General features: G+C 42.2%; 1 protein-coding gene across 1 annotated transcript; it reads right to left on the bottom strand.

The window, feature by feature from the left end:
* Nucleotides 1-7,102: 7,102 nt before the first annotated feature.
* LOC142202922 (aminopeptidase N-like) lies at nt 7,103-55,120 on the bottom strand. Its single transcript, XM_075273309.1, has 21 exons — nt 55,063-55,120; nt 49,468-50,504; nt 45,791-45,933; nt 43,707-43,831; nt 41,263-41,392; nt 40,944-41,098; nt 38,371-38,484; nt 36,399-36,542; nt 33,992-34,057; nt 33,461-33,526; nt 32,514-32,692; nt 30,855-30,931; nt 29,804-29,937; nt 21,317-21,372; nt 20,558-20,705; nt 19,403-19,494; nt 17,997-18,104; nt 17,520-17,687; nt 16,002-16,142; nt 15,696-15,774; nt 7,103-8,208 (listed from the first exon to the last, which is right to left on the bottom strand). The coding sequence occupies exons 2-21, from the start codon at nt 50,274-50,276 to the stop codon at nt 8,047-8,049; spliced, it is 3,096 nt and encodes a 1,031-aa protein (XP_075129410.1). The 5' UTR covers nt 50,277-50,504; nt 55,063-55,120; the 3' UTR covers nt 7,103-8,046.
* Between the last annotated feature and the right edge of the window lie 16,969 nt (nt 55,121-72,089).

Below are 72,089 nucleotides of genomic sequence, written 5' to 3' on the forward strand. Positions count from 1 at the left end.
GTTTTTTGTCGGCAGTTTACATGTTGAAAAAGTGTCATTTTTTTTGTTATGAAAAAACTTGCTGCAGACGTTATTCTTGGTTTACCCTTGTTGCGTGTACATAATCCAGTGTTTAATTGGGAAACTTCGGAGTTGGTTAGATGGGGAGATTCCTGTACTTCTCATATTAATACTGTTTGTATTATCAAAAATGATATCAAAATTCCGGAATTTATTACCGAGTTCAAAGACGTCTTTGACGAGCTCAATGCGGAGGCCTTGCCTCCACATCGACCTTATGACTGCGCAATTGATTTGGTTCCTGGAGCTAAACTACCCAAAGGTCGCATTTTTAACCTTTCAGCTCCTGAGCCCGAGTCCATGCACCAGTACATTAAAGAGAGCCTATCTAAAGGACATATCCGACCTTCAGTTTCTCCTGTGGGGGCGGGGTTTTTCTTCGTTGAAAAAAAAGATGGTGGCCTCCGACCTTGTATTGACTACAGGGAGTTGAATAAGATTACGGTCAAAGACCAACATCCTCTGCCACTCATTCCGGATCTTTTTAACCAGGTGGTGGGGGCTCGATGGTTTTCTAAAATTGACCTCCGCGGAGCTTACAACTTGATTCGGATAAGAGACGGGGATGAGTGGAAAACCGCATTTAATACCCCTGAAGGTCATTTTGAATACCTAGTTATGCCTTTTGGTTTGAGCAATGCTCCGGCGGTATTTCAACGTTTTGTGAATTACATTTTTAGGGATCTGTTAGGTAGATATCTAGTAATTTATTTAGATGACATCCTCATATTCTCACCGGATTGGGAGTCACATCAGCAACATGTAAAAGAGGTTCTTCTTAGGCTACGTCAAAACCACCTCTGTGCTAAGTTATCCAAGTGTCAATTTGGAGTCCAGGAGATAGGTTTTTTGGGATACATCCTTACTCCTGGTACCATTGGTATGGATCCCAGAAAGGTATCTGCAGTACTTGAATGGGAGAAACCTACTACCTTAAAAGAAGTTCAGAGGTTTCTAGGTTTCGCCAACTATTACCGAAAATTTATCCGAAATTTTTCTTCTATTGTTAAACCTCTCACCGATTTGACCAAAAAGGGGGCGGATCCTGCCTCCTGGACACCAGAGACGGAGGTAGCGTTCGCCACCTTAAAACAACTCTTTACTTCTGCCCCAGTCCTGGTCCATCCTGATCCTGAATTGCCCTTTATTGTAGAGGTTGACGCTTCAGAAGTAGGTGTAGGAGCCGTCCTGTCTCAGGGCACTGAACCATTTACCAACCTCCAACCTATCGCCTACTTTTCCAGGAGGTTCTCCACTACCGAGGCCAATTATGATGTTGGCAATAGAGAGCTTCTGGTGATTAAGTGGGCCTTTGAAGAGTGGAGGCACTTCCTGGAGGGGGCCAGACATAAAATTACTGTACTGACTGACCACAAAAACTTATTATATTTAGACAAGGCTAAAAGATTAAATCCCCGTCAAGCCAGGTGGGCTCTATTTTTCACTAGGTTCCACTTTGTAATTACCTACCGTCCCGGCTCAAAGAATACTAAAGCAGATGCCTTGTCCAGAAGTTTTGGTCTTAGTGGTAGTTCTGATGGGGAACCTGAAAATATACTTGCTCCTGGGGTGGTAGTGGCAGTTGTGACCTCGGATCTTGAAACCCGTATCCTCAACACTCAGGATGCTGCCCCTAGTGCGCTACAGCCAGGTAAATTGTTTGTCCCTAGTCACCTCTGCTTGGAGCTCTTAGAGGAGATCCACTCCTCTGTTCTGGCAGGTCATCCAGGCATTACTGGTACTGGGAATTTGTTATCAAGAACGTATTGGTGGCTATCTTGGCAACGGGATGTTAAAAAGTTTGTTCATTCTTGTGAGACCTGTGCCAGATCTAAGGTGCCCCATGAACTTCCAGCGGGTCTTTTACATCCACTCCCGCTACCCAATAGACCCTGGTCACACATCTCCATGGATTTTATTACTGATCTCCCTTCCTCTAAAGGGAAATCGGTAATTTGGGTTGTAGTAGATCGTTTTTCTAAGATGTCCCACTTTGTTGCCTTGAAAAAATTGCCTTCAGCTAAATTGTTGGCCTGGTTGTTTATCCGTCACATTTTACATCTGCATGGTATTCCTTCAAATGTGGTGTCGGACAGGGGCGTACAGTTTGTGTCCAGGTTTTGGAAAGCCTTTTGTAACAGGTTGGGAGTCTCTCTTTCTTTCTCCTCAGCCTTCCACCCAGAGACTAATGGTCAAACAGAGAGGTTGAATCAATCTTTGGAACAGTATTTGAGGTTCTTTGTGTCTGATGGCCAAGATAAATGGAGTGAATATTTGCCCATGGCTGAGTTTGCACTAAATAATCATGTCAACTCCTCGACTCAGTCGTCTCCTTTCCACATTAACTATGGTTTTCACCCCAGATTCTCCTCAGGAACAGGCAATGAATTCGCCTTTTCCTCAGTAGAGGACGTTGCTAAATCTCTCTGTACTGTATGGGCTGAAAGCCTGGCATCACTGAGAAAAGCCCAGGCTAATCAAGTAAATTTCGCCAACAGAAAGCGCCGCCCTGGACCTGACTTTGTGGTGGGTGACAAGGTCTGGTTATCCACTAAAAATCTCCAACTTCGTGTTCCATCTTCTAAGTTTGCCCCGCGTTTTATTGGTCCATATCCCATTTCTGAAATAATCAACCCTGTGTCATTCAAATTATCACTTCCTAGGTCCCTCCATTTTCACCCAGTTTTTCATAAGTCCCTACTCAAAAAGTATGTTCCGGCAATGGTCACTCGTTCCCCACCCGAACCAGTGATCGTTCAGGGGGAACTAGAGTATGAGGTGGAACGGGTCATTGATTCACGCAGAGTGTGGAATTCCCTTCAGTTCCTCATACATTGGAAGGGGTATGGACCAGAGGAGCGTGTTTGGGTGGCAGCCAGAGACCTTCACGCTCCTAGATTGGTGGAGAAGTTTTTCCGTTCTTGCCCTACTAAGCCAGGGGGTCCTCTTGAGGGTCCGGAGGCCCCTCCTCAAAGGGGGGGTACTGTCAGGATACGGAGTCGCCGCGGTCTCCTTGCTGCGCGGCGTCTCCCTGGGAGACGTGCTAGGAGTTCTATTGGGTGTGCTTAGGTCATTAAGGGTTAATCTTTTCCTTGCCTTCAGTCTCCATGTCATTAGCCATCAGGTGTGTTCTCTGCTGCTATTTAAACCCCACCCAGGCATGGATCCTTGCCAGCCATTCACTTTGTGGTTCCTGGTCCCCCTGCTCAGTCTGATTCCCTGTCTGTTAATATTCGGTCTGTTCTCTTGGTTAATCTGCCCGGCTTGTATTTTTGACTATCCCTTGTCTTTTGATTCGGTACCTTTATTATATCTCCTGGCTCGACCTCTTGCTCGTCTGACCTCGCCTTCTCTTCTGTGTCTTGCTGGGACTTGTGGTCCTCCCTGGTTTAATGCTGTTTTAGTCTTTTGTTTTGCATTGCAGTTACACTGTGCTTTCTGTTTAGGTGTGACCCCCGTGACTCCAGTCCCTAGGACTTTCAGGGCCTCCTCTCCCCTTATCCTAGCCGCCGAATAGAAGTGTCAGGAGCCTTGGTAGGCACACTTCAATTAGGACGTGCAATGGTCTGCCTCATCTCAGATATTACAGCATAGTTATAGCTGCAGGGCCTGCGACCCCTTTTGTCATTAGTTGCACAGTGTTGCTTTCCCATCTGTGTCACTTTGCACTGCCTGCCCCTGACTCCAATCCTTACATATATATATATATATATATAAACACAGTAAAGACCAAAAGTTTGGACACGCCTTCTCATTCAAAGAATTTTCTGTATTTTCATCACTATGAACATTGCAGATTCACGCTGAAGGCATCAAAACTATGAATTAACATATGTGGAATTATATACTTAACAAAAACGTGTGAAACAACTGAAAATACGTCTTATATTCTAGGTTCTTCAAAGTAGCCACCTTTTGCTTTGATTCCTGCTTTGCACACTCTTGGCACTCTCTTAATGAGCTTCAAGAGGTAGTCACCGGAGATGGTTTTCACTTCACAGGTGTGCCCTGTCAGGTATAATAAGTGGGATTTCTTGCCTTATAAATGGGGTTGGGACCATCAGTTGTGTTGTGCAGAAGTCAGGTGGATACACAGCTCCTACTTAATAGACTGTTAGAATTTGTATTATGGCAAGAAAAAAGCAGCTAAGTAAAGAAAAACAACTATCGGGGAAGCAGCGGAGGCAGCTGCCACAGGGTCCGGGACATTAGGGGCCCGGCGACAGCCGCTACCGCTGCATTTTGCTGCAAATGGAGCATTTTTTGACAAAAGCAAAGTTTGAAAGAGATAATTATTATTTCAAATAAAAATCAATGTCTACTATTTTCTATTCATTTTGCAACTCATTTGATAAATAAAAGTGTGAGTTTTCATGGAATAAACAAAATTGTCTGGGTGACCCCAAACTTTTGAACTGTACTGTATATGTATATATATATATATATATATATATATATATATATATATATACATATTGTGCAATACCTATTGACCATGGCATATAATGGGGCAAAAGGACTTTAATAAGAGCTATTTTTACAGGGGCTCTCTCTGTCATCTACCCATCCACCAGCGACAAGATCATGGAGTAACGTAAGGTCAAGTCAAAACCTAACAAGGCTCTCCTTTGTCATGTATCAATGAGTATTAGGTCCTGCTGGTGGCATGGTGAAATAGGTTGCCTGCCAGTAGATTAGAGTGAGGCACCCATAATGCACTAATCAAGATGCTACCATTAATTATTCATACAACGTACAATGTAGTGGGAAGCTGGAAAAAAAACTTCAGAATGGGGTGGATTTGAAGAAAAAGTGCATTTGTGCTACTTTCTAATGGGCTTCACTTTTACAGCATTCACTGTGCAGCCAAAATGACATGTCGCCTATATTGTATGTTTCGGTATGATTCCAAAGATACAAAATTTATATGGTTTTATTTACATTTTAACTAGGGTTTAGCCGATCTTGAGATTTCAAGATCGATTTTAAAATCCGATTTCCGATCATTTTCCAGCCGATCTCGATCCTGATCGCGATTGTGAAATTTGCACGATCGCCGATCGGAATCCGATCTTTTCCAAACCCGATCCTCAACCCTAGTCAATGCTTCTCTATGGGAAAAGTCACTTTTAGGGTTGAGCCGATCTTGAGATAACCTCCGATCTCGATCCCGCTGGAAAAGGTCGGAATTTCGATTGCGATTGTGAAATTTACTCGATCGCCGATCAAAATCCGATCTTATCCAATCCCGATCGCCCAACCCTAATTTTAACCCCATATTTTGACACTTTTTTATACTTCCGTGTAGGGAGATGCATAGGGTGTCTTTTTTTGCAGGGTTAGGTGTACTTTTTAGTTCTATCATATTGGGGAATTACTATTGCTTTGATCACTTTTTATTCAAATTTTTATCAGAGGCAAAACAGTGAAAAAACTTTTATATATGTTCTAGGGAAAGGTGGTGATTTGAAATTTTAATATTTTTAATTTTTCTTTTAAATATTTTTGCATTTGTTAGATCCCCTTGGGGTTTTGAACCCCAGGGGTCTGATCACTAATACAATGCATTGCAATGCTAATGCATTGCAAAATACTGACTCTTCTATTGCAGGCTACCTAGTGTAGCCTGCAATAGATGAAATAGAATGACAGGCCGGTCAGCCTTCACAAGGCTACCAGCTGTCATAGCAACGTGATCACAGGAAAAATGGTGGCGCCCACTTGCTGCCGGGAAAATGTCACAACTGACCGAGGCGCCGCAAGAGTTAATGTATGCGATCGGTGTGGGCACCAATCGTACGCAATAGCGCTGGGTGTCTACTGTATAAAACAGTAGACACCCAGCGGCTATAGCGGCTGCCCGGCTCCCGAGTGGCCGCCATAATTAATCACCCGGCGGATGTCGTGAAGCGGTTAAATGGGTCAGTTTAAAAAAAATGGACACATTAGCATCAGTTAGTGTCCGTTAATGTCTGTTATGATAGGTGTTTTTATTTTTTTTAATGCACAATTTCATAACGGAATTGAAGTCTGGGGCCTCACATTGCAGAAACACAGCTTTTGCAGATTTTGCTGCGTTCTTCTGAACCAATGCCAGTAGTGGATTGAGCAGATGGGAGACATAAGAAGGTTCCTATATATTTTCTAATCTCCTCTTGCAACAAAAATGCTGTGTTTCCACAACATGTGGCTTCAGCCTTAGGGGAGGCACACACATATAGGATCTTCTCCATAATGTGCAGCTCTTTGGCCCAGACACACAGCCACGAAAATAATAGCTGTGTGTATGGGACTATTAAAATATAATAGTCCATAATATTATCCACAATTGTGGATAAAAAGTATGGTCATGTGTATTACAATTTAGTAACTCATTGTGCCACATAATAATAGCAGTTAACCCCATCATGTCTCTCACATTAAGCCATGTGCTTTACATAAGGCTTACTCATATGTGAGACATATGGAGGTAATAATTCAGTATCTTCATTATTAAGGTCCTTTATTAGCACCTTCATATGTCTCGCATATTAGTAACCCTTATATGAAGTACACAGGGGTTAATGATGGTGTTAATTGCTATTAATGTGAGACACATGAAGTTAATAAAACTAAATTAATAACCCCAAATGCCTGGCATTACTAGGAATAGTAACGCCAGCATGTACCTGGTATTTTCTTTTTTTACTTTCACTTTGCTCAGAGTTCTCCTCTGCTCCTTCTCTACTGTGCAGAATGCATTAACTCACTGCTGGCAGGGTCCTTGTGCTGTATAATGATAAGCTCCGGCTCCTGGATTCTCCTCACACCCTCTCATTGGTGGGCAGAGGGCAGCCAGAGAAGGGGGAGCATCCTGAGAGCAGTGAAGGGATGCTCCGCTCCTGCATGTTCTGTCTGCCGTTCCAGCAAAATGCCATGTGTGCCAAGAGTAGCACGTGTGCCAGGGGTTGCTGACCCCTGCTAAAGAAGAGCAATTCCAGACATTTCTTAGATCAGCTTTTATTTTTACATTCAGAAAACATCACAACAGAACAGCGGGGTTCTCATAGTAATAATATAATGTTTATGAAAAAAATCTGTTATTTACATGAAATGATATAAATACAGGTTGGTTATCTTTGCTTGTAAGAAAATATACATCTCTTTAGGTACGTACAGTAACTAAAATTATGCTTTGGTAAATGCGACTTCTAGGGTTCTTTGGGTTCAGGGAGTAAACATGATCATCATAACAAAAGATGCAAGCAAGGAAGGAAACTGAATTATAATGAAGGTGTCTGGTCCTCTTGGAGGCAATGGATGTAAAATGAATCCCATTAAATCCACCTCAATCCTGTTTCTGTAGTGTAAGGGATCCCTCTCGCCTCATGTTTTATTTGTGTCTTGTGCTCTTCGGTCTTTTCCCCCCTCTCTCTGGTTTATGTTCTTTGTCATTCTTTTAGCATTTATTTGGACTTGGTTATGTTATACTTATCAGCCATGTTTGGGCCTCACTCTCATTCTGTGGGTATAAAGCCCTCTTTGTTGGGCAATGTTTTTTCTTATTGAAAAGTTTAATAAAATCAGATTACGCCTATAGTGTAAGGGCTCTATTAGACATCCTGATTCCCTTCCAAGATGAGTGTTTTGCTCTTTTGTATGGACCAAATATATAGGTATATGTAAAGTAAGTGTCCTGAATCATAGCCAGTATAATAGGGCCTTTAAGAGCAGACTAGCCATGGCCTGCATGTTTAGACCCTGAGCAGTAGATGGAAGTTCTCCATTGTCTGCAGTACATTTTGTCAAATATGGGTTTCCCACTTCAAAAAGGAAATTTATTGAAGCCTCATGAAAAGTGATCAAGAGATTATCTTTGAGCTATCATTTTTTTCTGTTTCTCTGTATTCTTATAGAGTAGGCTGCACCATGAGTAGGTCCTGTAGGAGTCACATGCGGTTTGTAAACTGGCTCTTCACAAGTGGATGGTGGCAATTTTATATGTTTTCAAGGTTTTATTGCATTCTCAAACCATTCCTTAACAGCTGCTTTATTCTGATTTACCCAGATGATATTAGCTTGTGTCTTCTCTATTGCTTGTTCCAAAGCACGAGATGCACTGCCAAAGCCAACGTTGTTATCCGTGTTGATCTGTTTAAACTGTCTAAGCTGGAAAAAAAATACAGAGAAGTTAACGCATCATTTGAGAATAATTTTCAGTGCATTGACTAATTTGACTTTTTACACTTGGAAACCAGAAAAATACCGTTGAATAGCAGTATAGACCATTTGAACCAAGAGGGACCATGTGGTCTTTTTCTTCCTTCAATTTCTATGTTTCTTGTTACCCATAGAGTGCAAAAAATTCCTTCTTGTCTTATTTTGGAATTATCAGTATTGTGTATTCTACCACAGTTCATTGATAAAATGATACAAGTCTAGTTTGACTTAACACTTGGAAATCATGGTTGATCCAGAAAAATATCCTTGAATAGCAGTATAGACTATCATAGACATTTTGACCCAAGAAGTACCAAGTGGTCTTTTTCTACCTTCAATTTCTATATTTCTTATTACTCATAGAGAGCAAAAAAATTCCTTCTTGGCTTTTGATAGAAATCAGAAAGATCAATATTAAGTATTACTTTTACTATTGCTCCTCTCTCATAAATCTGTATTCAGACCACCCTTATAGAGTCATACATTTAATATCAAGAATCAGGAAAAAAAATCTTGTAAGGATGAGACTTGGAAACCATTGCCTGATGCTTTGCTGATCTGCGTGCTTATACTTGAATTTTTCTAGGCAGACTTGGTTTAGAAACACTAGCAGGGGTCACATATTCTTTAGGCTAGCTTCACACTTGCGCCGTGCACTCCATCATTCATATCCACCATGGGACCTGAATGACATAGAGCCCACCAAAAATAGCGATTTCCCACAGACACCCGTGGACCCCATAGACTAAAATCTACCATGTCAAACTTCTCTCTGCTGATTTTCAGCAAAATCTGTGATGGAATCTTATGGAGCCCTGATGCAGATGTGGATGAAGCCTTACAAGTATTTAAAAACTTACAGACAAATTGTTGAATTCACCTCTGACTGACAATCCAATAACCTTGTTGGTTGTTTTGCCTTTTATCTGAAAAATTTTGACTTTGTAATACAAGTGCATTTCATTATATCATTATATCAGAATATCATTAAAAAGTAATTTTTTTTAAGTTATTCAATTGAAAAAGGGAACCCCATATACTATATTGAGTCATTACAAACAGAGTGAAATTTTTCGAGTGTTTATTTATGTTAATGTCGATGATTATGGCTTACAGCCAAGGAAAACCCAAAAGTCATTATCTCAGAAAATTAGAATAATGTATAAGACCAACTGTAAACGTTAACACAGAAATGTTGGCCAAATGAAAAGTCTGTCCAGTAAATGCCCTCAATACTTGGTGGGGGCTCCTTTTGAATGAATGACGGCATCAATGCAGCAATGTGGCATGGAGGGATCAGCCTGGGGCACTGCAGAGGTGTTATGGAAGCCCAGGTTGTATGATAGCAGCCTTCAGCTTGTCTGCATTGTTGGGTCTGTTGTCTCTCATCTTCCTCTTGACAATACCCCATAGATTCTCTGTGGAGTTAACGTCAGGAGAGATTGCTGGCCAATCAAGCACAGTGATACTGTGGTTATTAAACCAGGTATTGGTACTTTTGGCAGTGTAGACAGGTGCCAAGTCCTGTTGGAAATTGAAAATTACATCTCTACAAAGCTTGTCAGAAGAGGGAAGCATGAAGTGTCCTAGAATTTCCTGGTAGATGGCTGCAGTGATTTTGGTCTTGATAAAAGGTCCACAGTGGACCTACACCAGCAGATGACATGGCTCTCCAAACCATCACTGATTGTGGAAACTTCACACTAGACCTCAAGCAGTTTGGATTGTGTACAGCGGCCTCTCTGCTCTTCCTCCAGACTCTGGGGCCCTGATTTACAAGTGAAATGCAAAATTTACTTTAATCTGAAAACAACACCTTTGTCCACTGAGCAGCAGTCCAGCTCTTTCTCTCCTTGGCTCAGGTAAGATGCTTCTGGCGTTGTCTATTGGTCATGTTTAGCTTGACACATGGACTGTGATACCTGTAGTCCGTGTCCTGGATATGTCTGTGTGTGGTAGCTCTTGAACCACTGACACCAGCAGCAGTCCACTCTTTGTCAATCTCCCCCAAATTTTTGAATGGCCTTATCTTATCCTATCAAGGCTGTGGTTATCCCGGTTGCTTGTGCACCATTTTCTACAACACTTTTTCCTTCCACTCAACTCTCTATTACTATGCTTTGATACAGCACTCTGTGAACGGAACGGTCAGCTTCTTTAGCAATGACCTTTTGTGGCTTACCCCCCTGTGGAGTGTCAATGACTGCCTTCTGGACATTCGTCAAGTCATCAGTCTTCCCAATCATTGTGTCGCCTACTGAACCAGACTAAGGAACCTTTTTAACCGGTTAAGGACCGCCGTACGTAAATTTACGGCCTGCGGTCCAGGTACCTAAAGACCGGACTATTGTAAAAATACGTCCTGTCTTTAGGTACCTATTTTGCGGGGGGAGGGGTGCGGGGAGGACGGGGGTTAGGTGTTACTAACACCTAACCCCTTCCTCAATAACGTCCAGTCGGAACTGAGTCCGACTGGACGTTTTAACCCTTTCGATCGCGCCGTGAAACATCACGGCGCGATCGAAAGGCATCCGCCGACAATTGAAGTTGATCGGCACCCCCCGCGGCGAGATCGGAGGGTGCCGATAGCAGTAAAAGGTAGTCTGGGGTCTGGCCAGTGACCCCAGACTGCCCGGAGCCCCCACATACCTGGTGATCCTGCCAGGACCTTCTGATGTCAGGCTGTGCGTCTACACAGCCTGGCATCCTGCTACGGAATGCCATGTGGGACACCTGCATGCTGTGTCTCACATGGCATTCTATATCAGCAAAGTATTGCTGATTGAAGTGTCCTAAATGGACACATGAAAAAGTAAAAAAAATGTAAAAAAAATAAAATGAAGTGTATGAAAAAAATTAATAAAGTTATAAAGCCCAAAAATCCCTTTTTCTCAATAGAAAATGAATTATATAAAAAAAGAACTAAAAAGTAATAAAAACAATGCATATTTGGTATTGTCGCGTCCGTAACAATCTGTACAATAAAACTGAAATAATATTTAATGTACACGGCGAACGCCGGAAAAAAAAAACGGAAAAAACTCGCCGGAAGTAATGATTTTTCGCCATCTCACCATACAAAATATGCTATAAAAAGTGATCAAAAAGTCATATGCATCCGACAACAGTACCAATAAAAAGCGCAGGTTGTCCCGCAAAAAATAAGCCCTCAACCAACTCTGTCAACCGAAAAATAAAAATGTTACGCCTCTTAGAAGATGCGATGCAAAAAACATTGATTTATGTCCCCAAATGTGTTTTTCCTCTGCAGAACTAGTAACACATAAAAAAATACTATAAATGAGGTATCGCCGTAACCGTACCGACCCGCAGAATAAAGGGAACATGTTACTTATACTGTACGCTGCATGGCGCAAAATTAAAAAAGTAAAACTCAATGCCAGGATTGATTTTTTTAAAAAAAAATCCAGAAAAAAGGGTTAATAAAATGTATTCAATAAGATGTAGACACCCAAAAATGGTGTCATTACGAAATGCATCTCATCCCGCAAAGAATAAGCCCTTATATGGCCGCGTCACCAGAAACATAAAGAAAATATAGCATCTCACAATGTGAAGACAAAAACCCTCAAAAATCGCCAAATTATTAGAACACAACTGGGTGCGTCATGTAGGGAATATATAAGCTGTGTGAGCGGATATCAGGGGACACCCCAGATTTACAGCTTATGAGGGAACAGACACCAGAAGTGACCCCTAAAGTGACCCCCAGAGTGACTCCCCCAATCATAGGAGCTACGGGGACATAGTAGGGAATTTGGTGTTTGCAATGTCCTCCGCACAGCTTATACATTCCCTCTTCGCCATCCGCTGTGCAGTCACGTCCGGGATACTAATACTCACTACACCCCCTGATAAATTCTTTGAGGGGTGCAGTTTTCAAAATGGGGTCACTCCTGGTACCCCATGGAATCCACTTTTCTGGTACCTTACAGGCTCTACAAACATGACATGGCGTCCAGATACCAAACATCTGAATCTGTACTCCAAAAGCCGCATAGCGCTCCTTCCCTTCTGCACCCTGCTGTACGTCCAAACTGCAGTTTATGACACATGTATGACACATGTATGACACTGGTGTACCCCCGGATAACGGACATAATGTCATATGTGGGTATAAACTGATACTAGGGCACAGCCGGACACAGAAGGGAAGAAGGGTCATTTGGTTTTTGGAGCACAGACGGTTTGGTTTTTGGATGCCATGACACTTTTGTAGAGCTGAAACGCCAGTAATTTGGAATCCCCTGATAAATTACCTTATTTTGGAAACTACACCCCTGAAGGATTTATCCAGGGGTACAGACAGCATTTTTAACCCCCAAGTGTTGCTATAACTTTATATATATAACTATAACTGTAGTGGATTGTGAGAGGTGAAAATGACCATTTTTCCAGGAATACGTCCTTTCAGTGCGTAATATGTTGTGCCCACCTTGTATCAGAGATGAACGCTCTAAAAGCTGTTGTGCCTGGGATACCCGTTTAACAGTTTTTGGAGTGTCTCTGCTGACATAAGTCGGGCACAACAGGTTGCACACTGAAATGGCAAATCTGTAAAATTTTCATTTTTAACTTCTCTATCAGTTGCGATTTCATTTCTGGAAACTAAATAAATGCAACACTCAAGGGTTAAAAATTCTCGCTACCCCACTTGATAAATCCCATCAGTGGGGTAGTGTCCAAAATAGGGTGACATGTCTGCGGATTCCACTTTATTGGCAATTCAGGGGCTTTGCAAAAGTGGCAAAAAAAACCAAACTGTGCTCCAAAAACCAAAATAGCGCTCCTTCCCTTCTGTCCCCGGTTGTGCCCAAACAGCCATTTCTACCCACATATGGCATTAAGTACGTTATCCGGGGTACACCAGTGTCATACATGTGGGCATACACTGCTATTTGGGTACCCAGCAGGGTGCAGATGTGAAGGAGCAATATGTGCTTTTGGAGTGCAGATTTAGATTCTTCGTTTTTGGACACCATGTCGCATTTGCAGAGACCCTAAAATTGCCCCTACAAAATGGGGTCACTTCATGGTGAATTCCAGTTTACTGGAACCTCCAGGGCTCTGCAAAAACATCATGGCGCCCAGAGGGTCCCTCTAAATCTGTACCCCAAAAGCTAAAACGCACAGTGGTCCTTCCCTTCTGAGCCCTGCTGTGTGCCCAAGCAGCAGTTTACACCCACATATATAATTTTTTGACCGCCGGGATGGCCCACTTAATAGTTTTAGGAGTGCAGGTCTCTGACAACACAAAGTGGGTGCAACGTATTGGGCACCGAAATGGCATATTTTTAAAAATTTCAATTTTCATTTTGTACATTAATTTTTGGGAAGCATTTTAGGCTCAAAATGATAATACCCCTTGATACATTCCTTGACAGGTGTAGTTTCTAAAATGGGGTCACTTTTGAGGGGTTTCCATTGTATTGATACTTTAGGGGCTCTGCAAATGCGACATGGCACCTGAAAACTATTCCAGCAACATCTGCCCTCCAAAATCCAAATAGCGCTCTTTCCATTCTGAGCCCCAGCATGTACCCATACAGCAGATTTTGGCCACATATGGGGTATTGCCGTGTTCAGAAGAAATTGTGTAACAAACTGTGGGGGGCTTTTAATTCTTAAACTATTTGCAAAATTAAAACTATGGCGCTAAATGGACGATTTATTGGGAAAAAAAGTAATTTTTCATTTTCACGTCCCAATGTTAATAAAATCTGTGAAACACCTGTGAGGCCAAAATACTCACTCTACCCCTAGACAAATTCTATGAGGGGTGTAGTTTCCAAAATGGGGTCACTTATAGGGGGTTTCCACTGTATTGGTACTTTAGGGGCTCTGCAAATGCGACATGGGACCTGAAAAATATTCCAGCAAAATCTGCCCTCCAAAAGCCAAATAGCCCTCTTTCCATTCTGAGCCCCGCCATGTTCCCATACAGCAGATTATGACCACATATGGGGCATTTCTGTGTTCAGCAGAAATTGTTTAACAAACTGTGGGGGGCTTTTACTCCTTTAACCCCTTGTGAAAATGAAAACTTTGGAGATAAAGTGACATTTTAGTAATTTTTCATTTACACATCCCAATGTTAGTAAAATCTGTGAAACAACTGTAGGGTCTAAATGCTGACTATACCCCTTGATGAATTCTGTGAGGGGTGTGGATTCTAAAATGGGGTCACTTTTGGGGGTTTCCATTGTTTTGGTACTCTAGGGTCTCTGCAAATAAGGCATGGCGCTGAAAATTATTCCAGCAAAATCTGCTGTTCAAACACCCAGTGTCGCTCCTTCCCTTCCATGCACTGCCGTGTGCCCAAAAATCAGTTTACACCCACATGTGGGGTATTTCTGTGCACGGGAGAAATTGCACAATAAACTGTCAGATGCATTTTCTCCTTCAACCCTTTGTGAATGTGTTAATTTTGGGTCTAAATGAATGTATTAGTGAAAAAAAATGAAATGTCTAAATTTCACTGCCATATTATTTTTATTCTTATGAAATGCTTAAAGGGTTAACAAACATCCCAAATGCTGTTTTGAATAATTTGAGGGGTGCAGTTTTGAAAATGGGGTAATTTATGGGGGTTTCTATTATACAGGCCTTTATAATTACTTTCAGAACTGAAGTGGTCCGTAAAAAATTGGTTTGGAGAATTTTCTTGTAAATCTGGAAAATTGCTGTTACACTTGTAAGCCTTGTGACGTCCAAAATAAATTAAAAGACAATCAAAAGATGATGCCAATATAAAGCAGAGATATGGGAGATAATATTTATTCATGTATTTGGATGGTATGACTATCTGCCTGAAAAGCAGAGAATTTCACATTTTGAAAATTGCAATTTTTTTCAAATTTCCATCAAATTTCCTAGTTTTTTTATAAATAAATGCAAAAATATTGATTAGTGTTTACCACTAACATGAAGTATAATGTGTTTCGAGAAAACCGTCTCAAATTCATTTGTGTAAGTTAAAGCGTCTCAAAGTTATTGCCATTTAAAGTGACACATGTCAGTTTTGAAAAAAGAGGCCTGGTCTTTAACATACTTTTGGGCCTGGTCCTTAACCGGTTAAATGCTTAGGAAGCCTTTGCAACTGTTTTGGTTAGTAATTCTAATTTTTTGAGATAATGACTTTTGGGTTTTCCTTGGCTGTAAGCCATAATCATCAACATTAACAAACACTTGAAAAAGTTCACTTTGTTTTTAATGACTCAATATAATATGTGTTTCACTTTTTCAATTGAATTACTGAAAAAAATAACTTTTTGATGACATTCTAATTTATTGAGATGCACTTAAATATCAGGCTAATTATATTATAGTTGTCAGGGTGAAAGGCAATCTTAAAAGAAATCCTGTTTACTTTCCATGTAATATAATCAATAAACTACTAAAATATTGTTATTTACTTGCTGAAGTTCAGACTCTGAGGCGAATCTTCTAGTTACTCCATTAATGAGATTACCGAAGGACATTCCAGCTCCAATACTAGTAAAAAAAATTAAAAAAATTAATAATAATAATAATAATAATAATAATAAAAAAATAAATGTAATTTCCTTTTGATTTGCAGACAATTATGTTAACTTTAGTCACATGTAGATATCCACATGAATTGAACGTAGGCTAAACATGTTGATATAATACTGAACATTACAGAATATGGTTCTAAGAAAAAGTAGACCATTCTATTATGTGTATTTTCGTTTACTTACTCATTAACAAGTTGTTGCCAATTGTTTTTCATAAAGTCCCAGGCAAGGGCCTGACCTATCACATTATTAGCAACATTGGTAATTGTGGTCAGACAATCTTGTTTGCGGATTTTGGTGGGATCCAAAGAAAACTCCAAAAGTCTGTGAATTGAAAATATGAATTTATGAGTGCAAATAATTTCTTTCTATGTAGAAACATATATGTGGAACATGTTGTCTATATATTATGCTAATAGAATCTTTGAACATGTTACAATGGACAGCCATTCATGTGAGTGGTCAGAATTTAGTCGTATATACTCGAGTATAAGCCGGCTTATACTCGAGTCAGCAAATTTTTTTTTTTTTTTTTTTTTTTAGAGGGGGGCGGGGGGGGTGTCTATGACCAGCTGCAATATCAATTTATAGAATCTCCCATAAAATAGTGGGGGGAAAAAAGTGCTCGGTCTACTGAAAGTGCTCGGTCTACTGAATATAGGGTTTCTGCAGTGCTCCTCTTCCGTCGGAAAGGGGTTAATAGGAGCACTGCACCCTATATTCAGCCAGACTGAATTCCAAGTGGGGGGAAAAAAAACAGTCCTCAAGCTCAGGGAAGGGGCAGACAGACAACCAAAACACCCCTCCCCTTTCCCAGCACCCAGCATCTACTGCACCCAAAAACTCCGACCATTTTAATTTTTGAAATTACCCAGTAGCTGCTTCATTTTCCCCCCTAGGCTTATACTCGAGTCAATAAGTTTTCCCAGTTTTTTTGTGGTAAAATTAGGGGCCTTGGCTTATATTCGGGCCGGCTTATACTCGAGTATATACTGTAAGTATCATCAGACACAGCTAATCCCAGGCAGTAACAGCTGATTTGAGGAGGACCAGATAAGTATAATAAGAGCTAGTGCAGTATAATGCATAGTATTGCAGTATATCACACATAGGTAGTCCAGAAGCCATTGCTCAGTCTTCTGGCTACTTCAGGGGGTCTAAAGGGTTGATCTTAGACCTTCACTTTGCTTTACGTTGGCGTATCCTCTGATGGAGGTAAGTATCTCAGAATACCAAAGCACAGTGTGCATAGACAAGAAGATGGTGAACATTTTACAGAAATTAGTTTAGGGGACTAGGAATCAAATTACATCAGAAAAATGTAACTATGCGCAATGGTTAAATATTCAGGGGTCCTCTCAGTGGGTAAAGAAGCGCACACCAGCCTTTCTTCAGGTCTCTGTAAAGATGCTGTGAGTGGGCTCTCCTGGGAGGACAGGGTTTTAAGAAGTAAAATAAAGCTATAAACTTACATGTTGTGTTACACTAAATGGCCAATAACAAGTAGCAAAAGAAGTAGAAGAAATGGCTATTTGTAGTATTGTCAAGAAGTACAGTGCTTAGAAAAAACGCTGAAGAAACCTAAGACAACTTATGCTGGCCCTTCATGAACATTTGGCTTCATTCAAACACTCCTTTAGAAGAATGTCAGTTTTTAGGAAACAGATAAAGAATATGTATCCGGTTTTCCAACTCATTTACCTATTCAGGATCCAGGGTTCCCTGCTACATGCTAAGCCTGCCCGGAGTTTATCAGCCTCTTGTGCGTTAGTGGTGTTCCTGAACTGGTCCCATAAAAAGTTCCATTCTTCTTCTCCCCCATTAGCTATGGCATTGCAATAGATGGAGGACCTCAGGTTTGGATGAATGCTGTTCACATAGACATGCCAAAAAAACATCAATGAGAAATATCACATCACAACATTATCAACAAAAACAATATGTTAGAACTGATGGCTGTTTTATGTATAAAAATTAGATTGAGCCACACTATCTGTATAGATATATTCCACATATAGATATATACCTGTCTGACAATGTAAGTAATGGCAAATTCTGTATCATCACTATTATGTATGGAATACTAATATACTGGAAGTGTACTGTGTGGAACATGGAATTCTTCATACTATATTCTAATAATTTAATGAGAATGATTGCTATTTAGTCTATACATACCCATTGATACTTGTATTCCTCCACTCTCTAAAGAGCTTTGAGGCCAAGTCTGTACATTCTGTGATTCCATAGCTACAAGCTGTGTTGATTGCATTGACTTCATTGTATCTGTAAGTTAAAAGCAGAGTATAGAGTGACACTTGTATATGTATAGTAGCGCAATACCATGTATCAAAAGTGTTAAACTGGATCTGTCAAGAACTGAAAAAAATTTACCAAATAGGTTGTGTTGTCAGGCTATGGGCGCTGAATTAATACACCACTCAAATACATAGTTTAAGAGAAAAATTACATTTTATGACTCCCTATAACATTCAATACAAACTCCATACAGATGTTAACCATGTCAGATTTAAACCCAGTCTTAGAACCTACTGCAAAGCAACAGTGCTAACCACTGAGCCACCATGCTGTCCGCATGTCATTTCCACAGGAAGAGCGGTTACTGCATGCATAAACCACATGTGATAGAATTGTAACAAGGATGATCTGCAACCATCGTCTTACCACTACTCTTAGCAGGATCCATCACCTTGTTACCTTTGTTTCTCACTATCTTCTTCCTGCTGTTGATGCTTCTATGGACATGCTGGTAGGGAGGCCGTGACCTCCTTCTCTGGTACTTAATGAGTTAATGTACATGCGCACTTGTTATCCTTCCCCAGCCTATCCATGTTTAACTGATGGGTTAAAAATCATCTTTACTTACCAGTCTCTTCCTTGAGCAAAGATTTCGCTAGACTTCAGTAATGTGTGTTTGTTATCTGTTCTGACCTGTGTTTTGACCCTACCCTTGGCTTGCTTCTCACCCTGCTTCTTTCTGTTGTTCCTGTCCTATCTGATGCTTGTTCCTCACTATTGGATTGTATCTGCCTGCTGATTCCTTGCTGTCTGCCTTGACCACCTGCTTTGACCTGATCACTTACCTGTAGCTGCCTGCCCTGACCATCTCTTGGTTAACTGCTGATTTTTCTCTTGGTTGACTGTTTTTCAGTGGCCCCTTTTGACCCACTGGGCTACCAATATCTGGACCACCTCAGGACAGTGCGACTTGATAGGCTTCCCATAGCAAATTCAAGTCCAGATCCTTGTACAGGGGTCAAAAGGTGAATAGCAGAGAGTCTGTTTAGACAGTGCCTTTAGAGGTGCCCAAAAATCAAACTGGCTTAGCAGCACAGTGGGCCCACAACCCACCAATTGACATAGTATTATATAGTGTGATGAGGCAAAGATACAAAGCAAAAATTCTATAATGGACAACATTTCTTGAACAATTTTAGTAATCATTCACATTTTAGACTACATAATATTTTACCAGTAATGGAAATATTTTATGCTAATTTTAGGAAGCAATTGTTATAATTATGTATAGACTGTTAGGCAGGTGTTATAGAGATTGTACGTACTGTTCTGTTAAGCCTTCAGGTCTGACGGTCCAGTCATTTGTTAGCCCTTTAAAATAATTATATAGCGGGGCCGTCTGCTGTCTCATATAAGCCTGTGGGACAAAATGTACAGGATTCAGTATGGCCTTCATCAATATCTGTTTTCATTGCATGGTGTAATAAAGCAATATCAATGCATAGCTTTAGTGGTTCTCATAGCCCATTTAAATAGCCCCTTTAGACCGTCTGTATGAACATCTGTAAAGCACTGTGGAATATGATACAAGAAAGCACAAATAAAAAATAAAAAAAATAACTATATGACATTCTAGAATGGATATGGAAGAATTAAAAAAAGGTAAAAAATGACAATGACTAATTAAAAATTATATACTAGATTTTTATGGTTAAGAGGTTGTTCTTTACACTTTAGAGTTCCCTCATCTTTTTGGTGGAGTTATTCTGGCTTGACTATGGATAGGGAGTTATCTTCTAAAAGGTGGTGCTAGAGCAAGTCCCTCTTTTATTTGCATATTCCTTACTGAGGTTTATGTAGAGATTTATCCTGTTTTCAACCTTATTAGCTATATACGGTAGTTATATGTGTAGAATATGCTATCACTTTCCAATTGGTTGGGTTCCCTTTCATGGTTTTCCATATGCAACACAGCTCTCTTTGCAATATATAATTACTTCTGTGATAAGAAAACCACTTTAATGCCAACCTCTTGTAAGCCATTGGGTCCCTGGCTACAGTACACAAATTATAAAATACTTATCGCAACTCATAAAGCAATAGCTATGATAGTCACAGGACTCCTAAATACACTTCCCCTATATTTTCAGCCATATATACAGTGCTTATCATGAGCATAAACTCTAGCCCCCTCCCCTATGTAGAATACTTGCCCCTTCTGAGCTTCAGTTTACTCCCAGACATCTCTTCATGGGCAGGAGGCAGCATCAATCAGTGATATTGCCATCTGCTTACAAGCAATGACTTTGTTTAGTCAGTTTCTAAAGTCCCAATGGTTTTCTGGCTCAAGGGACCTTGTAAGACTTGGCAGAGCTGGACAAAACCGTGCTGGACTAAATTTGATTTTGTTGTGTAAAGAATAGATCATGATTTACATTTCTCTATATTAAGAAGAAAGACAAAATGTTCTGCTCTTTTACCTTCATTGGTCCATATACATCTGATCGATCAAACATCTGTGTAAAGTAACTGAGACCGCTGAGAGCCGCCTGCCAGGGCATGTATTCCACATCATTGACCAGAAATTTGGTAGTTTCCAATGCTCTTGTAGTGCTTACTATCTGGGCTCTGAAAAACAAAATCAAAATCCCTCCTTACATGTTCTAGCTGTATATTAGACAATGTACATACAAATATATTGCATATAACCTAAATACTTGGTTTTTTTTCTTCCATCTGCTGTGTTTTGTGAATGTACATTTCTATCTTTATGTTGGTGGGATAGGTAGGCTGTGATGTGATGTGTATCCTCCTGTCCTATGAGTTAATATAGGCTGTGATGTTCTGTCACAATTGTGATGTGTATTCTAACAAATGTGCTGCACCCCCTACCCTCTCTCTATCTTATCCATGTCTTCCATATTTAATATTTACTGTTTTAGGCCAGATAGACTTCAGAAGATACAGTATGTAGCAGGACAGGGAGGAAACATAGGCAGATGATACCCTATGTACTATTACATGCAGCCATGTAATGAATGGATGGACTGGTTTTACCAGAGTGAGAGATGCTAGCAGCTTTCTGCTCTGGCTTAAAGAACGAAGTTCTGGGAAGAGGAATCTGCCTTTATGATATCTATGAAATGTGCTGTCTTATAGTTAAACATAGAATATGAGTTCAATAAACTGAGGGGCTCATCATAAAACCATTGACAATACTATTGATGGCATACACTCACCTGGCTAAATTAAATGCATCATCAATAATCTGAGCTCGGTTGATAACCGGAATTACCTGTTAAAAAGGACGGGGAAAAAAGCAAGACTCCATTTTTTATGTCTAATAATAACAAGCAGTAAATGATAAATGACCAGTCTTTCTCTGACTCCAAGAATGAATAATACTATAATGGCGCTGACCATAGTGCTGAATCTCAACCCCGCTATTCTAATTCTAGTCTCAAGAGCTGATGATGAAGGCCAAAAGTGTCAAATTCAGCGGTCACTTATTGGTTGTTTGATCTAAGGATGCTTTCATCTGTGCAAGAAGTTTTTATAATTTTTTAAAGTTATTTTGTCTTTTTGTTTTTACTGTTTTAGGCTGATGCCACATGTTTTATCCTTTATCTTGTGATTGCACCCTACATTTGTGTGTGCTGTGGTTTTCTTCTGGATATTGACTGGGTTGGGGAATCCTACTACATAGCAACACAAAAAAGTATCTGTGTGTGGGGGACCATTGTAACTTTACTACATGTTTTAGAAAAGCTGCCATTTTTCTTTAAAAAAATTAAAAAGAAAAAGTTTTTGCTATGGTTTTGGAGCTGAAGCCTGGAGAGGGGAGAAGTACTTTCTTTATATTTATTTCTAAAATATTACTCATCAGGGAGAGTGTTTTCCTACATAGGCAGTACAGAGACTTACAAGTCATTCCTGCTCCGCTAGGGATTCTGGGTAAAAAAATATGCAAATCTATTCTCCAGGATGGAATTAGGAGAACAGTGCACTCTGTACGCCACCCTATAGAGGGCAGCATCCTTAACATCATGAACGACTCAGTTATAAAGTCTTTTTAATCACAATGTGGATTTAATTGCCAAATCAGTATGTGTACGATTGTCCCCTGACCCTGGTCTATAGTCTCTCACTCTGCCAAATCAGTATCCCTACGCTATGCTGAGGATGGCCCAATAGGCCAAAATAGCGCTGTCCATAGCTGGTAATTAGAGATGAGCGAACACTAAAATGTTCGAGGTTCGAAATTCGATTCGAACAGCCGCTCAATGTTCGTGTGTTCGAACGGGTTTCGAACCCCATTATAGTCTATGGGGAACAGATACTCGTTAAGGGGGAAACCCAAATCCGTGTCTGGAGGGTCACCAAGTCCACTATGACACCCCAGGAAATGATGCCAACACCTCTGGAATGACACTGGGACAGCAGGGGAAGCATGTCTGGGGGCATCTAACACACCAAAGACCCTCTATTACCCCAACATCACAGCCTAACAACTACACACTTTACACACTCAATACCACCTCTCTGACAGTAGGAAAACACCTTGAAACATGTGTATTTGGCACTTGCAGTGAGGAGAGCTTGTCACCAGCAGTGAATTTGGCCCTTGTAGTAAGTTGAGGTTGGCACCAACATTTGTTTTGAAAATCAGGGTGGATTGAGCCTCTAACCAGCAGAGTTTGGGCAAATTCATGGTGGAGGGAGCCTCTAAAAACCCCAGTTTGGACCAATTCATGGTGGAGGGAGCCTCTAACCAGCCCAGTTTGGGCAAATTCATGGTGGAGGGAGCCTCTAAAAAACCCAGTTTGGACCAATTCATGGTGGAGGGAGCCTCTAACCAGCCCAGTTTGGGCAAATTCATGGTGGAGGGAGCCTCTAACCAGCCCAGTTTGGACCAATTAATGGTGGAGGGAGCCTCTAACCAGCCCAGTTTGGACCAATTAATGGTGGAGGGAGCCTCTAACCACCCCAGTTTGGACCAATTCATGGTGGAGGGAGCCTCTAAACAGCCCAGTTTGGGCAAATTCATGGTGGAGGGAGCCTCTAAAAAACCCAGTTTGGACCAATTCATGGTGGAGGGAGCCTCTAACCAGCCCAGTTTGGACCAATTAATGGTGGAGGGAGCCTCTAAACAGCCAAGTTTGGACCAATTCATGGTGGAGGGAGCCTCTAAAAACCCCAGTTTGGACCAATTCATGGTGGAGGGAGCCTCTAACCAGCCCAGTTTGGGCAAATTCATGGTGGAGGGAGCCTCTAAACAGCCCAGTTTGGGCAAATTCATGGTGGAGGGAGCCTCTAACCAGCCCAGTTTGGACCAATTAATGGTGGAGGGAGCCTCTAACCAGCCCAGTTTGGACCAATTAATGGTGGAGGGAGCCTCTAACCACCCCAGTTTGGACCAATTCATGGTGGAGGGAGCCTCTAACCAGCCCAGTTTGGACCAATTCATGGTGGAGGGAGCCTCTAAAAAACCCAGTTTGGACCAATTCATGGTGGAGGGAGCCTCTAAACAGCCCAGTTTGGGCAAATTCATGGTGGAGGGAGCCTCTAAAAAACCCAGTTTGGACCAATTCATGGTGGAGGGAGCCTCTAACCAGCCCAGTTTGGACCAATTAATGGTGGAGGGAGCCTCTAAACAGCCAAGTTTGGACCAATTCATGGTGGAGGGAGCCTCTAAAAACCCCAGTTTGGACCAATTCATGGTGGAGGGAGCCTCTAACCAGCCCAGTTTGGACCAATTAATGGTGGAGGGAGCCTCTAACCAGCCCAGTTTGGACCAATTAATGGTGGAGGGAGCCTCTAACCAGCCCAGTTTGGACCAATTCATGGTGGAGGGAGCCTCTAAACAGCCCAGTTTGGGCAAATTCATGGTGGAAGGAGCCTCTAACCAGCAGAGTTGTGGGAAAGCAGGGTGGAGGGAGCCTCTAACCAGCAGAGTTGGTGGAAATCAGGGTGGAGGGAGCCTCTAACCAGCAGAGTTGGGGGAAATCATGTTGGAGGGAGCCTAGTATTAGCAGAATTGTGCAACGCTTATGGTGGATGAGTATGAGGATGCGGAGGAATTGGAGAGGTTGAGTACAGACATGGAGTTTCATGTTGGGGTGCTTTACACAGGTGGGCACAAAAATGAAGGCTCTATCCAGTGGTGGTTCATTTTTATCAAAGTGAGCCGGTCGGCACTCTCAGCTGACAGACGGGTGCGCTTGTCAGTGATGATGCCACCGGCTGCACTGAACACCCTCTCAGATAGGACGCTGGCGGCAGGACAGGACAGCACCTCCAAGGCATATAGGGCAAGTTCAAGCCACAGGTCCAACTTCGACACCCAATACGTGTAGGGCGCAGAGGGGTCGGAGAGGACAGGGCTGTGGTCGGAAAGGTATTCCCGCAACATGCGCCTATACTTCTCACGCCTGGTGACACTAGGACCCTCCGTGGCGGCACTTTGGCGAGGGGATGCCATCAAGGTGTCCCAGACCTTAGACAGTGTGCCCCTCGTTTGTGTGGACCGGTGAGAACTTGGTTGCCTACTGGAGGAACTGCCCTCCCTGCCGCCAACGTCACATGCTGGAAACATCTCCATCATATTCTGCACCAATTGCCTGTGGCAAGCATTGATGCGATTGGCCCTCCCCTCTACCGGAATAAAAGACGAGATGTTGTTTTTATACCGGGGGTCAAGGATAGCAAAGATCCAGTACTGGTTGTCCTCCATGATTTTGACAATACGCTTGTCGGTTGTAAAGCACCCCAACATGAACTCAGCCATGTCTGCCACAGTGTTAGTTGGCATGACTCCTCTGGCCCCACCGGAAAGTTCAATCTCCATTTCCTCCTCATCCTCCATGTCTACCCATCCGCGCTGCAACAATGGGACGATTCGAAGTTGCCCGGAAGCCTCCTGTATCACCATCACATCATCGGACAACTCTTCTTCCTCCTCCTCCTCCTCCTCCTCCTCCTCCATTAAACGCAGTGAAGCGGACAGATGTGTGGACCTACTCTCCAGCTGTGACGGATCGGATGCTATCCCTAACTCCTCTGTGTGATCTGAGTTATCCCTGATGTCAATCAGGGATTCTCTCAGAACACACAAGAGCGGGATTGTAAGGCTCACCATCGCATCCTCAGAGCTCACCCTCCTTGTGGACTCCTCAAAGACCCGTAGGATGTCACAAAGGTCTCTCATCCATGGCCACTCATGGATGTGAAACTGAGGCAGCTGACTTTGTGGCACCCTAGGGTTTTGTAGCTGGTATTCCATCAAAGGTCTCTGCTGCTCAACCACTCTATTCAACATCTGAAACGTTGAGTTCCAGCGTGTGGGGACGTCGCACAAAAGCCGGTGTTGTGGCACATGCAGGCGTTGCTGGAGAGATTTTAAGCTAGCAGCGGCTACTGTCGACTTGCGAAAGTGGGCGCACATGCGCCGCACTTTCACCAGTAGCTCTGGAACATTGGGGTAGCTCTTTAGGAAACGTTGCACCACTAGGTTGAAGACGTGGGCCAGGCATGGAACATGTTGGAGTCCGGCAAGCTCCAGAGCTGCTACCAGGTTCCGGCCGTTATCACAAACGACCATGCCTGGGCCCAGGTGCAGCGGCTCAAACCATATTGCCGTCTCATCGAGGAGGGCATCCCTCACCTCGGAGGCAGTGTGCTGTCTGTCCCCCAAGCTGATCAGCTTCAGCACAGCCTGCTGACGTCTACCAACGCCAGTGCTGCAACGTTTCCAACTCGTAGCTGGGGTCAATCTAACAGCGGAGGAGGAGGCGGTGGCGGAGGAGGAGGCGGTGGCGGAGGAGGAGGCGGTAGAGGAGGAGGAGGAGGGGGGTGTTCTTCTCGTGTCCCTGCCAGGAATGTTAGGCGGGGAGACGAGGTACACCGGGCCAGTTTGGGAAGCAGTCCCAGCCTCAACTACATTCACCCAGTGTGCCGTCAGTGAAATGTAGCGTCCCTGTCCGCATGCACTTGTCCACGCGTCGGTGGTCAAGTGGACCTTTGTGCAAAGCGCGGAACTAAGGGCCCGCCTGATGTTGAGTGACACGTGCTGGTGCAAGGCGGGGACGGCACACCGGGAGAAGTAGTGACGGCTAGGGACGGCATAGCGAGGTGCCGCAGTTGCCATCAGGTCCAGGAAGGCGGGAGTTTCAACAAGCCGGAACGCCAACATCTCCTGGGCCAGCAGTTTAGCGATGTTGGCGTTCAAGGCTTGCGCGTGTGGGTGGTTAGCAGTGTATTTCTGCCGCCGCTCCAATGTCTGAGAGATGGTGGGTTGTTGTAAAGAAACGCCTGATGGTGCCTTTGATGGTGCAGGAGAAGGAGATAAGACAGGACCAGGGGAGGATGAGGTAGAAGTCAACAAAGTGGCGGAGGCAGATGAAGTGGTGTCCTGGCTCGTCCTCTGGAGTGCATCGCCAGCACAGTCAGCAGTGGCAGTGGCAGAGGCAGAGGCAGTGGCAGAGGCAGTGGCAGTGGCGTGAACGGCAGGCGGCCTTTGTCCTGCCGTTGCTGCCTGCCACTGATTCCAGTGCTTGGATTCCAAATGACGGCGCATTGAAGTGGTGGACAGGTTGCTCTTCTCAGAGCCCCTAATCAATTTCGAGAGGCAAATTGTGCAGACAACACTATATCTGTCCTCGGCGCATTCCTTGAAAAAACTCCACACCTTCGAGAAACGTGCCCTCGAGGTGGGAGTTTTTCGGGGCTGGGTACGAACTGGAACATCTTGGGAGATTCCGGGTGTGGCCTGGCTTCGCCTAAGCTGCTGACCTCTGCCTCTGCCTCTAGCTACCCTTTTTGGTGCTGCACCTGCCTCAACATCCACACTACTTTCCCCGCTTGACATCCCCCCTGTCCAGGTCGGGTCAGTGTCCTCATCATCCACCACTTCCTCTTCCAACTCCTGTCTCATCTCCTCCTCCCGCACAATGCGCCGGTCAACTGGATGCCCTGACGGCAACTGCGTCACATCATCGTCGATGAGGGTGGGTTGCTGGTCATCCACCACCAAATCGAACGGAGATGGAGGAGACTCTAGTGTTTGAGCATCTGGACACAGATGCTCCTCTGTTAGGTTCGTGGAATCGTGACGTGGAGAGGCAGGTTGAGGGACAATGAAAGGAGCGGAGAACAGCTCTGGGGAGCAGGGACAGTTTGGGTTATTGTTCTGTAAAGCTTCGGAATTTTGGGAGGAAGGAAGACAAGACTGTTGGGTAATAGGAGGAGAGGAGGCAGAGTCTGACTGGCTGCTGGACAATGTGCTGTAAGCGTTCTCTGACAGCCATTGCAAGACCTGTTCCTGGTTCTCGGGCCTACTAAGGTTTGTACCCTGCAGTTTAGTTAATGTGGCAAGCAACCCTGGCACTGTGGAGTGGCGCAATGCTTGCTGCCCCACAGGAGTAGGCACGGGACGCCCTGTGGCTTCACTGCTACCTTGCTCCCCAGAACCATTCCCCCGACCTCGCCCACGGCCTCGTCCACGTCCCTTTCCGGGAGCCTTGCGCATTTTGAATTCCTAGTTAGAAATTGGCACTGTATACCAGTAGTAAAAATTGTGGGTGCACGTAACCCCAATATATTCTTTGAATTCCCAGTCAGACACTGGCACTATATGGCAGTAGCAAGAAATGAGGGTATTTGTATTCCCAATATACTCTTTGAATTCCCAGTCAGACAATGGCACTGTATACCAGTAGTAAAAATTGTGGGTGCACGTAACCCCAATATATTCTTTGAATTACCAGTCAGAAACTGGCACTATATGGCAGTAGCAAGAAATGAGGGTATTTGTATTCCCAATATACTCTTTGAATTCCCAGTCAGACAATGGCACTGTATACCAGTAGTAAAAATTGTGGGTGCACGTAACCCCAATATATTCTTTGAATTACCAGTCAGAAACTGGCACTATATGGCAGTAGCAAGAAATGAGGGTATTTATAACCCCAATATATTCTTTGAATTCCCAGTCAGACAATGGCACTGTATACCAGTAGTAAAAATTGTGGGTGCACGTAACCCCAATATATTCTTTGAATTCCCAGTCAGAAACTGGCACTATATGGCAGTAGCAAGAAATGAGGGTATTTGTATTCCCAATATACTCTTTGAATTCCCAGTCAGACAATGGCACTGTATACCAGTAGTAAAAATTGTGGGTGCACGTAACCCCAATATATTCTTTGAATTACCAGTCAGAAACTGGCACTATATGGCAGTAGCAAGAAATGAGGGTATTTATAACCCCAATATATTCTTTGAATTCCCAGTCAGACAATGGCACTGTATACCAGTAGTAAAAATTGTGGGTGCACGTAACCCCAATATATTCTTTGAATTCCCAGTCAGAAACTGGCACTATATGGCAGTAGCAAGAAATGAGGGTATTTGTATTCCCAATATACTCTTTGAATTCCCAGTCAGACAATGGCACTGTATACCAGTAGTAAAAATTGTGGGTGCACGTAACCCCAATATATTCTTTGAATTACCAGTCAGAAACTGGCACTATATGGCAGTAGCAAGAAATGAGGGTATTTATAACCCCAATATATTCTTTGAATTCCCAGTCAGACAATGGCACTGTATACCAGTAGTAAAAATTGTGGGTGCACGTAACCCCAATATATTCTTTGAATTCCCAGTCAGACACTGGCACTATATGGCAGTAGCAAGAAATGAGGGTATTTGTATTCCCAATATATTCTTTGAATTCCCAGTCAGACAATGGCACTGTATACCAGTAGTAAAAATTGTGGGTGTATATAGCCCCAATTCTATTGCTAGGGGACTTGCAGGGTATTTCTGGGGTGAAGGTGGGGGGGCACACCGTTGGAACGGGTATCGGGGTATATATCGGGTATACGGGAATACACTGACAGTGTATTCCATTCAGGATCCTGGGAAAGCTGGGTTGCGGCGATTGAGCCCGTCAGTGCCACGTTACACTGACAAGCTTCTCCCTGGAATTTAGCTCTTACAAGAGCTGTTGGTTGTCTTCTCCTTCCTATCCTAGCCTGTCCCTGCCTACCCAGAATCTAAGCCCTAGCTAGCTGGACGGAAACCTCCGTCCTCGGTGAATTGCAAGCTCAGAATGACGCGAACCTGGGCGGCGCTGTTCTTTTAAATTAGAGGTCACATGTTTTCGGCAGCCAATGGGTTTTGCCTACTTTTTTCAACGTCACCGGTGTCGTAGTTCCTGTCCCACCTACCCTGCGCTGTTATTGGAGCAAAAAAGGCGCCAGGGAAGGTGGGAGGGGAATCGAGTAATGGCGCACTTTACCACGCGGTGTTCGATTCGATTCGAACATGCCGAACAGCCTAATATCCGATCGAACATGAGTTCGATAGAACACTGTTCGCTCATCTCTACTGGTAATCTGTTCCTTTTGGGACAGAAATACTGATTTGGCAATGAAATCCACATTATGATTAAAAGACTTTACAACTGAGTCGTTCATGATGTTAAGGATGCTGCCCTCTATAGGGTGGCATACAGAGGCACTGTTCTCCTAATTACATTCTGGAGAATAGATTTGCATATTTTTTTTACCTAAAATATTACTATCATCATCAGTTCCTCTAATATAAATCCAGACTACAATGCTGGTTTACTATTTACTCATTATACAGAACTTACTTTCCTTCTGTAGTCACACTGTAGTATCTTGTGTATCACCCCCATCCCATATACTGATAATACTCACAGTAAGGTTAGTCTCCAGCTGGTTAAACAATCTGTTCCAGTTTCCGTCATCATAGTTAACCCTGTAGTATCCAGTCACATCAATGTTTGCAAGTAACCAGTTGTCTCCAGTTATTCGAAACTCATTATTTGTGTCTGAAATAGAACATACCTGTGAATTCTCATTTATGAGACATATTAAGCCATGCCCATGATCTACACAAGAATGCTCACGTATCACCTCTAAGTTTTTATCACCCATTATCCTTGCACTACAATTTTGTGCAACAATTTGGGTCACATTGTGACATCTCATGCAATATCCATTTAGGGAAGGTCACAACCCTTTCCAGTAAATCCACACAAAGCCCCCACTTTCTTATTATACTTTTTATATATATTGGGGCCAGAGTGTTCACTAGGACAGATTTTAAACCTCTACATGTAAATAATAAAGATTCACATTCATTTCCAAATCATGATTTCCATCAATGCTAAATCTGTGACACATTTGCACTTTCCCCTTCTGATATCTACTTTAGAGGGTTCCTGTGAGGGGTGCATTTACATTTTGTGGTCGAAAGCCTATCCCAAAACTTGCAGTTACTGAATATGCAACTCTTTTATGTACCCTTATTATGATCTTGTACATGAGCCCTACATTTTTGTCACCTATATACTTATAGTATATATCTGAGCTCTGAATAGTTTGTACAGCCTGTGAATCTCCAGCAGCTTTAATAGCAATAGCCCTACTAGCCCATAATACTGAATGAGCAGTTGTATTAGTCCTACTAGCCCATAAAACTTTGAGAAGAGTTGTAATACTCATACTAACCCTGAAACTGGGAGGAGAGATATAATAGTCCAACTAGCCCGTAATACTGTGGGAAGAGTTGATCAACATATGCCAGTAGGCAGACAGATTGCTTCCAGAAAATAACTATGGGATTATTGGGGCACTATATACAGTAAATATATCATTCAATGCAGTTTTCTAAATAAGCCAGGAATTATTCTAAAATCAAGTGCAAAAGAGTATCACCATAGTATTATACACTTCTAGTTCTTACCTCTTTCTTTAGTTAGCCAGACATTTCTTAAATCAGATGTTTTGGTGATGTAAGAAATGGGAACATACCATGTATAGCTGAAAAAGATTTAAGATAAAGTTAGACATAAAAAAGTGCTACAAATAGAGCAATTGTCAGCAAAATTATCAATCCTTCCTAAATTCAGACAGTGTAAACTTCATCACTCTAAAAATCTGCATTATCATAGTGGCTGATACTGTAAGTCTGGTTTCATACAAATGATTAACCTTGCAAGCTGTAAATAGAAATGACCATGCTATACCCAAGTGGAGATCTATTTTTTATTCGTGCCATTTCTGTCTTTCTATTTTTATTTGCTTGTGTGTCACCCATTTTTTCATCCCCCAAAAAATCCCTTTTCTAAGGCGAAGTCCCCACATTGTGGAAACGCAGCCTTTTTTGTTACAGATTTTGTTGCTTTTTTTTTGAGCCAAAGCCAGAGGTGGATTGAGCAGAAGGGAGAAATATAAGAGCTTATTATATATTTCCCATTCCTTTTGCAACCATTCTTTGCTTTGGCTCAAAAAATGCAACAAAATCTGCAACAAATAAAGATGAATTTCCGCAACGTGGAATCTGTGAAAATTGGATGGCACAGAGATGACATCTGTGTTTAATCCTTTTATTTGTGTGTCCCCATAGACCTGCATATGGAATACTGGAAGGCAGGGGTCTGCGCTCACTGGTAGGTCTTGAATAACAGCCGGAAAACTAGGTGTAGTGGTAGAAAGTAGGTTCTGTTTATTGTAAAGACAATTAAAAGCACGACGCGTTTCGGACCACCACGGGTCCTTTCTCAAGTGCAGGTTTGGCTATGTGCCGAGAGAAGTAGGAAGTGAAGAGAGCACAACAGCCTGCAGGTTAGTGAACAGGTGTCATGGGAATACCCCTGGTATAATAGTGATAAGCCAATGTTATCAGACACAGGAGCCCTTCATACAGAGCAGAGCCTTCACCACAGCTGGCTGTGTCCGCTTTGGTCTCAGCTGCCGGGTCTCTTCCTCTCCTGCCTGTTCTCTGGTGTCTTGGTGCTTCACAGTTGTTACTTCTGTAACAACTTCTGTTACTTCTGTTACTTATTTCAATACTACACTCAGAGCGCTCGGTGTCTCCTTTTTTGTTTTTTACATAGACCTGCATAGGCAAGTCTAGAAGGCACGTGAGATGAAAGTAAAGCATGTAGAGATATTTTAGTTCAGGTACTGTTGGTTAAATGACTATAATAGATGTATGTACTGTCCATGTGATGTCTGATTTTTATTTTTATTTTATATAGTCATAAAAGAGTAGTTCATGTGAAAGACCTTTTAGGAGGAATGTATGAAGAAAAATTAAAGAGGACCAGATTTAGAGGGATTTTCTGGGATTACTATGTCTTTTACCTGGCCCGTAAATGGCATCCATTTTGAAATAAGATTTAGATTTTTGTATCAAAAAATGATCCTGCCTTATTTTTAGCATTATTCTGGCTGGGTATATGCAAACACTGCAGTATTTTTGCAACCAGTACATGGCTCTCCCAACTCGCCGTACATCAGCCCCATAAACCCACCATGTGGCCACTACATCCAACAGCTCCACAACAATCGGATTAAGCAGTTCATCTAGACACAAGTTTTCTTATAAAACTCATCTTACTTATATGGTGATACAGCAGTGACTGTGGAATTGGGGTCTAGAAGAAAATGTTTCTGTGTTATAGATCCATCAGCTGTATTTATTGTCACCACTGGGAAACCCATCTGCAAGACCCATGTGTTCATGATCGCTTCAATTGAGGCTGGAAGGGTAACTGCATTTGTTTCATTGTCATAGACCTAGAATAAAGAGCAGAAGGTGACTGATCCAAAAAGGAAACATTTCTGTTCCATGTGCATGTGGGACATTCAGGTTTTGGCTTAGATGTGTTTCAGTCTGTTTCTCATAATACATAAGCAATAGAAAAGCTTTCGCACCTGTTTAGTGAATTCAGTTTTCTCATTACAGTACCACTTGTGACATAGCTAATGGATAACCAGGAGTCTACAAACTAAAGCTTTCTCAGACTTTAGGAAAGCCACGCAAGTCCTGTAGAAGCCACCAACTTGCTGCATAAGTATTTTTGTTGCTCCCATTGACTTCAAACTGCAGGTAACTAGTTTACTATTTAAGCACCTTTAAGACCGACCTGTTTTGACCCTTAATAACGAAACCATTTGGTATCTGGGTGTCCTCCATGCCTTTCACTAACCCATAAATTGAAGTGAATGAAATGAGCCACAAAAAAAGACAGGTTTGGGATGATACTGACTTGGCAAAATCCCACATCATTGCAATTAAAGGCTTGTTGAATGTCGGGCATGATGTTCAAGGGAGCTGTTTCCAATAGAGGGCAGCATACTGAGGCAGTGTTTCCTATTTACATCCTGGGAAACACATTTGCATATTCTTTCTAAGAAACTTGCTTGTGTGAATAAGCCGTCACACTCAAAACCATTCAGATATTTGCAAAATGTGGACCCTCTTTATGAGATACAGTTGAAAATCCCTTCCTGTTGTATGCACAAATAGACAATGTAGGAGATTGATCATTTATCTAAACTTACATCTTGTAAGGAATCCCACAGATTAGTATACACTGTATTTTCATAGGCAAATTTGTTGAGGTAGTCCTAGGAAAGGTAGGAAAAAACTGGGTTAAGACTGACATCCGAATAATAAGATGTCTGGTGCACTATACATGGAGCTAATATGACAGTACACAAAGTCATACTTGAAAATCTATACAAAACTAAAATAGATCCAGTATGGGCCCTTATATTTCTGTGAGTGCTCCATTATGGATCTGAACCATACAGAGCTACAATGGGAAAGTGTCAATGAGTCCTTAGCATTTTACAAACATTTTGTTTAGCCTTAGTTTTCATGCACTTTTTCACATTAGTATTACATTACCTTCATTTTAAAGGGCTTTTAAGGCAACACCCTCTGAGTCTCCTAGTATGGTAGTTATAGCCATCATTGCATGCATGTAAGCAGATAACAGCTATGACAGGTGTATAACATGGTTGATAAATAAAGAAGCAGCATACATGGAGGCCCATAGCAATGTCATCTGATCAGCGGCTGGTACTTACACATAGTCCCTTTGCAAAAAGGTCTTCAGTGATAAATGTAGACAACATCCGAATAACTGATGCACCCTGAAATAAATGCAAGTATGATCACAATAGATAGATAGATAGAAATGCAAGGATGATCCAAATAGATAAAAGTCATTTTCTTTTTATGTGTTTTATGATGGGCGTCAACTAATGTGTATCTAATGAAGGCAGTGGCTACAGCAGAATCAGCCCTGGTGACTAGGGTATCAGGTCTTACTTCCTTTCCTATATACAGTTAGCAATTGAATGTCAGTCTGTCACTGATATCATCCAGCTCCATGTCCTGCTAGAGATAGCCACCGACTGACGATAAAGGCAGAAAGTGCTCAGCAGTGATGTCTTCAGACAAATTGATACGGGGAGGGGGAAAATCGTCTGTGAATACTTGATAATACTCTGGGACAGGGACAAAGTTCTGTCTACCATTAAGAGAAGCTTTACTGTGACTTCTATTTAGGTGGACATGAATGTGTAAACCCTGGCATTTTAATATACAGATTTGGTCCAGTATCCGACTACTTGTCTTTTTGTCTTGCCACTGGGCAGGGAGTGTAGAGGCAGGGTAAGGAGCTGCCTCCTCATGTAATACCAGCCAAAGTCAGTCACCCATATTTACTAGTGAGGTTACAACTATACACTGGTATATATGTGGTGCACCTTTGGCACAATATGGCGCATCTTTGGCACAGTGTGAAAAATCTAGTTTGGGCTAAAATTTTTCAACTTGCTAGTCATGTTGGTGTGGATGCTCAGATAAAGGGGGCATGGCTTAAATGTGCCACAATGCACTAAAAATGTGTCCAGATTATGTGGCAAAATGCGGGCTCAAATTAAGTCAGCTGAAAGGTGATATAAAGATTGACTAGATGATTGAAATATACACCAGATATGCCCAATGTATTACTGTGATGAATTTGGTGTGTTTTCACAGCCTGTCTAAGCTTACACTGTCTATTAGTTAGGCCTCCTGCACACAACCATAGTTTTGATCCACAAATACGGACCCACAGTTGAGGATCAAAAGTAAGACACATGTATTTCCATAGGCCCAGACACACAACCACATTTTTGGCAGTTGTGTGTCCGTGTCAAATCCAACTGTAATTAATGTCCTATTTTTGTCAGCACTTTGACAGTCTTTTTTTGCAGATGACATACTGACATGTTTTTTGCAGACAGTACAAACCACTACAGTTGTGTGGAGGAAGCCTAAATCTAGGTCAGTGTGTTTAGCACACACCATACATGCTGTATCCTGGAAAAAGTCTCCTTAGCAAACTTCAGCTAGTCGTCAGTATTCAATTTTCCTAGTTCTTAGACAACCCCTTTAAACATAACCTTGCATATAAAATAAAGAATTTTAATAACAGTTACACGTTAACTTGTTGACTGTAATGTTAAAAGAGTTATCTGGTGTCTGGTATTTATGGCCTATCCTCACTCGCTGTGCAAACTGTAGCGACAAGTATAGGTACTGTAGCACTACCCTATAGGACATCAATTCTAGAAACAGGATAGTTTCTTTAAACTTTGAAAGAAATGGGATGTACAGCTATAGCAAATCCACTTCTGACTGAGGCCCCAATTTGCGGAAAAGCTGCTTTTGCCTTTTTTTTTTTTTTTAGCCAAACCCAGGAGTGGCTACAAAAGGAATGGGGATTATGTTGGAAGAAGCTCTTATACTTTTCTCTTCTGCTCAATCCACTCTTGCCAACAACAAAAAATCTGCTTTTCCGCAACATGGGACCTTAGTCTGTGACTGCACAAAATCATGCAGTATCTGTTTCTGGTTTTTGTGCAGCTTTTAATGCAGGTTGTTTTTTTTGTTTTGTTTTTTTGTCAAAACTAGGATTGGATTAATATGAAATGGGAGGTATAAATGAAAAACAAATTTATTCCCTTCCAGCTTGTTACTTTAGGCACTAAAGGTTGTATTTAATACTTCAGGTATGATTCCAGCTTTTGGAATTACAATTCCTATTACCAATTAGCTTAGACTGAATCACAAATGTAGTATTTGAGGCAGTTTGAAGCAAATTTTAAAGTCAAAGCTAGGAGAGAATACAATAGAGATGAGAAACATGAGTCTATCCTTCATACTATCCCTTTTTTTTGGATCCACTCCTGGTTTTGATTCATGAAACTGTAGCACAAATTGCCATAAAATCTGCATTTGTGATTCTAGGCTAATGGCATCACCCTCACGTTAGGTTAGGTTTTCTTCCTTTAAGTGTAACAAGTATCTTGGATTTAGCAACTGTTTCATGGGAAAGAGGTGCAGTACAGAATGAAGAGTCTCTAGGTTGGGTCTGTGAGACGAGAACTACACGTGGCTAGTAAGTGTGTGCATGCGTGTGCTTAAGTATATTAAACAATTTACCTTACTGTAACTGATGGAATCGAAAAGTGCACTTATTTCTGATGGAGTGTTCACATCTTCTTCCCTTGAAGAGAGTGGATGAGAAGAAGCTAAAGCATCAACAGCCATCACTCGGTGGACATCATAAAGCACGATCAGGTCTTTCTGTAATTGTGACAATAAAATTTTATTAGTACAACATGTCATTTTTGTCAAAATTCAATATATTCCAAAATCGGCATACCAATTAATCTCATTTCATGTTTGTGTGGTTGTGTTGGGATTGCAACATTCAGTAAAGACCAACATACTAGTTATTATTAGAGATGAACGAGTAGTACTCGATCGAGTAGGTATTCGATCGAATACTACGGTATTCGAAATACTCGTACTCGATCGAGTACCACTCGCTATTCGAATGTCAAAGTTCGATGCAGAACCAGCATTGATTGGCCGAATGCTATACAGTCGGCCAATCAACGCTGGTTCTTCTCCTACCTTTAGAAGTCTTCTCCATGCAGCTTCCCCACGGCGTCTTCCGGCTCTGAATTCACTCTGCCAGGCATCGGGCCTGGGCAGAGCCGACTGCGCATGTCCGCTTGTAGTACGGGCATGCGCAGTCGGTTCTGCCCAGGCTCGATGCCTGTCAGAGTGAATTCAGAGCCAGAAGATGCTGCGGGGATGCTGCAAGGAGAAGACTTCTCGGAGAATTCAGCTCGACCCTCACTTGTGGACTTGGTAAGTATAATTTGATCGAATGTTGCCCACCCCTGAAACGAGCATTTTCCCCCCATAGACTATAATAGGGTTCCATATTCGATTCGAGTAGTCGAATATTGAGGGGCTACTCGAAACGAATATCGAACATTTTACTGTTCGCTCATCTCTAGTTATTATGAATATCACATATATGTACAGTATATATGACATATTATTATGGACAAAGACATGGCTATTAGTTTTTAGTCTCCTGTATTATGTTATGCAGAAATATAACACATTCTCCTGTAGCTTAGCCTATAGAATACTGGTGGGGGTTCAGGTTATATCTGCAGGCGCCAAATGACCAGTGGTATAGCCAGTGGTGTACATAGATGAAAGGGAATCCTGCCACAAAGATCAAAATTGTCCTAGCCCATTATTGTGTCAGGGTTTCCCACCCAGGGCAAAAGGGCCTGGTGTTTGATTTCCCTTCTATACCATTTCCATGACCCTTCAATCAATTCCCATTCCTGTGTGAGATAACACTGCAGTTACTGGAGAGGTGAGTCTGCACTTGTCTTTGCCATCTTAGGAAAGGAGTTGAAACAAACCAGGTTTGGGTACTTTCACTCCATGAGCCACATACAACTTGCATGGTCTTCCCCATTGCGATATTCACTCTAGTGCAGTTGCACTGTCAAAAGGAATCCTCCAACATGAAGGTCAATAGCCTATTCAGCCATGTGATTCATTAATCTTAGTTATACAATATTATTATTCAGATAGACATAACTAATGAAATATCCAAAATTAACATATATCACACATCAACAGCATAGGTGATATATGTCAGTCCTTTGGGGACCGCACTGCTGGGACTCTCACTGATCTCTGCAATGGGGGTCCCAAGGCCCCACTGCTACTACCTTTCAATAAGAAGTTATAATGGAGTGGTGGATGCTCATGCATGCAGTGCATCCTTTCAAAGTCTAGGGGATTGATGGATATCTCCGTCATTTCCATAGACTTTGAATGAAGAAGTAACGTGCATACTTGACCACTGCTCAATCCAACTTCTCCTCACTGTGTGTGTAGTAAGTACAAATGGGTAGGGGGCTTCAGACTCCCATTGAAGTGATCAGTGTAGGTCCCAACAATAAAACATGTATCACATATCATTTGCATAGATGATAACTTGATTGTGGGACTTGTGGGTCTATTTTATTATCCAGTCTTCATGGCTACCTCTCATCCAGATTTGTTATGCTGCTGTAAGAAAATCGTAACTTACTATATTCCAGGTGGGCTCTGCATAGTCGGCTCCTAAATATTCCACATATGAGGCAAAACCTTCATTCAGCCACGGATCAGTCCACCATCGAATTGTTACAAGATTGCCAAACCACTACAAAAGTAAGAGAAGTTATCATTGTTACTGTGGTGTATGACATATAATCTTACTGTAAACTTACTTGAAAGGGATTCTATCATTAAAAAAATGACTTTTAAGTAAAAGCACATCAGACTAGACATGTGCAGTGGCTCTGTCCAAGGCGAAGTGGCAAAGCCAACTGAGCATGCGCAGTATTTTTATCATGAAGACACACTTGACAAGTCATGTTGCGGAGACATGTCAGCACAAGAAGAGAGTGGCGGCGCTGGAACCTATGACGAGCCTGTGTGTTGAGCACTGAAGGAACACCCAATTTGCATAACGAAAAAAGATGACAAAACTCAAAAACAACAGCATGGACCTGAAAAATAATCCTTTCTAAAGGCTATTCTGATGTGCTTTTAGTTAAAAATTGATTTTTTTAATGATAGAATCCCTTTAAAGTTTAACTTCTGATGCATATGAGGAAAATTCTGCTGTACTTTGCGTAAAGGGGTTTTACAGGACTAAGGATTTTATGGCCTACCCTTAGGATAGACAAACAAACAAACAAACAAACAAACAAACAAATGAGCTTTATTAGCATTACCAAAGAATAAAACATTTGGTGTTGCCAAAGCAAAAAAAAAAAGAAAAGGGGGTTGGGGTTGGTGGAGGGGGGTGGGTACGGGGTCTGTGGGTTAGGGATTTGAGTGTCCTTAGGGTCTCGTCGTTCTTGTTTGGGGTGTGTGGGTATCGTGGGTATGGGGTAAAAAGGTGATGGGGGACGCTTAGTGGTGTTCAGTTGGTGGGTGGGGGGTTTAATAGTCTATGGGGGTAGGGGGTTTGATAGTCCATGCATCTCATCTTCCTCTTGTTTGGTGACAGCTGGACACGTATTGGGCAGCGATCTCCACAGTGGTCTCCTCCTCTCCCCGTAGGATGTAGAGTTTCCTCTTCTCGCCTGCAGATGTGAAGTCTGGGATGTGGGTGGAGAGTCTTTGGTAGTAGACGGCCCTCATAGCTGAGTATTTGGTGCAGTGTAGCAGGAAGTGGGTCTAGACCATAAATACCTGATTGGTAGGGGGCCTATACACAGTACATTGCCAGAAGCAGAAAACTTTCACTTGTAAGAGGCAAGATGTTATCAATGCAGCTCAGCTCCCACTGACTTCAATAGGTGCCTGGCATCTACACAGGATGCAAAGCTTTCTGCTTCTGTCCCTGTATTGTGTATAGCATTGGAATGGAAGTGGCCCTGTACAGCTGATCTGTGCCACCTGGTGGTCCCCCACTGATCAGATACTTATAGTCTAGCCTAAGGACAACCCTTTTAAGTGACTCTAAGGGCCCCTTCACACGGCTGAAACACGCGCGTTTTTTGCACATTTTTTTACGCGTGTAAAAATGAAAACGTTGCGTTTACGCAACGTTTTAATAGACGGTGCGTAAACGCAGCGTTTACGCGGTCAAAAGACGCACAGAAAACGCCGCGTTTACGTGCCATCTATTAAAACGTCGCGTAAACGCGACGTTTTCATTTTTACACGCGTAAAAAAACGTGCAAAAAACACGTGTGCATTTCAGCCGTGTGAAGGGGCCCTTAGGAGTCTGTGAGCAGAAACTAAGCATATAATCCCAGCCTACACATAGATAGGTGAGAATTACTTAAAGCAATACAGATAAATATCTGCCGGGCTGGGTATATTGGCTGGGGTCTGGTGGCACACTCCCTATAATGGTCTGCATAGTGACATGTGTTGCCCAACATAAACATTGTGTAACATCACACCCACTGATTGTCATTTGGGTCTCATTGCTATCCAAGACATTACATGACTATGAAATGCAAATAATACAATATTCCTGGATGTTTGGTTGCCAGTTGCTCATGCCTTTCCAGCCATAGATCAAGGTGTGACCTGTGACTATCATGTGACATGCCTGTGATTTGTGAGACAAATGAGAGTTGAAAAAGTAACAGCAAGTAGAAAACATGTGGCTCAAATATTTTTGGTCCCATGAATTGTCTAAGTTTTGCACGTCTCTGTGTAGCCCTAACCTTAATGTGGATTAACTTTGCCGGCACTATTCTTATAAATATCTACACGTGCAAAATTTTGTTTATGGCTAAGGCTACACAGCAATGCGTCACATTGTGACATTGCTTATACTGTTGCAACCCGCCACAATATGCATCTGGCAGCTGCAAAGAATCCCAAAAAGTTGGAGTTTTGGTCTCAGATTGTATAAAATATTATAACTCATGAGCAACATATCTGTGATTTGATAATTTGGTGATTCAAACTGCATTTGTAAAATAGTTGTGTGACAGTAAGTTGCAGGCCAGAAACGTGCCGTCATGTGATACACGTCGCCATGTAGCCTCTAGTATATGGAAGGGGGTTTGATATTTTCACAGAATTTCTAATCACTAATAGTCAAATACACAAGGACAACATATCATAAACAATATTAATAAGATAGCCAACCTGATGTGCAAGCTCATGGGCTATTATGGTAAGCACTCTCTCCTTGTTACTAATGGAAGATTCCTGAATGTCATAAAGAAGTGAAGTCTCTCTGTATGTTACAAGTCCCCAGTTCTCCATGGCTCCCACACTGAAGTCTGGAAGGGCTACCTGGTCTAGGGGAGAGACCTCATTGTTAAAATACAAGTTTTACTACACAACTGTCCGCACACACAGCCTAACACGTGAAATGGATGTGCTGTGGATGCCTTTTTATAATTTTATATATACATTTGTATTGCAAACCACCATTGTACATAAATGCAATATATACACATACCTGATTTTGGCAGAGGATAAGGCACATTATAATATTTCTCAAAAAATTCCAAAATTGGCCTTGTGATATTCAGTGCATACGCTCCTTGATTCTCATCTACAATTGCTTTTTTACGGCCCCAGATTTTAACCTGTATATTGATGTAAAAGAGGAAAATTACTAAATATTTCCTAGCATATGCATCAGTGCCTATATGTATTACTTTAGAAGTCATTGAATCAGCTTTCCAGTATTCAGGGGTTAATATACAGCACTGATTTTACTGCCAGTCAATAAAAATTTGTCATTATTTGCCTGGGACACTAAGGCTGAAGATCGCCACCCCAGTCAATTGCAGTGCTCGCTCAGACTGGCTGAGCTCAAGTTGAATATGGACCGAGACTGAAGTCCTGCTGCTGAGTTTACTTTGTGGGACAACCACTTCAAAAACAGACACCTTGATGCAGCAAGGAAATTTAAAAAGTTTATAGACATCCCACTTAATGAAGGATGAAGGTCCTAGAGAGACTGGTTCTGACACATCTCCAACCTCTAGTGAGCTCTGCTATGGACCCCTTCCAGTTTGCTTATAGGCCAGGCATTGGAATGGATGATGCCATCATCCACCTTCTTCACTTAGCTCTTTCTCACCTGGAGAAACCAGGGGACACTATGAGAATAATGTTCTTTGATTTCTTCAGTGCTTTTAACATCATTCAGCCAGGGCTACTGAGGGACAAGCTGGACCTTGTTGGAGTGGACCATCACATGTCCAACTGGATCCTAGACTACCTCACAAATCGACCTCAGTACGTGAGAGCCCAGGGCTGTGTGTCTGACACTGTGATCTGTAGTACAGGGACACCACAAGGTACAGTTCATGCAGTTCTTGCCACATTTCTCATCACACTGTACAATGCTGATTTTAGGTGCAACTCATACCGCTGTTACTTGCAAAAGTACTCCGATGATTCTACAATAGTAGGCCTCATCACTGATGGTGATGACAGGGAATATAGAGACTAAAACCAGGATTTTGTAGAATGGTGCCAGCAGAACCAGCTCAGGATTAATGCTGGGAAGACAAAGGAGATGGTGGTGGACTTCAGTAAGCGGAGAAGTGCTCCGAATCCGGGGGACATCCAGGGGACAGGCATTGAGATAGTCAAGATCTATAAGTATCTGAGTGTGCTCCTTAATAATAAATTGGACTGGACTGATTACCTGGATGCGCTGCACAGAAAGGGTCACAGCAGGCTGTACCTGCTCAGGAGGCTGAGGGCCTTTGGAGTCCAGGGAGCACTTCTTTGGGCTTTTTTCAACCCTGTGGTAGCATCAGCCATCTACTTCAGAGTGGCCTGCTGGGGGAGTGGCATAGCAGTCATGCACAGAAAGACTTGACAGGCTGATTAGAAGGGTCAGCTCTGTCCTGGGGAGCCCCCTGGACCCAGTACAGGTGGTGGGTGAGAGAAGGATACTGTCCGTGGTGACCTCCATGCTAGGCAATAACTCCTATCCCATGTATCAGACCGCGATAGCATTGGGCAGTACTTTCAGTGACCGACTGCTTCACCCCAAGTACGAGAAGGAGTGCTATTGGAGTTCCTTCCTCCCAACCACAGTCAGGCTGTATAATCAACATCAGGCTAAGCGGAGATCACTCCGCACAGAGAAGTAAATGATCCTGAGGTCTTTCTATTTCTTTCAGTTGCTATGACTCCTTGTACCTTTTTCTATCTGTTATGAGCTTGTATGGTGTTATTTTCATGTAATATATTAGTGTATTATCCATGTTGCTGTAACACACTGAATTTCCTCATGGTAGGGCTATTAAATGATTATCTTAAAGGATTATCTTAAAGATAAAAATGGATGTGTACATGAGGCCTAAATCAAAATGTGGGACATTCTTTTACCATGTTGAGGCACACAGAGGGGTTTTTTTTTCTGTAAGAATACAACAGAAAATAAAATAAAATTGTGGCATACTTCATCAGATTCTGTGGAATAAGCTTCAATGGGAGGATATATTTATACACACAGTCTGTCTTCACACTAAAAGAGACTAACATGGTCCAGGTACAGTCAAGGAGTGCACCTTGTGTACACAGGGCTTGGTTGTGTCCTTACTGTCTAGGAATCAGCTGTACTTCTACAATAGAATGCTCTCCAGAATCAAGTAGGAGTCAGAATATCAGCATGAAAGGTGAAGGAAACATTATGGAATTATATTGGAATATATTATGCAAAATGTTAGTCCACATAGTTAACACTATCAGGGAATTTATCAAGGGCAGTACATCAGTCTTCTGGCATAAAAAACTGGAAATTTTGCTTGTTTAAAAGCGTTGTTAAAACGTGACAGGCTTAGCGGAGGGGTGGGGCTCATTTCTGGCATCAGTTTTATGTATATTTATTGTAAATTGATGCAAGCAGAATTTTACTTAAAAAGAATATATACTTACCCTATCGTCTCCAACATAGCAAAACTGAGAAACTATAAAGGCCACCAGATATGTTGACATCTTTGGAGTCTGATCGAACGTAGAAACAATCCATTCTTCACCCTCCCACTGTTCAGTGGTCTCACCTGAAGCAAGATCATTTCAGTCAACACACTCTAGCTCAACAAACATTTTATCGTAGATTACATTTTTTCATTTTTGGTGTTTTATTGGACGTCTAGAGTATTATAAGTACACACATAAATGTGACATGGCCACATTTATTGAGACACAAACACAAAAACTTAACCTACCAACCAATTATAATGCTTCTTACGTTCTGCTAAAGCAATTTGGTAAAATGCAAACTGAGCTCAGATTGGTTGCTGTGGTCAACAAAAGAGAGCTCTTTTACATGTGTATGCCCATTTATTCTTCTTTGTGGATGAGCATGTATTGGTAACTGCAGTCCATGAGATCATCACACACACAACAAATTTTTCACATACTATATTTAATGAAACTTAATTCACTATAAGGGTGGGTTCACATCCGCTTTCAGGTTTCCGTCTTCTGCCAACAGAAGAAGGAAACGTGGCAGACAGTGTCCGGCCGTGAGCGCCTGTGAGCATTTTGTGTTCTCTGCAGCAAAACCGTTTTTTTTTAACCGGACGCAAAGTCCTGCATGTCCAACTTTGTGTCCGGTTAAAAAAACTGGTTTCGCCGCGGAGAGCACAAAACGCTCACAGGCAGTCACAGCAGGACACTTTCTGAACTCATTCAAATGAATGGGTTTGAAAACTGACTGCAGGTTTCCGTCTCCTGTCCAGTTTCTCGGGCAAGAAATGGAAACCTGCAAAACGGAGATCGGGCACTAGTGTGAACCTGCCCCAAGCAACATTTAACATTCAGGACTGTTACATAAATGAAATTATGGTGACACAATAAGAACCAATGATAAAATATTGTTTTAGCATCAATATTTCCCTGTAATCTCATTGTAAAGTTCTGCGGCACCCTCAAGCAACTCCTCAGCTGGTTTGCCAAGATTCAGCCCCCCGATGCATCTAATATTGATATACCATTCTAAGGATAGGCCAAAAACCCCTTTAAAGGGGTATTCCCATAACTCTTGTTCTGAAGCCTGAAGGCTCTGTACTCTCTTCACTTCCTGGATTTCTCGCACATTGGTGGGTGGGGTTTCACTTGCTCTGCTATCTGCTATGATCCACAGTATGACGCTGATGTGGAAACTGATGTAGCAGAGCTGGCTTTGAGTGCGCTTGCATTACATACAGAGGTAACAGACTCCTTATCTCAGCCCTTATCAGCCAAATTCAATTAAACCGGCTGATAAGTGGAAAAGCTGAAGATAGACAGCACAGTAATCCCGGAGCTCTCACCTCTCCCCTCCGCTATATGAGGAGCTCCGTTGCTTGTCAGCCCCCCCCCCCCCCAACAGCAGGCAGAAGCAGGCAGCTACAAATAAGCAGATAATCCCAAGGGCCAGTGTCAACAATGAAGTGAATAAATTAAGATAATGGCCAAACAAAGCAGTTTTGATAAAGCAATGTATTTAGGAAAAGTCTTATATCCACATAAACTAGCAGTATAGATAGGATCCTTGTTATGAGACAACCCCTTTAAGTAAAATGTTTGAGTAAATAATTGACCCAAACTTTCCTGTTACAGCTAAGCAGATATTACAAATACATACATTCAGATATATATTCAGTATATTCTGCCTTCATCACTTTTATGTTGAGGCCGCAGCTTTTTTTTGTTCCAGATTTTGTTGCAGTTTTATGAGCCAAAGCCAAGGTTGGCTACAAATGCATTGGGAGATATATAGGAAGCTCTTCTACTACTCCAACCTGCTTAATTCACTCCTGGCGTTGACTCAAAGAACAGCAGCAAAATCTGCAAAAAAAAAAGAAGAAAAGTGCAATGTGGGACCTTATAGCTGAATTTGTGCAATGTGGTAATTTATACGTATACAGAACGTTTATCCTTATATACGTTAACCCTTCATTAATTAAATGCGTATACTGGGGAATTTTTATTCAATTTCCTACATATTATCTTTCACAACAGTAAACACTTACTTAAAAGATTCATGTTTGACAGTGCTACATAATCCGGTTTATGTCTAAGGGTGATGCTGAAGGTAGCCTTCAATGCTGGCTCATCAAAGCAGGGGAAAGCCTTCCGGGCATCAGCAGGGTGCATTTGTGTAGTGGCTATGATCCTGTAATTGAGCAGACATGGTAACAATAATAATAATACATTTTATTTATATATGTAGGGTTAAAGTACAGACAAAAAAGATACATTACTAAGAAATTGTCAATTCACACAATGGGACTGAGGGCCCTGCTTGCAAGAGCTTACAATCTATGAATGGTAATGAGATACAGAAGAACCAATCATAATAGCTGTAATATTCCTCTTATCTCTCTATATTATAAAAATGAGTTTCTGTCTGTCTATCTGTCTGTTCTTTATGCACGACTAAACAACTGGACCGGACTTCACCAAATTTGGAACACAGATAGATCATATGTCCGGGACGATTTAAGATGAGGCCCCAACTCGCTCGGACATACCGTTCCAGAGATACAGTGTTCCCAAAACAATGACCCCCATTAGCCAATACAAATCTGAAACTCTTTCACTCATATTCCAACTGCAATACGAACGGTCACTGCATATGCACAATCCAACGTTGATATCCAAACTGAGATACACGCATTAGAGGATTAGATATGCGGCTCAGCACATAGTACCACACGCCAGAAGATTAAATACGCGTGTCTTCACACAATACCACACGGGGGAGGATTAGATACGCGCCTCAGCACACAGTACCACACGCCGGAGGATTAGATATGCACGTCTGCAGACAGTACCACACACCGGAGGATTAGATATGTGTCTCTGCAAACAGTATCACACACCAGAGGATGAGATACGTGTTTCTGCACACAGTTACACAGACCTAGGATTAGATATGTGCATCTGCACACAGTTCCACACACTGAAGGACTAGATACATACGTCTGCATACAGTTCCACATGCCGGAGGATTAGATACGTGTGTCAGCACACAGTATCACACGCCAGAGGATTAGATACGTGCATCTGCACACAGTACCACACGCCAGAGGTTTAGATATGCGCGTCTGCACACAGTACCAAACGCGGGAGGATTAGATATGTGTGTCTTCACACAATACCGCATGCCATAGAATTTGATACGCAGGTTTTCACACAGTATCACATGTTGAAGGATTAGATACGCACCTCAGCACACAGTTTCACATGCCAGAATATTAGATATGCATGTCTGCATGCAGTTATACATGCGGAGGATTACATACGCGGCTCAGCATGCCCTACCACACGCCGGAGGATTAAATATGCGCCTCTGCACACATTATCACATGCCAGAGGATTATATACGTGCTTCTCCACACAATACCACATGGCAGAGGATTAGAAATGCGCTACTGCACACAATACCACATGGGGGAGGATTACATATGTGCTTCTGCACACAGTACCAAACATCGGAGGCTTAGATACGCATCTCAGCCCATAGTTCCACATGCCAGAGGATTAGATGTGTGTGTCTGCACATAGTTACACACGCCGAAGGATTACATACGCGTCTCAGCACACAGTACCACACGCTGAAGGATTAGATACATGCGTCTGTACACAGTTCCACACGCCATAGGATTAGATACGCACGTCTGCATACAGTTCCACACGTCGAAGGATTAGATACGCGCATCAGCACACAGTATCACACACCGGAGGATTAGATATGCGCGTCTACACACAGTACCACACACCGGAGGAGTAGATGCGCGCCTCAGCACATAGTACCACATGTCGCAGGATTATATACGCGGCTCTGCACAGAGCACCACACGTTAGAGTTTTACTCCAGGTTTCCATAGAAACCTAGCTATTTTTCTTCACTGCTATATGTCAGCTTTAAAGAAGCAGGGCACTGTGGATGACACTGTTACACAAGGTCACATTCACACAGCTTTACTCCAGGTATCCATAACAACCAAGCACTACACAAACAAAAAATGAAATATACCTGTGAGAAGCCGGGTCCTCCTGCTAGTATATATATAAAAATGAGTTTCAGTCTGTCTGTCTGTTCTTTATGCGCAGCCAAATAACTAGACCGATCTTCACCAAATTTGGCACACAAATACATCAGGTATCTGGGAAGGAATTAGACAGGGCCTCAACTCTCTTGGACGTACCATTCCTGAGATATAGTATACCCAAAATAATGACCTGCATTAGCCAATACAAACCTGCAAGTCTTTCAGTCATATTGCAAGTGCCATACACACGGTCACACCATATGCACACAGCATTACTCCAGGTGTATCCAACACTGATATCCAAACTGAGATACACACATCAGAGGATTACATACACATCTTAGCAAACAACAGTGAACATCAAAGGATTAGATATACAGCTCAGCACACACCAACAAACATCTGAGGATTAGATACACAACTTGGCACACAGTATCACACCATCTGAGGATTAGATAGACATCTCGGCACATACCATCACACATCAGAGCTTTACTCTAGGTTTTCATAACAAGCCAGCCATTTTTCTTCACTGCTTTAAAGTCAGCTTTAAAGGGACAGTGTGTTGTTTATGACACTGTTACACAAGTTCACATTCACACAGCTTTAATCCAGGTATCCATAACAACCAATTGCAGGTTTTTCACTGATATCCAAACTGAGATACACATGATCACATGATGTTTATGGACACACACACAAACAACATAAAAATACACCAATGCAAAGCTGGGCAATTCTTATGGGACCACTACACAAACAAAAAATGAAATATACTTGTGCAAAGCGGGGTCCTCCTGCTAATATATATATATATATATATATATATATATATATATATACACACATATATATATGAACTAAATGATAAAAATATATACATATATATTTTTTAAACTGCATGAAGACCATCTCAGAAAGACACAATGCCAGATTTGCTTTTTGTTGTACATCCTATCTCTCAGAAAAAAGAATAGAAAGTGATCAACAAGCAAAATGTACCCTAATATTGTATAGATGAACATGTCAACTAATCCAGCAAAAAACAAGCTCCACTACATCTGTGTCAATAAAAGTGTAACTAGAGTATCATAACACGTTTTCATTGTGCAAAACTACTAAAACATTAAAAAAATATATATATATAAAATGTTGTATCACCACAATTCTACTGACCTATGTCATTTATACAATATGGTGAATGTTGTTAAAAAAAACAAAAAAACAACAACAACCCTCCAAATTAAAGAATTGCTATGGAGCAGCACTGTAATAGAACACTCTTTAAAATGTCAATGCAACACTTCCAGAAGTCAACTTCTACGCCCTAACTTGCAGACATTATGTCAAAATGAAGGAACAGCACTGCAAGAAATAAGTGTAACGTAGATTTATACAACTAAAGTTACAAGGCATTTATCTGTTCCTCCATTTTCAGGGCTCTGTGAAGGAGCTCATACATTGTTACTCCTCTATTATAAGCCAGGAAAAATAACATAATACATGAATTTCTGAATTTCTACAGATAATATGCAATGAATAAGCAGATGTAGAGATAGATAGATAGATAGATAGATAGATAGATAGATAGATAGATAGATAGATAGATAGATAGATAGATAGAGTATAGTGCCTATTATACTGATACTTACTTGGTCTCGCCATCTTCTACATATTCACTGTGGTAAAATCCTGCCAGATCATCCGCCAGTTCCCCCACAAATGTGGTGTGAAGTATATACTTTGTCCCAGCCTGCAGTTGTACATTGAGAGGTAGTACTAAATAATTGGTCTTCTCCACTAGAAAGTATTTGTTTGTACTGATAACATTTCCATCTTCATCGGTGAGCACTGGATCCGCTGTATAATTGAGTTTGTTACTGTGGATAATGACATGTCGTGTTGGTGTTTTACATGTGAAATAGGCTTTGCTGACCCCATGGAAGATATAAAGTCCTTCGGCATTTATTGTTAAAATAGGTCTGAGGTCAACATCATAGTGTTCTGGTACTAAATGTCCTGGAAGCCGATATTTATCCCATACTTCATTTGATACAGGAGTTGTGGTCGTAGGTTTTACTGTTGATGTGGTTGTACCGGAGGTGGTGGTCGTTGGTGTGGTGGTCGGAGTGCTGGTTGTAGTGGGTGTAGTAGTTGTGGTCGTTGATGCCGTGGTCGGAGTGCTGGTTGTAGTGGTGGTCATTGATGTGGTGGTTGGAGTGCTAGTTATAGTGGGTGTAGTGGTGGTGGTCATTGATGCCGTGGTTGGAATGCTGGTTGTAGTGATGGTGATTGTTGATGTGCTGGTTGCAGTTGTTGTGGTTCCTCCATTTTCTACCTTATTGTTATTCTTCTCATTCACATAAACAACTGCCAGAGCTATTATTGTGGCCACTGCAGCAATGGCAAAGAAGATGCAGACAGAGGCCACGAGCTTGGTCACGTAGAAGCCTTTTGCCATTGTGTTAGGAGGTGATGCAGGAAGGCAGAATGAAGATGCTGTTCCTTTTCCTTCTTGCACACTCTCACAACCCAGAGGTAGGAGTTTAATAAGTTGATCTGTCAAACTTTAACTAGTCGGAGTAAAGGTTGCAAGTTGGTCAAATCAGTTATCTATCCAAATCTTCTGTACTTGACCTCAACTTTGACAAATCAGTCTGTTAATTTATAGCTGACATGTACAGTACACCTATGGAAGAAGATAAGCTTCAGCCATGTATTCCTTGTGTGTATATATTCCTTAAGTGCAAGATTATACATCTGCAAGGTCAAATTTCTGTAAACAAATTTACAAGACTCCACATACTTGTAGGATTTCAGTTATTCTTTCTTTACTATGTAATACAGAATATTAGCCATTCCCCCCACAAAGGTACGACATGATATCTGTTTTTCTCCTATATAGGTTTAATATAACTGTGAGACAACATTAATATTATAGATGTGATAGAGCTTGGTGGATCTGATGTAACATAAATAGGTTTGTCATTTGGCACAATTCTATGTCATATCACAATATGTTATTTGTTCTTTTACAAAGCAGTTTAAATCAAACTTATTTCATGTACGGAACTCAAACAGAAAAATGATGGTATCTCTTATTTTCTCACTGACATTGCTGGACAAAAAAAATTGGGCTTGCAGGATTTTCATGTCTGTAATTTCCAATGGACTCTGCACTCTGACGCAGATGTGATCAAAGCTTTAATGTTTTTTTTATATAAAACTGAGTGGCACATAATACACTGTATATTCTAAAGTCTATATAAAGCCACAAATTCCACTATAGTTGTGTCGTAATCCTACTTATGACTCCCACTCCTCAGAAAGGTTTTGCTTCATTTTACAGTACAGCATGGTTTCATGACAGTCTATATGTCTCAGTATTACAGATCTGTTCAACAGGGACCCAGATTTTTTTTTTCTTGTTTCTTTCTTTTTTTATATGGATGAATGTAGCCACATACTTGAGCCTGTCATATTTCTGCTTTATTTTGGATATCCACAAGCATGTTTTCTCATATGATATTCACTGACGAAGGTAGACTACACAAAAACTCAGTACAAGCATTGACCATATAAAACTAAACATTCATTATTTTGCTTACATGGGGGTTCCTCATTTCCTCAAAATCTGACACAGAGTAGCAGGATGATACTTTTAAAACACCTGAATGGGAATATGTGGCTGGAAGAAATGTTTGGGATGAAGAGAAAGAGGAAAAGGAAATACTCTAGTCAGAGAAGCTATGGCCGATGAGTCAATACGTGTAATTGTTATATACAGCTGTATTCTCTTTTATTGGCTGTAGTACTGAATTTACCACTTAAAGAGAACCTTTCACCATCTTCACCAATTCTAGTTCTTAGCATCTGTTAATAGCTGCTGCTCCACTGATCCCAGCGCAGTTGGAATTTTCTCTCTATCCCTCACTGTTCCTGAGCAAGAAGTGCAGTTAATTTTGGTGCCTACTATGCTATTTAGGCCCTGTAATGTCAGAAGGGCAGTGTCAGGCAGGGTGTGTGATTCAGAGCTCCAATCAGAGGCAGCCAGTGTCAGAGCTCAGACTCACACCCCATGTCTGCATCTGCCTGACACCTTCCTCCTGACAGTAGAGTCTAAATAGCAAATCAGGCACCAAAACTAACAGCCTTGATTGCTCGGAAACAGTGGGGACCAGAATAAGAGGATCAGAGCCTATGAACAGATGCTAAGACCTGGAGTTGGTAGAGGTGGTAAGACGTCCCCTTTAATAAATAAAGGGATAGCACTCTGGAATTCAGTACATATTCATTAGGGCTGGCTCCCCTGATTTTTGTTAACACCCCTATTACTGGGTCTCAATCTTGTTTGTCCATGTCAGGCTTTCACAGACTTCAACAAGAACAAACTTTGATCCATCTCACTTAGTTCAAAAAAATAAAATCAATACTCCAGCTTTATTAAGACAGGATGAAAGTGCTTAGAAACTCCAGGACAATAATACCAAGAAATTTCCGATGACACATCTTTAATCGTGTCTTAATAAATCTGGAATATTGATTTTTACTCATTCAGATCAAAGTTACATGTCTACATGATATCACACTGGGTCAGGGTGAGATCCATGTATCAGAGGCTTGAATGGTGCTAAGCTGATCAACTGCTTTCTTTTTCATTTACTTTCACATACCTTGGTCAGCTTTTTATTAGCTTATAAACCTGTTTTTGGAAACCAATTTAGACATGGTAAGGGACACCACTAGTGATGGCTCATAAAGTTTTATGTTTGTGTAATGACAGTCACCTCTATTACAGAAGTGTCTGACCTCTGCATAAGCAATGCCGCCCCTGCTACCTCTTGTGTCACCCCCTCTACCTCATAGATTGTAAGCTCTTGCGAGCAGGGCCCTCAGTCCCATTGTGTGAAATGACTTTCTTTGAAATGCATCTTTCTGTCTGTATTTGAACCCTACAAATTGTACAGCGCTGCGGAATATGTTGGCACTATATAAATAAAATGTATTATTATTATTATAAGGGAAACAAGCTCTATTAGGATGTTGCTTTGGTTGTCATCCTAAGTGCAGGTGTCATTGCATACAAAAGATCAATGGGGGCACGGACATCAATAAGGTAGTCGCTCCACTACCTTACCAATGACTTCCATGGGAATTAATATTATTGTTTATTTAATATAGCACCATTAATTCCATGCCCTTAAGTTGGTGCATGCGGCTGAGGGTAAAGGTCATCAAGTGCTGTGAAAAATATTGAGAGATAACAAGAGAGAGTCTGTCACTGCCTTCAAAGACTCCTGTAAATCAAGCAGATCATGGCCTCATTCTCATCATTATGAGCATCATTTAATGGCTTGTTTACTGTTGATGTGGTTGGGATCCATGTACCAACAATGGTGAGGTTTTTCACTACAGTAAGTGTCCTGAAGTTGCTGTAGTATCTGGAGAAGCTGACACACTGCAAGTACTTCTCTCATTCCTTCTTTATACTCTGTGTCTTTCCTGGCAGCATAAGTGGGTATAGGGTTGCCAATAGAATAGAATAGAATAGAAATAGACAGTTCTAGTTTTTTAGTGGAAGAGGTATTTCTTGAAGAGGTGTTATCTCATGCATTTTCAGCAACATTCATAGCTTAGTTGATCTGGCTTAAACGAATTCTATCATTAAAATGATATTTTTTTTGTCCCTAACACATAGGAATAGCCTTAAGAAAGGCTATTCATCTCCTAACTTTAGATTTCTTCTCCGCACTGCCCTTCGGTTGAAATCCTGGTTTACTTTGGTATGCAAATGAGTTCACTCACAGCACTGGGGGCGTCCCAAAGCTGCGAGAGAACTCTTCATCTGGAACGGCCTCTCTCAGCGTCTTCTTCTGGCGCTGAGGGTCAAACTTCTATGCATGTGCAGTCGGCTCTGCCATCAGGCCTTGGGCAGAGCCGACTGCACATGCCCGTGACCATTTTTTTGTGGTCGCGATTGTAAGAAGGCCCCAGCGCTAGAAGAAGACACAGAGAGAGGGCATTACAGAAGAAGATAGAGGCACCTCTGGAGATTTCTCTGGCAGCATTGGGGACACCCCCAGTGCTGTTTGAGCGCTGAGGACCGCCCCCAGTGCTGCGAGAGAACTCATTTGCATACCAAAGAAAACCAGGATTTCTACCGAACAGCAGAAGAAGACATCTAAAGGTAGGAGAAGAATAGCCATTCTTAAGGCTATTCCTACATGTTGGGGGCAAAAAATTTCATTTTAATGATAGAATCCCTTTAACAATTTTATTTATCAATCACTGGCTAAATTATAAAGTAGAAGAGATTGTATGGGACTTGTAGTGTATAACATTTCTAAAGGGCTATTGCATTGTGATTGGTGGAAATTGAGTCCATTTAAGGTGTTATATAGCCTCTTCTGTGGTGTTTGAGGAGTCAGGTGGAAGTTGCAGGCAAGATATTGTGGACTTATTTTAACTAATAGAGGTTAGTGGCCTGAAAGAATGTCATAATAGTAACGTCATCCAGGGGCGGGCATAGGGGTTAAGCACAGGGTCATAGGTGCCCTTAAAGTGTACTGGCTCTGCTAGAATTGCAAGTCGGAGCGTGCCACCCCTTTGTTGCTGTCTGGCCAGGTGCTGTATGTCAGATAAATGAGGATCTCACAGTATTTGTGAATCCCAATGATCTAGCAAGACACCTGACTCTATGATTATTTTACTTCTGTGATTTAAATAAAGCTGTGGCCATTTCGATACCCAAAATAAACTTTTTTTTTTTGTTTATTCCAAAGTCAATGTTTACAGTAGCTTGAGTGGTTTTAGGAAGGAGTAAGGGTCCATCCCATATCCAAAAATCAAGTATTTTCTTAGTACAGATCTATAATCCTTAAACCAAGATCTCTCCAGCATCTCATAATTAGATTACTTATAAATTATGTGAAACCACAGTCCAGGTATTTAGTGATAACAGTTCATGCCGGAAGAAAATGAATTTCATATTATCTCAGAGCTAAACATTTCCTTTTCAGATATAACTGATTGAGCAAGACAGATTGACGTTATTCACTTTATCTTATCCAAACTATTTACATGTCTGCAAAATTAACATTATTAAGACTCAGCCAAGGTATAACTGTGAAATCTTACAATGTTGTCTATCTCGGATTTTAAATCAAAGCCACAAGATCTGTCCAACTAAAATAACTTGGTCACTGGTGGCCGCAGGCAGGGTAGATAAAGAACATAGGGAGACTTACCATTTCCATGTTCCCCATTTCAATATGACAGCCTGGTCAAGGTGTTGCCAATCCTTCATGAAATCTTCTTGTGATGTTCTTTTTCAGGGTACTGCTGTTGCCAATCACTGAGGTTAGTCAGTCATTTGCTGTTTATGTACAAGTCACTGCTAAGACCAGTGACTGGTTGTAACGGAGCCCTAGACAGGAATGGAAGAAATTGAAAGTCATAAGAGGACATCATCATGGCCTGGCAACAGGGCTGACAGGGCAGCTGACAGGTGCTGAAACAAGAGAACTGAAAATGGTGAAGGAGCTTTTTTTTTTTATTTACACTGGTACTATTTTAGTCATACATCCCTTTTAACAGTATTACCCTGAGCTAATATACTGCCCTAGATTTATTTTTAGCTCTTCCAAATCATAGGAGGGCTAGGTTCACATTAGCACTCAGATTCCATCCTTCAAGTCCACATAGGGATCCGAAGGACGGAAACTCTGTCCGCCTAAAAAAGTGGTTACCCGCGGAAATATAATGGGGTCCTCCAGGTTTCCACCTTGTTTTCTGCTTGCAGGACTTTTCCCTCTACTGATTTAATGGAATCTCCCATAATCATTAGGAAACTGTAGCACCAACTTTCTGCATATTTACCATCAACCATTGTTTATTATCATTGCATCAAATCACACGTCCAAGATATAATTCTCTTTGTAAGCAATTTCCTTGAAAAGGTAATCTCATGTTAAAGGGGTTGTCTGGAATTAAGTGATACTTTAATAATTTACTAAACACCCTCCCAACACCTAACTTCTAACTTACCTACTTTATAACAAATGTACTGTATATTTGCCCAGATCACTGGGGAGGTCATGTGACTGTCCGAGGCACATTTTCAAATTTTCTGGTGGCATTCTGTTTCCCCATTCCTGAAAACGGAATTTCACCAATACTACCTACCCTCCACCCCATCATACTTACTTCATGTCCTGATCTTCTGGGCATGAAATGTCACTTCTTTCACCTCTGCAGGAAGCTATCCATGTGAACAAATGCAGAGGATGCCAGGAGCTCCCAGAGAAACCCTAAAATCACTAAAAACACCGCTAAAGGTATTTGGGTGCACTTATTAACCTATTAATAGCACTAACAAAACTTTAAAAAATGACTGGAAAACCTCTTTAATAGAGAAGAGTGAACAGCGTTCGATTGAGTACATGTTCGATCGGATATCAGACTGTTTGAGATGTTCGATTCCAGTTGAACACCATGTGGCAAACTCGCTAAAAATTTGATTCCCCTCCCACCTTCCCTGGCACTTTCTTTGCACCAATAACTGTGCAGGGGAGGTGCGACAGGAACTACGACAACGAAGGCATCGAGAAAAAAAAACGGAAAAAGTAATTGGCTGGCTAATTCAGGTGACCTCCAATTTATACGAATAGTGGAATATCTGGTTCATATGAGACTGTGAACTATGTGACTGTGAGACAGGGATAGATGTACAGGCAGGGTCAGCTAGGGATTTCCTTTATTTAGGTGGGAATGTTACTCACAAAGCTCTTTGGGGCTCTATCTGGTCGGGATCCCTGTCAGCTTGCGATATGCGCAAGCTGACTTTTTCTTATAGGAATGCATTGACCAGCGTTGATTGGCCGAATGCCATACAGAGTACAGCATTCGGCCAATCAACGCTGGTTCTGCTAGAGGCTCGTCTGTGAGGAGGCGGAGTCTAAGATCGGACCAGAATGGAGACTGCTGTGGACCGATCTTAGACTCCGCCTCCTCCAGCAGAACCAGAGTAGATTGGCCGAATGCTGTACTCTGTATGGCATTCAGCCAATCAACACTGGTCAATGCATTTCTATGCCGAGATGTAGCAGTGCTGGCCGTGCGCTCAGCTCGGCTACACCAGAGATGCAGCCGAGCTAAGCGCACGGCCAGCACTGGTACACCAGAGATGAAGCAGAGCTGGCCGTGCACTCAGCTCGCCTACACTGGAGATCGAGCTCAGCACACGGCCAGCTCTGCTACACCGGAGATGAAGCAGAGCTGGCCATGCGCTCAGCTCTGCTACACCAGAGATGTAGCAGAGCTGAGTGTTCACTGAACCCTGCTGCACACTCAGCTCTGCTGAGATGCAGCAGAGCTGAGTGTGCAGCAGGGTTCAGCGCACACTCAGCTCTCTGCTACATCTCTGATGCAGCAGAGCTGAGTGTGCAGCAGGGTTCAGCGCATCTCTGATGCAGCAGATCTGAGTGTGCAGCAGGGTTCACATCTCCAGTGTAGCAGTGCTGGCCATGCGCTCAGCTCGGCTGAATCTCCGGTGTAGCTGGGCTGCGCATACGGCCAGCACTGCTACATCATGGCATAGGAATGCATTGACCAGTGTTGATTGGCCGAATGCCATACAGAGTACAGCATTCGGCCAATCAACGCTGGTTCTACCAGAGGAGGCGGGGTCTAAGATCGGTCCACAGCAGTCTCCATTCTGGTCCGATCTTAGACTCCGCCTCCTCACAGACGAGCCTCTGGCAGAACCAGCATTGATAGGCTGAATGCTATACTCTGTATGACTTTTGGCCAATCAATGCTGGTCAATGCATTCCTATGGGAAAAGTCAGCTCCCGCATATCGCAAGCTGACAGGGATCCCGACGTAATACAGTGACTTGGACATGTTAGATGCCCCCAGACATGCCTCCCCTGCTGTCCCAGTTGCATTCCAGGATGTTGGCATCATTTCCTGGGTTGTCATAGTGGACTTGGTGACCCTCCTGAGTCGAATAGTCATTTCCCCCTTAACGAGTATTTTTTCCCCATAGACTATAATGGGGTTCGATATTCGATCGAACAGTCGAGTATTGAGCAGATACTCGAATCAAATTTCGAACTTTGAACATTTCACTGCCTACTCTTTAAGCATTTATGACATATTTACTGATTTACCATCTGGAGTAACTCTAGCCGGTAACGGCCTATTAAGAAAAAAAAAACGCAGCGGTAGCAGCTGTCGCCGGGCCCTTAATGTCCCAGGCCCTGTGGCAGCTGCTACTACTGCTACCCCAGTAGTTACACCACTGCTCAACACTAATAATTAAAAATCAAAATTTTTGACATTTACGCCCTTATACTATATTTATACTATACATTAAACGGATTCTATCATGTCGGAATAGCCTTAAGAAGTCTTCTTCATGCCGCTGTTTGGTATATATTCCCATTTTCTTCATTATGGTAATGAGTTTTCTCGCAGCACTGGGGGAGGTCCCCAGCGCTCAAACAGCACTGGAGGCATACCCTGTGCTGCGAGAAAACTCTCCAGCGCCGCTTTCTTCTTGTTCTCCACCTCTTCTCTCCTGTTTGGCCACAGGATAATGGCCAACGGACATGCGCAGTCGGCCTGGTCGGCCTTCACCAGCTTTGAACCTGAAGCTGAATTGTGTCTATCTGCAAAAATACTCACCTTATGAATTTACTGATGCTCCCCAACTAATACTTCATGAGTCCCCTTCCAGTGTCTGTTCTATTATAATTAGAGATGAGCGAACGGCGTTCGATCGAATTGATATTCGATCGAATATCAAGCCGTTCGAGGTGTTCGATTCCAATCAAACACCAGGTGGCAAACTCACTAAAAATTTGATTCCCCTCCCACCTTCCCTGGCGCATTTTTTGCACCAATAACAGCGCAGGGGAGGTGGGACAAGAACTACAACAACGTAGGCAGTGAAAAAAAATCAGAAAAAGGAATTGGCAGCCGGAAACAGATTTACCATTCGACTAATTTGGTACTGTGAACTATATGAATGTGAGACAGGGACAGATCTACAGGCAGGGTTAGCTAGGGATAACCTTTATTTAGGGAGGAATGTCACTCACCTAGCGCTTTGGGGCTTTATCTTGTCGGGATCCCTGTTAGCTTGCGATATGCACAAGCTCACTTTTTCCCATAGGAATGCATTGGTCAGTGTTGATTGGCTGAATGCTCGTACACTGGCCAATCAACGCTGGTCAATGCATTTCTATAGTGAGATATAGCAGAGCCCGTGTGGTTAGCCCGGCTACGCCAGACACCGGAGATGAAAGAGCTCTGCACTACACCCAACCATCTCCCCAGCTACTCCTCCTGTACTAACACGACTAGCTCAGCTTGGCTATTCCTTAGTACTACTAACACGCTCAGCTCGACTATTCCTTAGTGTAATAGCCGATCTGAGCATGTTAGTAGTACTAAGGAATAGCCAAGCTGAGCGTGTTAGTCTGCTGCATATCTGCCAGCTCTCCTACATCTCCTACACACTTAGCTGGCTATTCCTTAGTAGTACTGAGACGCTCAGCTCGGCTATTCCTTAGTGTAATAGCCCAGCTGAGCATGTTAGTAGTACTAAGGAATAGCCCAGCTGAGCGTGTTAGTACTACAAATCCCAACCTGCCCCCCGCCAAACCCCCCCGGTGTCCGCTTACCTGCAGCTCCCTGTTCTTGGTCCACTTTGGTCCATGGTCCGGATTTCAGAGCGCCCTGCCCCCCTCTCCCCGACTAGTATTATAGAGAAGGCGGGGCTTAGGAGACTGTGTGCGGGTACTGGGCGGGGAGACTCCCCGCCCACACTCTTCTAAGCCCCTCCCCTCTCCCGACTAGTATTATAGAGAAGGCGGGGCTTAGGAGAGTGTGGGTGGGGAGTCTCCCCGCCCAGTACCCGCCCACACTCTCCTAAGCCCCGCCTTCTCTATAATACTAGTCGGGGAGAGGGGGGCAGGGCGCTCTGAAACCTGGACAATGGACCGAAGTGGACCAAGAACAGGGAGCTGCAGGTAAGTGGACACCGGGGGGGTGGGGTGGGGTGCGGGGGTTGTAGTACTAACACGCTCAGCTGGGCTATTCCTTAGTACTACTAACACGCTCAGCTGGGCTATTACACTAAGGAATAGCTGAGCATGTCAGTACTACTAAGGAATAGCCAGCTGAGTGTGTAGGAGATGTAGGAGAGCTGGCAGATATGCAACAGACTAACACGCTCAGCTTGGCTATTGGCTATTGGCTATTGGAATAGCCAAGCTGAGCTAGTCGTGTTAGTACAGGAGGAGTAGCTGGAGGGATGATTGAGTGTAGTGCAGAGCTCTTTCATCTCCGGTGTCTGGAGTAGCCGGGCTAACCGCACGGCCAGCTCTGCTATATCTCGCTATAGAAATGCATTGACCAGCGTTGATTGGCCAGTCTACAGGATTCGGCCAATCAATGCTGGTTCTGCCTGAGGAGGCGGAGTCTAAAATCAGACCAGAATGGAAACTGCTGTGGACCGAATCCCGTAGACTGGCCAATCAATGCTGGTCACTGCATTCCTATGCGAAAAAGTCAGCTCCGGCATATCGCAAGCTGACAGGGGATCCTGACACAATAAAGGTATTGATGCCCCCAGACATGCTTCCCCTGCTGTCCCAGTTGCTTTCCAGGGTGTTGACATCATTTCCTGGGGTGTGATAGTGGACTTGGTGACCCTCCTGAGTCGAATGGTAGGATCCCCTGTAGCGAAGCATTTTCTCCCATAGACTATAATGGGGTTCGATATTCGATCGAATAGTCGAATATCGAGCGGCTATTCTAAATGGATATCGAATCTCGAACATTTTACTGTTCGCTCGTCTCTAATTATAATAACTTTATGAAATACCATATCTCAGGTGGATAAAAATAGATGAAAGTTAATTTAGAAGTGAGGTTACAGCAAAGACAGATTTAGGCTAAGGCCCTGTGTAGCGGACCGCAGTGAAAAAGCATTGCGCTTTTCACAGAGGCTGTAGTGGTGAAATGTTGACACTGCTGATCAATGTCAAAGAGCCTCTTTATATCTGGTATGGTTCGATATTGTTCTAAAATAAAATAATATTAAACTTACATCATGAACCATTTATTACAGTTTATTGTACTTTGCACATTGGAATATTTTATACATCTTTCTGCCTTGATCTTTATCAGTTTTTATTAGTGGTATCTTTGCACTGACTTCTATCCTCTTTGTCCTATCATTCTTTTCTTGTCCTTTTTCTTATCCTTGCTGACACCTATTCACCATATGGGACAACCATGTGACCTGGGCTGTTATATCATTTCATCTATGTATTTGTATTCATGAGTTACTCAGTTACCATAAAATTAGTCAAGTATTATTTAAAGGTGAAAACTATAACTCCATTCATATTGCTTATTAACCACATCTATACTGTATATACGTCATGTATAGAAAGATGTTAACAAAAATGCAATACAGTTATGACACAGTGATTGTGCAGGCTCAGATCTCTAATCTCTTTTATATATAAGCTGTACAATACCTATTGGCCATTGGATATAATGAGGCAAAATAGCTTTAATCAGAGGTAATTTTACAGGGGCTCTCTGTCATCCACCCATCCACTAGCAACAAGATCATGGAGGGGTGAAAAGTTGCTATGGAAGTCAAAAGCCTAACAATGCTCTCCTTTGTCATGCATGTATTAGGTCCTGCTTGCGACAGGGTGAAATAGGATGCCTGTCAGTAGAATAGAACTAGGCATCCATAATGCACTATATAAATAGCACAGTGCGTTATGTAAGAGTGGGTTCAAACTACTGTTGTTAATGTCCGTGGCTGTCATCTGTCGTAGGATGATAGCAAAAGACATTAAAGGGGTTGTCCCATCTCAAGGATCCTATCTATACTGCTAGCTTATGTGGAATTAAGACTTTTCCTAAATACATTGCTTAAGCAAAACTGCTTTGTTTGGCTGTTATCTTAATTTATTCACTTCATTGTTTATACTTTGTTTCCATAACCACAGACCTGGGGATGATCTTATCTCTCCTCCCAGGACAAGTGATGTTGTTCACTTCTCTCAGGGAGGGGAGGGGGAGCTGAGTGCTCAGAGCAGCTTGTATTTCTGAGCTCTTTATCTCCAACTCTTCCAGTTATCAGTTGGCTGATTGAATTTTGCTGATAAGGGCTGAGACAGGGAATCAATTAAACACAGACCTAAAAGTGAGTATATTGCAAGCTGACTCATGGTCCTGTAGTATGTAAGTTTGGGATTATCATCACCTAACAAATCCAGCTCTGCTACATCAGCTTCATAGTGTGCATCTTCCAGTGATACTGTGCTAATTTATTTAAGACCATCCCTCATTACTGACTGCAAACATGTACTACTATGAAGAGAGATAGCAGAGCTGGTTTTGTATGTGAGATAGCAAGTGAAATCCCACCTACCAATTTACAGAGAAAACCAGAGAGTGAACAGAGCACACAGCCTGCATGGTAGTGAACAAGCGAGTTGGGAATACCCCTTTAACTGTACTGAGTAATGTACACAGACGGAGCCCCTATGTTTTCTGTTACGCTTGTTTACTTTTTAACAAAAGAAAAAGTCCTCACTTTCTTTGGTCAGAAAAATAAAAAAACAATGACAGAAGAACGCATTAGTCATGTTTTTTACATTGGGGTGATTGCAGATGGACTCCCGACGAAGGGATCTCCCTCTGCATCTGTCATTTAATGCCTGTTGCTCTCATCCTATGATGGTATTGGTAAACTTATCCTAAAAGAACAATTAAAAAAAAAACAACAATCTTAAGTTAACTAGAAAAATATAAGTTTTTGAGTTGAGGTTGAAAGAAGACAAAGGTTCATCAAGTCCAAACTCTAATCCCTTCAGTGTTGTTCCAAGGAAAGGAAAAAAAATACAAACTGCATGAGGCTGTAGCAAATTGCCTTATGTCAGGGAAAAAAAATATTCTCCAAATCCGGCATACAGCAGAAAATCTTGAAAACTTCTTTTGCCCATATCATATAATATTTTTCAATTCAAGAAGATAAGATAAGAGAGATAAGATCAGATAATCCTTTAATAGTCCCACAATGGGGAAATTTGAGTGATACAGTTTCATAGATGGTACAGTAGTATATAACAAGAGAGAAAACACATTCAAGCTCATGGCAGATAGAGAAATCCGAGGAATCATAGCACCAAAAATAGAAAGAAACACAGACACACTGCAGGATCATTTAGTTCTCTGTGTGAAGTGATGTTAATAATACAGCCGAATGTGGTTGGAGGACACGAGGAGGGGGTCACAGCATGTAGATATAACAGGCAAAAAACGTTTTTTGCAGAGGTGGGGGACATATGCAGCTATCATGGTAACATGTGGCAGTTCCTTTGGTAGGTAGTGAGATCTCATGCTCACAGCTGATAGTTCGGTATCTTGCATCAGCACTATTGTCCATTAACCACAAAAAAATGCCCCAAATGTCCTTCATCACAAGCCCTCCTCTTCCTTTCTTCTTACCACTGTGTTCTACTGCCCAGAGAAGTCTGAAGCCATCCAGGTAGACAGGATGCTGCTCTCTTGCCAAGCTTCCATAAACACATGGGGTAGGTGGGTGATGGTAGGTTCCCAGGTTGTAACAGAGTCCCACGTGTCCACAGTAAAAGAAAGAAATACCAGTCAGCTGTAGGCATCTTCACACATCAGCAATAGACACCAAAAATCATCTCCTTGAAAAGAAGAAGTCCACACTTCCATGTAGGTTTCTCCTCCATGCCGCATGGTGAGAAATGCTGTCCTTAGCTCGTGGGGGGATGGTAACAGGCACATGTGCACACAGGTCTTGAGTCATTGTCCATGCTTTAACAATAGAAACAAAAGGAACAAATACTCCACAGGATCTTCCATTCGATTTATAGTTGCTAATTCATAGTGCTAGTTTGCTTAGTTAGAGGATTCTTGAAGATACAGAGAAAAAGAGTGAAAAAGGAAAGATAAAGGTTGCTCCCAGCTTGGAGCTCTGTATCGAGGCAGCCACTCAAGGCGGCGCCAGGAAGTAGATGTGAAGAAGAAGAGGCCATTCTTAAATAATGACATGTGAAAATGGGTGCTCTTCAGATGTAACACGTCCTTGAAAAATGTCCATGTATGAATGTAGCCTTAAATCTTCTTCCTTTGTCACAAAATGAAGTTTTTCATTTAATTCCACCATAATCACTTTTCCATATTAGTTTAAAATGTCCCTAGGCATTTCAAAGAAGTACATCAAAGTGACCCGCGAGGTTTCAAGGTGCATGATATTGACAGGGTACACTTTGCAAGTGGAGGGGGGTGAGCGCACGGCCAGCACTGCTACACTGGAGATGAAGCAGTGCTGGCCGTGCGCTCAGCTCGACTACTCCGGAGAAGAGCCAAGCTGAGCGCACGGCCAGCACTGCTAATGCCACACAGAGTACAGCATTCGGCCAATCAACGCTGGTTCTGCCGAAGGAGGTGGAGTCTAAGATCGGTCCACAGCAGTCTCCATTCTGGTACGATATTAGACTCCACCTCCTCACAGACGAGCCTCCGGCAGAACCAGCGTTGATTGGCCGAATGCTGTACTCTGTATGGCATTCAGCCAATCAACGCTGGTCAATGCATTCCTATGGGAAAAAGTCAGCTCCCGCATATCGCAAGTTGACAGGGATCCCGACGTCATACAGTGACTTGGGCATGTTAGATGCCCCCAGGCACGCTTCCCCTGCTGTCCCAGTTGCATTTCAGGGTGTTGGCATCATTTCCTGGGGTGTCATAGTGGATTTGGTGACCCTCCTGAGTCGAATAGTGGTTTCTCCCTAAACAAGTATTTATTCCCCATAGACTATAATGGGGTTTGATGTTCGATGGAACAGTCGAGTATTGAACGGTTACTTGACTCGAACTTCAAACTTCGAACATTTCACTGTTCGCTCATCTCTAATTATTAGTCTTTATATATATGTGTGTTTATTATAATTATAATGGATTATAGTGTGGGGTTATCTGTATATATATATATATATATATATATATATATATATATATATATATATATATATAAATGAAGCTGTATTATTGGTGGCCATTTTCTTGTGGTGTAGTGTGGGGCTATTTATACCTATTTATACTTATGTATACATTTGGGCAGCTATACCATTTGCCGTGGCCATTTTCTTGTGGTGCAGTGTGAATCAGCTGCCTCTATATTTTGAATCTCGGCCGGCGCATTTACGCGTGTGCACTTGGCCGGGCTTTATTTAATATCATTTACGGGCGTGATTACGTCGTCGTGTTACGCATACGTGATGACGTCATCCCGTACCTGCAGCCATACACGGAAGTGGATTACTACACTGGGGCATTTTTTACAGGTGAACCTTGTTTGGTATGATTTATGGGGTATATATACAGTCCTATGAAAAAGTTTGGGCACCCCTATTAATCTTAATCATTTTTAGTTCTAAATATTTTGGTGTTTGCAGCAGCCATTTCAGTTTGATATATCTAATAACTGATGGACTGATGATTTTTTGTGTGTACATGCTGGGGTTACTAGCCTGAATAAAGCCAGGCATTTGGGGTGAATTTAGTTTTAGTAACTCCATGTGCCTCACATTAATAGCAAATAACCTCATCATGTCCCTCACATTAACTCTTGTGTGGGTACTAGTAAAGGACCTCAATGACAAAGATACTTAACCCCTTCCCGCCGATGGCACTTTTTGACTTCCTGACCAAGCTCGATTTTTCAAAACTGACATGTGTCACTTTATGTGGCAATAACTTTGGAGCGCTTTAACTTACCAAAGTGATTTTGTTTTTTCGTAACACATTGTACTTCATGTTAGTGGTAAATTTTGGTTGATATGTTTTGTGTTTAATTATGAAAAAATAGGAAATTTGGTGAAAATTTTGAAAAATATGCATTTTATGAAGTCTGAAATGATGTGCATAGCATACAGATAGTGAGACCGCCAAAATTATATCATAAATCTCATGTCCCAGATCTCTGCTTTATGTCGACATCAAACTTTAGTCACCCTTTTATTTTTTTACGGACATTAGAAGGTTTACAAGTGAATCAACAATATTCAAAATTTTCAAGAAATTTCCAAAATCCATTTTTTAAAGGGACTAATCCAGTTATGAAGGGGTTTTGAAAGACCCCTGTATTAAAAAGCCCCATAAATCACCCCATTTTCAAAACTGTACCCCTTAAATAAGCCAAGTCAACATATACCTAGTGATTTAACTCTATAAGTGCTTAACAGGAATTAATACAAAATGGAGGTGAAATTTTCAAATTTGATTTTATTTTACTAATATTTTCGTTTAGCCCTAGAATTTGCACATTCACAAGGGGTTAAAGGAGAAAACGCATCCCACAATTTGTTAGGCAAGTTCTCCCGACTTCCATAGTACCCCACTTGTGGGTGTAAACTAATATATGGATGCACAGCGAGACGCAGGAGGGAAGGCGCGCCAAAGAGCTTTTAGAGGGCAGATCTGGCTGCGATCAGTTTCAGGAACCATGTTGCATTTACAAAACCCTTGAGGAGTCAAAACAGTGGAAACCTCTAGAAAGTGACCCCGTTTTGAAAACCGCACCCCTCAAAGAATTTATCAAGTGATGTAGTGAGCAATAGTAACCCTGAAGTGAATACATAAGCTGTGCGGAGTAAATTGGGCACACCAAATCCCATTCTATTTTCCCACTAGCTCCTATGACACGGATGGGGAAGAGGGGCATTCTTTTTTTTTGTTTAATCAGATTTTATTGAGTTTTTACAGTAAAATTACAGTAATTCACTGGGAAAGCTAAATCAAACATCAGTAAATGAAGTACAACAATAAAGCAAACAAAGATATCAACATATCATCTGTCATCACAAATTGTAATAAATCAAGGACATATAAGAATACAAAAACAAAACAACCAAAGACAACGAAAACTAGCATAAGACCTGAAACAAAAGCAACAGAAGAAGAGGCATAGATGAGTGGAAGTCTTATTGAGGTGGGAGGGAGCATCTCTTCCACCACCTCGACCAAATTTTCATATATTTGTCATGCTTCCCTTCTTTCCAACTGACTAATTCTTCAAGGACTTCGCTACTCCAGTCATATGCAACCATAAATCACGCTTGTCGCCTTTAAGTGAGTCATAGGGGCCCGTCAGTAAGACAGTGTCTGGGAACAGAATAGTGGATATGTTCAAAATTCTGTTCACCTGTGATTCTACCTCATGCCAAAAGGGCCTTATCAAGTCACAATTCCACCATACATGTAACATGGTGCCTGTGTCCTGGTGGCATCTCCAACAAGTATCCGACTCTTTCAGCCCATGCCTATAGAGCCAGTCGGGGGTTCTATGCCATCTGGTAACAATTTTATATTGAAGTTCTTGCATTCTGACACAGCGTGAGTGGCCATGGGAATGTCTCAAAACATGGGACATATCATCATCTGAAAAGGTAAGTGTTAATTCCTTTTCCCAAGCGGTTATAAAGGATGGTTTGGGACCTTCATCGTCTCTCAGTAACAGCGTCCTACAGGTCGCTATCTTCTTCTGCGAGGCCAGTCCAGAAGCTAAGCCTTTCTCGAAGGGAGTAAGTGGTCTGCCAGAATTCAAGGAATTCAATACTTTTTTGATCGTACACGTAAAGCGTGCAAACAACAGGAAATTAAAAGTAACCTGTGGAAGCAGAGCTTGCAAATTCGTTTGCGAAATAGGCGCGTTATTGTCAAGTAGATCTCTGAACTTAAGGTGTTTTAGGAGTTGCCAAAGGGAACCATCCAAGGTGTGAGTGGAAGGGTTTGAGTTTAGTAACAGCGGGATTAAATTGGCAGGGAGTAGTGGGGAAGGGGTAGGCGCTAGTCTGTCTTTAACCGTCCGCCAGAGTTCACACGGTCCTTTGAGCAGTAAGCTCATTTCTTTGAGCTGTTTAGTAGATTTTGGCGGGAACCAGAGATGACGCATATAGTCTTGCCCAAATAGGTTAGAAGCTAGTTCAGCTTCCATAGATCCGTGAATGGGAGAGACATATGACATCCAACGAGAAAGCTGAATGGCCCTATAATACATGCGCATATCTGGGAGTGCCATGCCACCGTTTACCTTCTTTTTAATAAGCAGGGCATATGGGAGCCTGGGAGCCTTATGCCTCCATAAGTATGCAGAGAACAGTCGTTTCAGCGATTGAAAAAAGCTAGCATTGAGATGTATAGTCAGCATCCGCAGCAGATATAAAATCTTAGGGACAATGTATACTTGTAGCAGATTTCTCCTGCCCAACCACGAGAGATATGGGAAATCATAACTCTGCAGAGTAGTTTTGATGTCTTGAAGTACAGGCACATAATTTAAATCATAGACATATCTTAAGTCAGAAGGCAATTGCACCCCCAGATAGCGGATGTGTCTGTCTCTCCACAAAAACGGAGCCAAAGTTTGCAAATGCGAAATTTGGGAAGACGGAATAGAAATGTTCAGAATCTCTGATTTATTCGTGTTCACCTTATAATTAGAAAGGGCTCCATACGTGTCAATGAGGGAAATCAACTCCGGCAATGCTTGTTGCGGATCAGAAAGGAGAAATAAAACATCATCCGCAAATGCCAATGATTGTACAGATGAGCGCCCAACTTGGAAACCGCGGATTTGAGGATTCTGGCGGACTGCCTGGAGAAATGTTTCCAAAGTCAGGACAAAGAGGGTAGGGGACAATGGGCAACCCTGTCTCGTACCATTTGAGATTTCAAAATAGTCCGACAGTGAGCCATTAATTTTTAGTCTAGCATGGGGTTGGGAGTAAAGTGACATAACCGCCCGAATAAATGGAGCAGGTATGCCAAATTTCTCCAAAGCCGCTGACATATATTTCCAATTCACTCGGTCGAATGCCTTTTCGGCATCGACACTAAGAAAAAGTAGAGGAGAATTTGACCGTCTCGCTAATTCAATTATATGCAGTAGCTTAGAGGTATTTTCTCTACTCTCTCTGCCCTTGACAAACCCTACCTGTTCCTCAGAAACCAACTTGGGCACTAGGTCTCGTAAGCGATTTGCCAGCAGCTTGGCCCAAACCTTGAGGTCAAAATTAAGCAGTGAGATTGGCCTATAGTTACTGCATTGAGTCGGGTCTTTGCCCTCTTTATGTATAAGTGTCACATGGGCCTCTTGAGCCTGTCTCATCATAGGGGATCCCTGAAACAAAGCGGAGCAAAATTCAGTTAGGTAGGGAAGTAACTGTGGAAGAAAAGTATTATAATAAGCAGAGGTGAACCCGTCAGGTCCAGGGCTCTTGCCACTTGGGAAACTAGAAACAGAGGCTCTTACTTCCTCAGACGTAATAGGTTGCAGTAATTCGGCTCTATCCTCCTCTGAGAGGGTAGGTAAATTTATGCTATCTAAAAAGGTACGCACATTAGGGGACTCAGCAGCACCAGTAGGGGTCTGCATGTCAGGTTCTAAATAATAGAGAGTGGAGTAATAAGCACTGAAGGACTCAGCAATGCTAGGAGTATCATACACTAAAGTTCCATCTTGTTGTTTGATTGCAGCAATATGCGCTTTTGCTCTCTCTTTCCGCAGCATCGCCGTCATAAGTCTCCCTCCTTTATTACCATGCGCATACAAGCGCACTTTAGAGTGTAGGAACGCTCTAGCAGAAGAGACATTTAAAACCTGTTTGAGTTTCTCCCGCAATGTGATAAGCTCCGTATGTGCTAAAGAATACTCCTGTCTTTTTTGTATTCTTTCAAGTTCAGCAATTCGCAGCATCAAAGTATCAATCTCCCTTTGCCTCTCTTTTTTCAAAGCTGTCGCCTTAGCGATCAAGATACCTCTAACATATGGCTTATGTGTCTCCCAAAGTAATGTAGGTGGGGTATCAGGCAAACTATTAGTTTCAAAGAAGAGATCTAACTCTTCTGCAACGTAGCTCTTAATATCAGGTTTCGACAATAGTGTCTCATTTAGTCGCCATGTCCAGGCCTTGGGAGTGAGGTCTGGAAGGGTAAAAGAAGTAGAAATAGGGGCATGGTCCGAAATACTTATGACACCTATCTGTGTGCGAGTTACATGTGACATTAAGGACTTAGAGCACAGAATATAGTCCAATCGTTGGTGAGAATTATGGGGAGTGGAGAAAAATGTGAAATCTTTCACCGTCGGGTTTAATAGTCTCCAGGTATCTATCAAATTCAGTTCCTGTAGGGCCATGTGTAGGCGCCTAATAGCTTTTTGAGACATAGCAGATTTGGCCATTGACGAATCCAGCAATGGATCCAAGATAAAGTTTAAGTCACCTCCAATAATAATTTCGCCCTCTGCAAACTGTGAGAGATCTACAAGGGTTCTCAATAACCAGGACAACTGTCCATGGTTGGGGGCATATAGAGACGCTAAAGTAAGTGACCGGTTCGCCACCTTGCCCTTCACAAAAATAGCCCTACCTTCCGCATCAGCATATTGTTGAGAGAAGCTAAAAGGTAATGATTTCCTTAACGCTATTGCCACCCCCTTAGAAGAGGATGTAGGATGCGAAGAATAAAACCACCTATCATACTCAGTGCCATAGGGTTTTGGGACAGCAGTGGTCTTGTAATGTGTTTCTTGAAACATCAATATATCAGAAGACAATCTTTTCGACAGCGTCATAATCCAATGCCTTTTATTCGGAGAATTCATCCCCTTGACATTGAACGATGTCACCGTAATAGAAGGAGGAGCAATCATAGTTAAACGGTCATAAGGCACAAGTTACAGAAATAAGGCAAGAGGGATAAGAAGGGAAAGGATGGGGGGAGGATGGGGGGTCAAGGGAGGAGGAGAGGAAGGATAGGACAACCAAACAATCAGTAACTTAACAGCGGCTAAATACAAGTCTTGCGCAACCAAGCCTCTGCAAAGAACAATAAGAACAGGTCTATGCAAACAGAGTATGTATTGAACCAACTACAGTGAACAAATAGGGATGGAGAGTAAGTCCTGATCGGATGAAGGACTTTGGACCGTCCTATATAATAAAAGAAAAGCATAGAATAACCAGTCGAACAAACTAGGCACAGTAATGTAGTGAACAAATATCGCCATAAGCAAGTATCATAAACTAAAGAGCCGTATCAGTAGAAGAAGAGATTTTGGTCTCATCTTCCATCAATAACATTATATCCTCTAGAAAGCCTCACTGTAAGACTACAGAGGACGTCCTTTAAGAAGAGACTTCTTCGACTTCGGAGAGCGATATTTGGATGAATCTGCCCAAGAAGGAAGCGCAGGGAGAGATATCACAGAGTCTAAGTCCTGTGAGGGCATCCATGACGGGATATCAAGTGGTTCTATATCCAGGAGAGACCACACCGCTGGCAAATCTTGCGGAGTATGCACCACAATACGTTTACCTCCTTGCAGAATAGCAATGCCAAACGGATATAGCCATGCATACTGTATGTTACGCGCCCTGAGCTCATCCAGTAAGGGCCGAAGGATTCTTCGTTTGGCTAGGATAGAAGGTGCTATATCCTGGTAAATAGAAATCTCCGTACCATCCACAGATATCTGCTCCTTGCCTCTAGCTGCAGATAAAATAGCATGTGTGTCCTGAAAGGAGAGGAGACCGCATATAATGTCGCGAGGGGGATCCCCCTGACGTGGTTTGGGTCGTAGCGCTCTATGTATTCTCTCTATGGTAACCTTAGCAGCGCGTTCAGGCCCTAAGAGTTCCTCAAAAAGCCCCTCCGCCATCTTAGGTAATTCTTCTGGTAAACAAGTCTCTGGGACCCCTTTGAGACGGATATTCCTTCTGCGGCTCCTATTCTCCTGGTCCTCAATTAATGAGAGAGATCTATCAAGGAGCTCTTTATGGTGATATAAGTGGTCTGAAACTGCGTCAGAATGGTCTCTCACGGCAGTGTAAGTGTCCTCTAATGCCTGGACTCGGTTACTTGTTGTTTTAATTTCGGCCTTGATCTCAGCTAATTCTGCTAACACAGGATTAAGAGCTTTAGCCAGCGTTTTCTCCAGAGTTTTGTAGAGAAAGTCACGAGAAATCTGTGTGTTACCTTTGTCTGCAGATTCACCTTCCGTCATGCTCTCCATTTCGGATTCATCACCCGACTCCAGCTCCTGCAAGGAATCCAGCGCCATTTTAGGAAGGCCGCGAGGTGAGTGAAAGTTTTTCTTTTTAAGAAAACGCTGCAGATCTCCTTGCTGCTTTACTTTCCT

This window comes from Leptodactylus fuscus, chromosome 5 (assembly GCF_031893055.1).
Source record: "Leptodactylus fuscus isolate aLepFus1 chromosome 5, aLepFus1.hap2, whole genome shotgun sequence".
Classification (NCBI taxonomy): Eukaryota; Metazoa; Chordata; class Amphibia; order Anura; family Leptodactylidae; genus Leptodactylus; species Leptodactylus fuscus.

Excerpts from the sequence above, each read along its gene's own strand:
- LOC142202922 (XM_075273309.1), bottom strand. The coding sequence starts at position 50,276 with ATGGCAAAAGGCTTCTACGTGACCAAGCTCGTGGCCTCTGTCTGCATC. Across the intron at positions 41,393-43,706 it reads GCTATGTTGGAGACGATAGG|GTTAAAATCTGGGGCCGTAA; the intron begins GTAAGTATATAT and ends ATCAATATACAG. Across the intron at positions 32,693-33,460 it reads TGTGGGATTCCTTACAAGAT|GTCTATGACAATGAAACAAA; the intron begins GTAAGTTTAGAT and ends TCTTTATTCTAG.